Raw genomic sequence first — 67500 nt, 5'->3', positions numbered from 1 at the left:
CTTCGGGATCAGGGACCCAAGGGGGAATCAACACAAAGATAATAGCTTCTGGTCAGCCGGGGAATGGAACCCGGGCCCAAAAAACTGAGGTTCCACTGACTTAGCAATCTTTGTGGCTGATTACTAACTCAATGGAACCTCAGTTTCTTGGGACCGGGTTCGATTCCCTGACCGACCAGAAGCTACATCTTTGAGTTGATTCCCCCTTGGGTCTCTGATCCTAAGGTAGAGAGAATCCAGATATTAGGAGTATAATATATGGCTTATATGAATCTGAAAAATGTCTAAATGTGCAAAATTTATCAATATATATACACACGTATATAATGGATGTGTCTGCATGCAATTTATTCTCGTTACCATTGAACCATTTTTAATTTTCCTCTTAATTAGAACTTGAATCTTATATTTCACCATTTTATCCCTCTTACTTTTAAACAACAAATTATATTTTTACTGCAAAATAACCTTTGATATCGAACATAATTTATTTTCTAGTTAACCTTATTCTAGTATATATAATGACTGTGTCCCTGTAATTCTTACTATAGTAATACAATTACATACTCCTTGTATCCTAAGCAATTAATTTCTGTATATCTGCAGAAAATTTTTCAACTTTAATTTTCGTCTTGACGTATTTCCAGATCGCTTGATAATAGTTAGGTTTTTGTTTTTCAAGATTAATTTAAGATTCTTTGTTACTTGATTCTAATTCCACTTGTTAAATCATAACAATAATGTATCTTTCTTCAATTCAAATACATTGTTCGAGTGCAATTTCTTTTCTAAAATAAATTATTCGTATTAAGTTTCATTTTTGCTCCAATATATTAAATAAAAGACAATAAAATCTAATATTGAAAGTCAAAACAATTACAGTATATACAAGTTTAGGTCAACCTGTAACAACTATATACTATCTATTTAGGTAATCAAATAACTTTGCCTTCTATTTTTTTTTCCTCAGCACCAATCAGGCCAAGAGTAACTGGATAATGATGATCTAGAATCAAGGATACAGGTTTCATTAAGTACAAAACTGGTTTTATAAAACAGAGGGGGCTTTTGAAGTTCACAGTTACTTGATCACTTGAACTGATCATCTCCAAAGGTGGTTATTTATCAAAGCTTCACACTTTTTCGTTGGAACCAGGATGAAAATGTTATACAGTATATTGAATGTCAAACATATTGTCTTTGTTTGTATGTGCAATCTTTATCACAGTATTTCAAGAACATCAGATGACCAGCTTACTTTAAGGACCTCTGAAATTTTGGAATTACAGTAAACCTTCCAAAAATCAACCAGATAGGGAAAATGTTAAAATGACAAATACTTCCTCTTGGATATAAGTGTACCTGTTATATTTTTTTACTGTTACATACGTTTGTTTCATCGTTAGAATTTTAAACTATATCTAATCCTTTATAAACTAACATCATGATGATGTTATCATTAATGGTAACCCTCAATTGATATCCCTAAGTTATGTTCACACAAACATAGTGTGGTAATTCTATGGTTAAATTCTTAAGGGTAGTGATCGGGTACAATTAGTCAGGTGCCATTCATTTCCCACTTAGTTAAATATGGAGTAGCCTATTAGCAGAATATCATAAGCATATTTTTTTGCCATATGTTATCCAAATTCAACAAAAAATCTAATTTTGGTGGGTAAACTGAAGTACTAACTGTTTGTAACTATCTTTGTACTCTTAGAATTTTATCACCAATATTTTCAAAAAACTTAGCAAGCCAAATTTTTGTTAGAAAAATTGTTTTTATGTGAATAGATACTGGAACATTTCACCAGCCATAAAATCTCTTTATATTACTACTAGTATATTCTTTATGAGAATAATTACTGAATGAATAAGAGAATTTAACTAAATATTTGTAATTAATAAATACCTAATAAATGTTACTTAAATAATATATGTTCTTTACCTGACAGGTTTTCTCTGATTAATTTGAATTTAGATTTAAGTATTTGGCTTATATGGCCTAGTGCTGGGACTAGTGACGCAATTTCAAGAAGCACTATTGAATATCTTCAAGACTTAGTAGTCACCTACCACTCCCTCCTTCCTACTAAAAATTACTTTGATAAAGATGTATTCAAAAGTCTCACTTGTATCAACATCTTGGGTGTTTAAATTTATAGTACTGTTTTGTGAATTTATCTCTTAGAAAACATAGTTTAGAATAAAGTGGCTTTATCAAAGAAAAATTCTATTCTTAGGGAGGTGATGTGTGGTCTCCAAAGACTTTCCTGTAAATGGCTAGAACAAGGAATTCAATAAGACATAAATGACCAAAGAAATGTTGTCTCCCTTGCTCTAGGGCTAGGGTTCCAATGTGCAAAGCACAGACTCAGTGTGTATAAGGGAGACCCACGAGTTCAGGCTCTACTGAACTCACCACAGCACATCCAGTGCTGAAATCATCTGGCAACCGATGATACGTTATGACCAAAAACCAATAATAACTTGGAAACAATACTACTTGTACACTAGCTTGCACCAAGCTGCCATCTTCCATACTCTGAATGAGAATCAAATATCACCCTCCCTACAGGAGACTAGGGAGGGTCTTGCAGACAACACTGCAACTCTCAAAAAATAGGTTTTTCCTTTGTCAAAACCAATCTTGGGGGCTAATGTGCTATGTGGTCTCCAAGGACTAATACCACAGCAATAACTGAGTAGACTTGTGTATTATAAAAGACAACCATCTACAACCATGCAAACAACTCAGTCATTCATGTATAAGTGAGAAGAAAAAGTCTGACACCCACCCAACAAGGGAAAAACTCTGAGAAAAAGCTAATACCTGTCAATATACTTATTGTGAGGGAGCCTGTTGGTGTGTGCTCTCTCCTCTAACAATTTCCCCTCTTAGAAAGTGTGAACAAGTCGAGTACCACTCACTCATGATGAATCACTTGGAAATGTTTCAAATAATGTTCTATGAACACCCTACACCCAGACCAACCTGTAAGGCTCTGTCCTGAAATTACATATTAGAATAAAAAGAAAAAAAATGCCAATGAGGAAGCATTTTCACACAGTGGGATTTTAGGGATAGACAGAGGATCGATTTTAGGGATAGACAGAGGATCAGCTTTCATGATACGTCATGAAAATACAGATAGCACCTGTTGAAAGGGATTTGTTGGTATGGGTATTTGAAATAGACTACCTTCTGAGCATGTGGATCTCTATAGATATAATTGTAGGGTAGGCACTGGATTTCAAGACTAATACACAGTGTGCCTGCCTTCTGAAGAGGCTTCTTGTTTTTTGACCTAACATAGGACTGACAGGAATAGTGGTGCAAATCTTCTGATCTCTCTGTAAAGCTGCAAGATATCTGACTCTCTCCTGAGGCTAGTGCTATGAAAATAAGCTTTCTGGAATAACTTGAAGGTAAATGGATGAATTGTCTATTTTTTCCATATTAAGAGACCAGGAAATCTAATGGGGTTAGTGGATATGGTTATTGTAAAGCAAAATACTGAGTATTCTTCTGAAATATGTCAGAGTCTAAATCCACATCAATAGCTCGTTTTAGGGGATTTGATAGTGCATATTCGTAAGACAATATGTTGATGGCTTAAGCTTCAAATCTCAAAGAGGGAGTCATAAGATCCGAGGTCATCTGGCACAGAGACCTATACCTTGGAAGACCACCCCTGCCTTCCACACCAATGGTATTGTCTAGCGGAAGACCTCTTACAGTTCATCAAATATGTCAATTGGTGAGGTGAAAATTCCCTACTGTACATGCGAAAGAGAAAATCCATGCATGAAGGTTCTGGGGCAGAAAAGATAAAGGAGAAAGCAAAGATATTCTAACTCCCTAATCTCGGATGCAGCAATGCAGATCAAAAGGGGTGTAACCTTGGTCTCAACTAGTGGAATATTGGATACCATAGGCTTTTTGGGCCAATGTGGAGCTATAACACAGCTTCCTGTGAGAAGTTCTTAAGGATATTTAGAAGCCTGTGAAATAAAACTCAGAGGAAATAGATAAATCGAGGACAAAGCCTGAGAATCCACATTAAGACCTAAGTATATTGGAAGCTTGGGGTTCCCTTTTATTGGAAACAAGTCTACTTGGAGATCTGGGATAATCTCTAGGATCTCTTGGAAAGAGCTCTGATCGACAGTCCATTCCAAGTCCAGAGATGTCTGTCTGGACAGGGCTTCCATTACTACATTGAGAGAGCCTGAAATATGGAAGGGGAGAGGAGCAAATCCCTCTCCTAAAGGGACTTCATATGGTAAAGAATAACTGTGTGGGAATTTTCAAGCAAAAATTCTCTCTCCAGTGGTGACAAACTGCTTCCTTGTTGGAAATGAAAATCATAGTATGAAAGTTCCTTGTTGGCTATGAAAATCTTAATATAGAATCTCCTTGGATTAGGTCTCTTCAATGTCAGGATGGGACCATTTCCCAAATTCTTAGGTCTCCTCTGAATTACCTCTCCAACCCACCCTGGCTGTGTTTGCATGAAGGATCTATGTATATTGGGGGAAGAACCAATCAGACTAACATGAGTATGATATTTGTAACTGTCCATTTCTTGATCATTCTTTTGCAGCAGTTGGGTAACTGAGCAAAGTTATCTTGAAACCCCGTCTGAGGTGCTCTTCACCACATCCAATTGAGGTCCTTCAATCTGTTATTCAAAACTGGATTGACTGTGAAGCAAACTGAAGAAGGCCTAAGACCATTTCCAGTAACTGTTTGGAGAAGAGATTCTGGAGAAAGAAATTGACCTTGTATAGAATTCTTTGCCGAGATGTTTTTGACAGAATTTCAGTGACTTTTGATAAATTGACCACTAGAACGTCCTTCTTTGAGCTACATAAACTGATATCCTTGATTTGTATACCAGAGGCAAAATTCTTTCATCTCTGCCTCAACTAGCCAATTGTGCAAATAGGTGTTGATCACTAACTTTGCTAGATTTTTATTGCAATATAAAATCTGCAGGGCATTATTTTGAACCTGTATGAACTCCTCACAAGCCAAAGGTACAGTGGAAAGCGGATGTTAGATCTATAATACAGGTTCATGACCCTCATTGTAGTAATCGGTGTACATGCATAATGATCATCTTGAATGCATGGCATCTGATGTTTCGAGGATACCTCTTCCCTCAGGCGATTCAAATTTCATTACAGTACACTAAATATTTTACCCTGAAATTTCAGTAATGCATTTTCCTATGAATACTTTTTCCAAAATTTTGCTTAGAAAGTAGTAGAGTTCTACAGCTTTAGTCTTGTAAAAATGGTGTCAGGTGATTTGGAGATTCACAACCAACCTACACCACACAAGACTCCTCAGTACCCACCAAGAAACAGACTCAAGTTCTTGAAAACTATGGAGACAAACCCTAACCTGAGGACATTTATGGATGAAATCCTTTGCCTCTGCATGACTGATCAGCACTTAGGTTTTCCTTGGTTGATAGTTCTCCCATTTCTCATAAAAAAAATCAAGTATCAGGGATTTGGGACTACTGAGCGGGATAATTTTTCTGCGTTTGTTATTCTTAAGAAAAATTAGATGCAGATTGTAGAGGCTTGGTATGAGCATTTGGCATTGATCCTGTTGCTGGTTGTCTCTGGAACTGTTGCTGACTCCTTGTAATTGAAAGATTTCTTCTTGTTTAGGTAGGGCCAAAATCTTTTAGTCCTTTTCTTTGGAAGTAAAGTTAGGGGGAAAAGTAATTTACAAAGAGGGTCACTTTATAGACTCCTCTATTTCTATCTTCTCCAGATTGTTAAAGCCAATCCATAGCAACTAACCTTGAATTTTGTTTTGATAAAGTTCTGTTAAGCCTTGTGGTTAACCTTACACCGTAACTTTGCCATGCTGAGTTGGCAATCAGAGATCCCTTTGCAAGACCCACTTCCCAAAGTGGCCATGACAGACACCAAATTAAACTTTCTTTGGGAAGGGTGGAGTATCCTTCTAGCAACATGTACACCGCATTCATTCTAATTACATCTTGACCATTTGTCCAAGAAAGGTGTCATCTGGCCTGGCACTGCCTTCTCAACCACTGAAGCATCAAGCAAACTGTGGTCCAGAAGAAAACCACCGGCCTCTGAGACTGCCCTTGCAGGCTTGTACATCATCAGGATACCTACTTAGTGGTAAGCAGAGGCATGAACTAAAAGAAGGATGCTTAATCCATCAACGTGACTGAGGGAATGTAGAAATATACAGCAATTACAAAACTCTGTGGAGCGATGTTTCAGTAATCTTTGAGCTGAATTTATTACCATTTCACAGCAGCAGCCGTAGATAAAAACTTGTAAAGGAGCATTAGAGTATTATTTAATTGGATTAGTTTGACTAGATCACACACATTTATACAGTGACTGTAATCTCATAAAGGATTGCTATAATACAAGAAAAACCTAGAACCATAAAATATTACAATGTTGGATGGCTAGGAGGGGAGCAATAAAGGGAAACTGGTGGGAAATTGATGGCACAAAGCAATGCAGCTCGGGTCAAAGGGATGCTGTAATTATCCTTCAGTGTTGGAAATTTCAGCATATTTAAACTTGAGAGACCAGTGACAGATCTCTTTGGGGACTATTGAAGCATACATAAACACCATGAAATAAGATCAAATGTTATCTATATAATTTGCAAGTCATATTTCATATCTATCAACTTGAAATTCTATACCTACGTTAAATAAATAAAAAATAAAACGGTAAATAATTGTAAATATCTGGAAGTTGTATTTCAAGTTTGTTGAGAAGTGTTTAAAAGGTTTAAAGATTGCTCAGAGACAAGGGATAGTGACAATGCCCTTGAGCCTGATCAGTGCCCAAGCCCCTCTCCACCTAAGCTAGGACCAGGGAGGGCCAAACAATGGCTGCTGATGTCTTGCCAAACTTAAAGGCTCCAAACACACTATCCTTTGCTCACAAGGATGTTGAGGTTACAAACACCATCGAGCTTGTACAGGAATCGAACCCTGGTCTGGCGATCACCAGCCAGGGACATTTCCAGTAGGCCACTGCAACAAGTTTGGACTAGCAACTTAGAAAATAAATTTTTTGATACAATACAAATATGTATATATCATTATTTTAAACATTTTACGGTTTTTAATATCTTTTTAAAGTTACTAATAAACCTATTACATGAATAATCATTTAAACAAAAACATACATTAACTTTTGCTTATATGGTAATTATATTTTTTCCTCAAACAAAATATGTAAAATTCTTAGGTTAAATTCATATCCATAAATGATGCTTAATTTATAAAAAAGCAAAAAACTTCATTCAGTCTATGTGATTATCTTAGGACCTAGTTTGATTGAGCAGAATGAAACCTAACATTGCTTAAAAAGTTGAGCAACTGTCCAAATATTATACAGTACTTTTAATCTTTTAGAATATTTTGAATAAGAATTCCATCAAGTATCAAATTGTATGTCAAATTCAAGATATCTCGATCTCATACAGCCTTCAGATTATACAGAAGTACCTAAAGTTAAGGGTTTAATTCATCCTGGGAGCAATCTCGCAACCAAAAATACTCTTAAAACTATTTTCACCATAAGAAGTAAAGGAAATTCACTCAATGCCTTCACACGTCCCCATATACAAATATACACTAATCTTTAGAGATTTTTAATGGTAATTATTGTACAAATTGAAATGCGTAACTTCAGAAATGAATAAAAAACTAATAATTCATAATGAAAAATAGAAAAGGTTGACAAATTAAGCCCACTTTACCTTTGAGGAGAGTCATGGCTGGCATGAGGGAGACAGGAGAGAAGGATGAGTAGTAGGGCGGTTAATGATTGGAAGGAGAATACCTCTACATGAAAACTTCTGGTATATATAATCATATACTTTACGTTTTCTGGACATTTGGTCGCCCTTTTCTTTTCTTTTCTGTAAAATGGCATGGAAAAAGAGCCATTACATTGTTGTTAAACAGATTCATTGCTCACCATGCCAAAACATTATCTGAATAACTAGTGTGAACACTGCGTGGATGGCATATGGGCATCACGTGAATGCTTTCTGCCATCACACTTGTCTCTCGAAAATATTATTTGCGAAAAATTATCGTACGTTGCAAAATTTTGCTTGTATTCCTATTTGCTCACATCTAAAGTTGCTCATAGCCAGTGGTATCATTCTACTTAGAAAAGCTTTCTAATAAAAATGTTAATGTATGATGGTCTATACAAAAATCAATGTAAGACAGTCTTCAACTAGAAACTTCAACAAAATGCCTAGATTTACTAATCTGATTTTGGCACTAGTTATAACATTTTACTTAAGTAAATTTTATAAGCAAATTTAGTTTGGAAACTTTTGCACTACACTGTGTGAGGTAAACTAGTAATAATAATCCTCTATGGAATGATTCCTTTTCCGCATGAAATAGGACTTTTTCATGCTTAAGACCTTTGGTAGGTTTTTTAACCAATAGAACTAAAAGATAATTTCAACTGAAGATATTCTTCTATGCTGTTCTGCTTAAAAACTGCTGAATAAAATCAATAAATCTATTTAATTGATAACCGCAATAGACGGTGATACCTATGTCATTGTTTACAAAAATAAGTATAACAATCAAAATTTTCAACATTTTTTTACCAGTCGGTGCATAACTCGAATGTAAAATTAAGAATGATGATCTATAACAGCAAATTGAACCCATAACACACAGTACTACATATCAAAATTAAACTAATTCATGTCAACAGTCATACACTGTATTCTCACATTCATAACAACATTGTACTCGACCTAAAGGGCAGCTTTGTTCAGTTCTACTCTACTACAAAATTCCCACCTACTACAAAATTCATACATATAAGCAGCAATAACCTTTTGATGGATAGGCACATATTTTACTATGTACTATATAAATGGAAACACTGACCAAGGACCAAAATAAGGAAAAGTCTAATAGTTAAATGCTATTAATTCAGAAGCTCCAACTTCACAAAATAAATTTTCACTCTTGATACCGTTAAGAGTACACCTTGAACCAACTGCCATGTACCAAGAAAAAACTGGGGGAAAATGAGCTGTTCCCAGAGACCATGAGATGCAATCCTTTTTCTACCCATTAGCTATTCAAGTGATGGGTTTGACAACAAACTAGTTAAGGAAGAGTATGACCTATGGCCTAGTTCCCATAGTTTTAACTTTCAGTTGAGCTAGTCTTATCCAAGTTCATCTTTTCCTCTCATACGAAGACAATCAAGGATCGCATCGATATGCTTTTATCTTTTCCTACCTACTGTATTTGACAACTTTGTCTATCTACCATGGCACTTTCCCAATTTTGGAAGAAAAAAAAAGGTGATTTTTCTTCTCATCATTCCTCCCTGCCTGACAAAAGATTCTACAGTTTGCTTGGTAATGCTAGGGAGCTAAAGCCCACCCTCCCTTATTTCTCCAAAGGTAGTAATAGGGAGTATCGGAACTGCATCACAATTGCTCGCCATTCGTTCCAATTTTTAGCAAGCTCTTTTGCCTCTCACATCTATCCTACTCTCATCTAGGACTTTCTTCACTCCATCCATCCACCCACCCAAACCTTGGGATTCCTCTCATAATTCTCCCATCAACTCTTGCATTCATCACTTTCTTCAGCAGATGGCTATTTTCAAACCTCTCTACATGGCCAAGCCACCTCAACACATTCACATTCACTCTAGCGACAAATTCATTTCCAACATCCATTCTTACCCTCACTACTTCAATCCTAACAGTATCCAATAAAGATACACCAGCCACACCCATCAAACACTTCATCTCAAACGCATACAATTTCTGTCTTTCATTCACTTTCCTTCCCCAGAACTCAGATCCATACATCAAAGTTGGTACAATCACTTTCCAATACAGAACTTACTCTTCTCTAACTCTCTATTCTTCACCAATTCCTTCACTGTCCCAAAGCCTTTACAGCCTTCATTCACTCTTCCGACGTACATTTGCCACAACAGAACCCAAGTATTTAAATTGATCTACTCCCTCAAGTAACTCTCCCTTCAACATGACATTCAATCTAGCACCACCCTGCACGTGCGGGTAGTAGGTTAGCCGGGGTGCCAGCCACCCAATAAGATACTACGTGTTTTAGTGGGTCCTTTAACTGGCCAAACAGTACTACATTGGATCACTCTCCCTGGTTAAGGTTCATTTTTCCTTTGCCTACACGGAATAATCTGGCCTATCCTTTCCACAATCTCCTCTGTCCTCATACACCTGACAGCACTGAGCTTACTAAAAATTCTTCGCTTAATGCGTTAAATACTGCACTGAAATTGTCCTGTGGCTGCTTTCCCTTGGGAAGGGTGGATGAGAGACTAGTTATTGTAAGGAGCTCTTCCACCCATGAGCTCTCGCCCATAGGAGCCCGGGCCCGGGTCAAAGTCGTCTCTTGTAGAAGGTACGTCGCTTGCTATGTCCTTGCAGGAATTGGGGCGGATCGTTGAGGCTTCTCTTGTGGAGGACTTGATGCCTTACCGAGGTCTTAGGAACTGTTTTAGAGTCTTTTGACTCCTTCGAATAGAAAATACTCTTCCAGGAGCGAAGGTCTGGGTGTTCCTACCTTTGTACCTCTCTGATGGTCCAGCACTTTGCTGCAGTAGAGGGGCTAGAGTGTCCCAATGATGGGCTGCGCAATGGCGGTGGGGTAGTTTATCCACCCTGGCAGGCTCAACCATACCGCTAAGGCCAGTTCTGAGAGACCAGACCAAGACTGGACCCCTATAGGCCTTCTCATTTATTTTAAGATTTTTAGATAGGCAAAGGCTAGCAGAAGGAAAACTCTAAAATCAAACCAAACAAGACCCCAACGGCGGAGCTTCCCAGCGCCGGCGGAAGAGGGAAATGCCTGTCGGGCAGGCAACAAGGCGGGCCTTGACATAACAAGAACCCGGCAGCCCGATGCAACCAACATCGGAGAAGCCGCCTGTCTCATATGTCTTGAGCCGCGGTGAAAACGATGTGGGCCAAGTGTGTGTGCGTGGCCGTTGCAAAGTCACGACCACCCAAAACAATATACCCAGCTACTGGCATTCTGTCGTTTCCTCCACCCTTCTTCATCTCTTTCTCACCATCATCATCATCATCACCACCAGCAAGTCCTGAGGCGACAGCACCGTGGGTGAAGGGGGCAGGCCTGGATAGCTGGAAGCCCAAGACTGCACTCAGGCAGCGAGTCTAAGATTCAGTCGCTCTCTGGTGACGGTGCCGTGACACCAGAGTTCGGCAGCTGGACCCGTGACTGGGCTGGCCTATTGAGGACACCGCAGCCCACCCCACATGGGGAGGCCCCTAGAAAAGGTGGGGTAAACATCGGACATGGCAAACCGGTCTGGTCAGCTCACCGCGGCTGGCAGACATCCCACTAATGCGGTCGAAACAACAAGAAAAAAATATTAACCTTAGGTGCGTGGAACATCCGCACCCTCCAAGACGTGACGAACACCAACCGCCCGGAACGACGTACAGCCCTCGTCTGCAAGGAGCTAGCCCGCTTCAATGTTGATGTGGCGGCTCTTAGCGAGACCAGACTACCCAAAGAGGGCAACATCAGGGAAGCTGGAACAGGCTACACCATCTTCTGGAAAGGCAAGGCCCTAGAGGAGCCTCGCATCCACGGTGTCGGCTTCGCCATCCGTTCCCAGCTAGTGCAGCAGCACAACCTCGCTCCCAAGGCCATCAGTGAGCGCCTGATGACTGTCCGCATCCCCATCACGCGGGACAGACATCTCACCCTGATCTCTGTCTACGCCCCGACTATGACCTCAACCGATGATAACAAAGCTGCCTTCTACACCCAGCTCAACCGCACCATCCTGGCAGTGCCTGTCAATGACAAGCTCGTTGTGCTTGGCGACTTTAATGCCCGAGTAGGCAAAGACCATCGCCTGTGGGAGGGAATCATCGGCCGCCATGGCATTGGAAATTGCAACGCCAATGACCAACTCCTACTGGGTCTGTGTGCAGAACACCAACTTGTGGTAACCAACACCATCTTCCAGTTACCAAAGCGACAAAAGACCACATGGAGACACCCACGGTCTAAACACTGGCACACCCTGGACTACGTCCTGACCAGAGCCAGAGACCGAGGAGACGTCCGCATCACCCGATCCATGCCCGGAGCGGACGACTGCTGGACGGACCACAGACTCCTCATCTCCCGACTCTCCGTGACGACCCTACGACCACCCAGAAGGGCACCTGACAGCGTACCACACCAACGCTTTGATTGTAGTAAGCTCCGCAACCCACAGGTGGCACAGAACTACAAAGAGGCCTGCGAACAATACCTCGCAGACCCTGTGGGTCAGGCCACTGTTGAGCACCACTGGACCACCCTCAGAAACGCCATGGCCCGTGCCGCGGAGGAAACACTAGGCTACACCACCAAGAAACGGCAGGATTGGTTTGATGAGAATGATGCTACCATCTCTCTTCTCATTGAAACCAAACGACAAGCACGCCTGACTTTGGAAAACCAATCAACAGCAGCTAACAAATGTGCTCACAAGGTGGCTGAAGCTGGTTGCCAAAGAGGTATCCGTGAAGCCCAGAACACCTGGTGGCAAAGAAAAGCTGCAGAAATACAGAGTTTCGCTGACCAACGTGACCTGCGCAGCTTCTATGCAGCAACAAAGGAAATATTCGGTCCCACACGGTCATCAGTGGGCAGCCTGAAGGACGCGGATGGGGCCACGACCATCACCGACAGCGAGGGCATCCTGGCCAGGTGGAGGTCTCACTTTGAGAACCTCCTCAATGACCAAGCAGACACCCCAGACGATCTCCTGCGAATGACCCCGCAGCATCCCGTCCGTCACTGGATGGCACTACCACCCTCCATCCATGACTTCAACAAGGCCCTGCAGCGCATGAAGCCCGGCAAAGCCCCAGGGCCAGACAACATCCCGTTGGAGCTCCTCACTCACGGTGGCCCCGGCTTGAGGAACCGTTTGATGCTCCTTATACTGAAAATATGGGAGACCAAGACCCCCCCCGTGACTTCCGCGATGCAAACATCATTACCATCTTCAAGAAGGGAGACAGGGAGAACTGTAACAACTACCGTGGAATATCACTACTAAGCATCGCGAGTAAGATTTTCGCTCGGATTCTCCTTGACCGCCTCCTTATTCTCGCAGAAGACGTCCTGCCAGAGTCCCAGTGCGGCTTTCGACCTTCCCGTGGGACCATTGACATGATCTTCTGTGCGCGACAACTACAAGAGAAGTGCCTCGAACAACAACAGCCCATAATGTTCATCTTCTGGGATTTGAAAAAGGCCTTCGACAAAGTACCTCGACCTGCCATGTGGGCTGTCCTCAAAAGATATGGCTGCCCACCCGATTTTGTCAAGCTGGTGCGTGCCTTCCATGACGGAATGGTTGGGAGAGTCTGCCACCAGAACTCTCTTTCAGACCCATTCCCCATCAACGGCGGCCTGAAGCAAGGCTGTGTTCTGGCCCCGACGTGTTTCTCGCTATACACCGCAGCAATGCTCAACGAGACTCCCCTAGAGACACCCTCAGTCGACCTACGTTTCCGCATGGATGGAGGCGCTTTCAACCTCGCTAGACTCCGCGCCAGAACCAAGACCACCTTGTGTGCAGTGCGAGAACTGCAGTATGCTGACGACAATGCCACCCCAGGTCAGACAGCAGAGGACCTGCAGTCGTTAGCTGATGCATACAACTCTGCCTACGAACAGACAAAACCAAGACCCTCGTCCAACATCCACCAGGACTGATGCTCCCCAACTTCAATACCACAGTGAATGACCAACCGTTAGAACAGGTGGACCAGTTCTCCTACCTAGGGAGCATCCTAACATCAGCTCCCACAAGCAAAAAGGACGTGGAGAACAGGATCAGGGCAGCCCACTCCGCCTTTGGCCGACTCAACTGCCGCGTATTTAACAACCACGCACTGACAATGACCACCAAAATAATGGTGTTCAGGGCAGTAGTCCTCTCCACGCTCCTGTATGCATGTGAAACATGGACGCTATATAGAAACGATCTTAAAAACCTAGAACGCTTCCAACAAATGAAACTGAGGCAATCTTGAAAATCCCCTGGGAGAGCCACACAACCAACATTGAAGTCTTAGAACGTGCCTCGCTGACCAGCGTGGAGGCCACCATCATCCACCACCGCCTTCGCTGGATAGGACACGTGCATAGGATGGATCCATCTAGGCTCCCAAAGAAAATATTCTACGGAGAACTGACCCAGGGCACCAGACCACAAGGAGCCCCGAAAATGCGCTATAAAGCTCAACTAAAGCGCACCCTGGCTCTAACTGACATCGATCCTTCCTCATGGGAAGAAACAGCCAGGGACAGGAAAACCTGGAGGAGTACAGTACACCATGGCACCGTGGACTTCGAGGAGAGGAGGAGACAAAATGAGGAAGCTAGGAGGAGAAGAAGGAGAGAGCGATTAGAACAGCCCCGCCCACCACCTACCCTCCCTTGTGAACACTGTCCGCGACTCTTCCACCACAGACTAGAACGTAACAGCCACATCAGACATAAGCACCCACCCCACAGATAGGAGGCTGATGGCTAACGACAGAACCCAATACTCGGACACGAGTGGGCGCCGACGACGACCTCTCTTAATGAGGGAACTACATCCAAGTGAGATGGCTCGGACACTGGGCATTGTTCCAAGGGAACTACCTCGATGTGGGAGAGACGGAACAATTCTGTAAGAGATCTCTCTAAGTGACTAAGAACCTTGGCTTAGGCGACAATGTACTGTAGTGTGTCCCCCGAGGAGGCATCAAATGGATTATCATCATCTGTTTGGTCGTCAATACTGGCGTCAACTGTTCCTCTGATAAAATCCTGTTGGCATCCAGCACCCGTTTCAGTTCCTCCTTGCTTCCTCGAGTGGAGATATGGTCATCCTCAAGGAAGAGGGTCTATGATGGGTTGGCACTGCTGAAGTTCATCTGGGGTCCGGCAGAGGGGAAACTGTAGTCGGGGGAGCTGACCTCTCCAGAGGAATCCTTGGTGAGCTGGTAATCTACAGCCCCAGAGGAATAACCCCCATAATGGCCTGTGGCACTTTCATAACCAGTGCATCAAACCAGGACGGTTTGAACTCAGTACTGGCCGAAAGATCCCTCGGAAGGCTAGGTGCTGGAGGTCTAGGTTTGGGAGCCTGAAAAGGAGGATTAGGATCCTTACCTGGCCGAGTTAACAAGGGAACTGTTTCAAGCTCAGGCTTGGATGAGCGAGGCCTAGAAGTGGAAGGTTGCTGGACCTCTAAAGATTCCTTCTTGGAAGGGAACCAGACAGGATGTCCGCCATGCTGAATATCCTCAGGAGGCAGTTTGTTCCCAGCTGACCTAGACCTGGGGGGGATTGGTCTACCTGGGGAAGGAAGACAGGATTATGCCTGTGCACAAGAGGCTCCTCTTGGCGGAGCAGAGATCGCTGACATACGAAAGGGGAACTCTCAAGGGGAGGACGATGGGAGTTTTCTCTAAAGCGATCATGTGTTGGTCTGGTGTCCTACGCTGGCAAATGGCGATCACAAGCTGATCTGTGAGGGATAGGATTGTTACAATCTTGCCTAGGCGAGTGGTGATCTAGTCATGATGATTGGCGCTTGCGGGCTGGAAGTTGACTATGCGACGAGGATGATTTAGGTGATCAGTGAGGAGCTGGCAAACACCGACGTACTGGTGAACGGCGAGGCGAGCGCCAAGGGCTGGAAACGGCCCGAGGGTGAACAACTGTGAACTAGTTAACGACGAGCAGCTGGCGAGAGACGAGCAACTGGCGAACAGCGAGTTAAAGTCCACATAAGCAGGCGAGTGGCAAGAACGCACAGGTTGATGGCGAGACTGTTGATGATGATCTCGCGATGGTGAGGGATGAGGCGTGTAGTGATAGACACATGACAAGTGACGCTCTCTAGAAGAAGGACAATCTCGGTGTGATGAGCAGCAGACGAATGATGAGACTTTGAAGGCGAACGTCTAGCGGGCGAGAGAGATCATTGGTCTCATAAGGAACTGGAGAAGTCTCTTGACACGAGGAGGAGAACGTCTAGAACGTTGAGGACTACGGTCTCTGGGAGCTCGTCGGCGAAGTTCCTCTGCAGAGGAAACCTGCTCATCAGGGAGACCTGTGGAGGAGAGGCATGATTTCGTCTTGAAGTTCTCTGGAACGGGGTCTCTGGGGGGGACATCACTCTAGGAAGAGATGCCCACATGCAGGAGAAACCTGCCTCAGACTTTGCTCCATCCCTAACAGAAGAGTTGGCTAAGCATGGGGGGAAACGCAGTCTTCGGCAACAGCAGCAGATGAAGGCGAGGGACAGGATCCTTCGGCGGTCAAAGACGACGACACTGGGATACTGCTGTACCACACTCAAAGACAAGGACTCCACTAGTGTACGCATCCTCTCGGCACCTAATTGAAGGAGGTGCAGCAACACCACCTTCGGCGGGGATATTAAGGGGAGGGGCAAAATTTCTTCTCTAATGCAATCAACCATGTCCCTCAAACTCCAAGGTTGACCTGGTGCTAGCCGGTCTGCGCTTTTACTCTCGTTCCCCGGGGCTGACTGATCAAGCAGGAGCTTCGGGAAGAGATTCTGGGTCAAAGAAAATGTCCTAGGTTTTTTCAATTTTGAGCAAGACCCTGAAGGCAAGGTCTCTCTTTTGAACTATTACTTTCACTGGCACCCAAATCTCTCCCACTGGGAGGCAGACCTCTTCCGGCAATCAAGGCAGACGTTGTCCTGATCACAAAGACGCCCTCGGCAGGACGGACACAACATAAGCGGGTCCATATCAATGACAGAACATGAAAGTCCTGCAAGACCAACCCTCGGGTACTCGACATGTGAGGACGGTAGAGGAAAAAGCATAAACACGCTGAAAATAAAAAGTTTAAAAGCCACTAAGTAAGTAATGGCAACGTCAGTTCTCCACTGAGCCAAAGCATAAGTGGTTACTCAGACCAAGTGCAAGCATGGGGTAGCCCTCGCTAAAAGTCTTGTGGCTCCTATTTCAAAGTAATATCCCCTATAAATTGCGTTGGTTTGTACGAGTGATGGAACAACTGCATTCTAAGAAATGAAACTTATTTCAATGGACTCCATGATGCTAATATGACTACCATTACATAAAAATTGGCAAGGTAGGACATATGTACCTTCAACACCACTGCAATCTGAATTTGGATGCAACTGCTTGACTGGTAACACATCTTTACAGCGAAAAGGATATATCAGTCCAGGAATTGTTTTCCCCACTAGTTTCTCGGTATATGGCAGGTAGTATAACGGTCCCAGTTATTAATATAGGAGGAGCATTTCTTTACTTTCTAGTTTTAGTCTGGTTGTGCAGTTGGCACTCTTGAATTAATAGCCATTCATTATTCAAAAGTCAAGATTCATGGCTATAACATTGATTTTGGGCTTATGTTTCAAGTTAAGGTTACATTAACCAGAAATACTTGAGGAACTTTAAAGAATAATTCTGCATAAAGTTGTTCTTTGAATTATGGTATTTGTTTCAATGTTAAAACATACTTTTCAAATATTAATTAGAAAAACAACTTGTAAGAACAGTTAAGCAAAACACTACCTTCTATGGGCATCATGTCTTAGAAGGAAACCAATGACGACGTTTAAACCTTACTTCATTATTTTTATACAAGCATTTAAAGAAAATATTGTAAGCTTTCAATGTACATGTAATAATTATAATGCATATGTAAGGCAAAGATATTTATAGCATTTACATCATAACTGCGTACCCTTTTTTCATGTAAATATTTACTTTTCGATCAGATTTGGCCGAAATAAACTTGTCAGCAAAACCAAATGTTTCTGTACCCTGACCAGAAATAGTTTGAACCATCAGCTAGCAAAAATTTCCTTCACACGAGTCAAAGAAAGTCTTACAAACTAATACTTTAATAAGTACCTACGACCTTTTCAATTGGTTAGTGTTTTTGTCAAGAAAAAGAACTAGAAAAATTTCTAATTGTGCTGAAAATAATTTCTACAAATTTTACAAATTTCTCCACAAAAATCTTAAGACGACAAATGAAGAGCAAGGGCTTCCACATTGTTGCCTTACCTACATTACTTTGGATATGTTTTGTATTACGTTAGTTAATTCTATCTACAATTTCTACTGTTAGAATATATTTTCTAATGGGGAAAAAATACGTAGTTGCCTACCTTGATTAAGAGCATTACCCTGAACTTCCAAGTATGTCAAGGTTAGATCATGTAAAACTACAAGCTTTTGATTAATTTTAGAAGAGTACTTGATCCTCTACTGTTAATTCCTCCAACAATGTTACTTAACAATAAAGTATGATTTTCTCTGCAGTGCTTCACTAGCTCTTGACTTTTTAAAATGGCCATGCCTCTGTTAATGACAGTACTGTGTGTGAATTAGTCCTTCCTACAATATAAAGTACACATCTCAAGTAATGCATAATTATGTACAAATAAAACAAAAGAGAAAAATGTAACATTTATTTGAAAAAAGTTGAAACAGGAAAAATATAAAATATTTTCAAAGGAATAAAAGCCTATAACTGAATTTTACACAAATCTTCATGATTTCATTAACCACTGTACGCTACCTTGATAAAGCATGCATTTTCTATTACCAGATAGAATACATTGTATTTTGGCAACTTACAAGGCTAATTCCTTAGAAATTAAAGTTGAACGATTGTTCATGTTGCTAGTAGATTTCCCGTACTTCAATGGTGCCTAGAAACAGGCAACATCCCATTCCAATTTCCAGAAGATTCCCAACTGGACATCAATCATGGCTATCAATGCAGTTAGTTAATTAAGTTCTATATGTTGATTAGATTTTTAGCCTTCAATTCTATTCTCCAGACTCGGTGGACGTTCAATCGTTAGTCACCAAATTTGTCCATTATTTTAATAATCTGGAAAATAAAACATTCCAAAATACATGGTTGAACATAATCTTATCTAAATATCAATGACCACATGAAGCTACTCCTTCCTTAAACTGTTATTTTTTTCTCCATTTCCATTGTAAATTACCATTTCAGCTGTAACTGCAAAATGAGACAGATACTCCAAACATACGAAATGCTAAGTTTCCTTATGGCAAGAAAGCCTGGACATTGGCTTATAGCCTCTATGTTTATCTATAACAAAAGAAATAAAATGATTGAAATCTTGAAAACGAACTAAAGCGAAAACCATCGGAACAAAGACTACTTATGACCCAGAAATAGAAAGAAACGAAGTTTCATGCAGAAAGCATTGAACAAAATCTAACGAAAAATAGGAAAACATTACATATGGAGACTAAATGTTCCAAAGATGTGGATTTTTATTAGTTAGTGCTGAATGTATATTCTTTAAAGCTGTGATCATGCTTTTGGCAAGTGCAAAACGATTTTAGTCGCTTCTTTATTCAATTTCATTTATGGGATAAGTTTACCGTCACTAATTTGGCACCTTTAATCTGAAATTGAGTGTGGGAACCAATTGAAATTAGTTAATGAAATTTTTTACATCTGACATCGTTGAGACTTGGAAGATCCTTTACTTAGCGGAGCTTCATGCAAACATTTGTTGTATTAACATGGACCTTTCTCGTGCTACCACAGGCTGAAGATTCTACTCTAGCCAATAGTTTAAATTTTCTTTTCAAGATCAATTTTCAAAAACATTGAAAAAATACCAGTAGGTGTGACTGCATCACTGCTAAAGCATATCAGCTATAATTTTTGTACTCAAAATACTTGCAACTTAGTTTTAAAACCAATTCAATTTCTAGTTTTAAAAGCATTTTCTTATTCTATGCTTCAAGATTTTATAACCAGTAATGCCTTCTCAACAATTTTCCTGGATTAGTTAAAAAATTATCAACTGCAATAATCGATGTTACGAAACGAAACTTCTAACCCTCCGAAATAATTTGAATTATATTTCCTCATTGACTTATGTCAACTTTTTTTCCAATTTGCCTATCTTTCCCTTTTTGCTTTAATGAATAGCATTTGTAGTTTAGTTTAAATTGTTTCATAGTTTCTTATAACTTTGAGGTTTAATACTGGAACCAATCTAAAGGCAAACCTGTAAAATTTCTTACGTTTGTGAGTTGCATAGTTGTCATTTAACTTACTGCCAAATGATGTGCTAGCATCACTCATTACTGTCAATGTGCCAGTTACTTAAATAACATGTTGATAAGTAACACGTTCCAACCGAGAATAAAAAAAAAATTATGCTATAAATTACTGAATGAATAAAGTTTTTCCCCTAAATGCTACTGGCTAATGTCTGAAATTTTCCTATCGTCTGTTTACAAATCAATAACGTAGATTAGCAATGGTAATAGCCTTTAATTGAATCTATACCCTCTTAGCAGATCACAAAATGATTATAATGTACAGTATGGAATTTTAAATTAGCAAAGGAAAACCATTATATTGCATAGGCATTAGTTTGCTTATAAAAATGTTAAGACCATTTTGATATATATATATCAGAATGAAATAACATGTTATGAACCCCTCGCTATAGCAATATTAGGATATCCTGTGATTTAGTCCAGAATGCTCATCTGATAAATTAGTTCAACTCCATGTACTGGAGATAGCTTCATTCTTTTTTTGCAAGAGTACTGTACAGTTTAAGATTTATTAAGTTTTATTTAGTCCGCCTTTTACATTTGTAATTTACACTTGTGGTTATTACATACTTAATACTGTATCTTTTTTCCCTAGTATGCACAAACACTTACCACTATAGCCACATTACAACCAAGTTTGGTTGGAGTCCAATAGTTAAAAGCCTCTTCAGTCCAGCCTACTAGGTAGTCAATATGATATTTGTGACTACCCTTGCATTTAAAAATACTTAAGGACAAAATTTATTCTTATATTTACAAATGTAACTGAAGTGACATTTACTCTAGAGGAATTAACCAAAATTCACTTTCATACTTGCCTGATGTTCATATTACTTGTCTCCAGAAGCTTGGAATGCCAGTTTTAACCTTTTACTGTAAGATCTTGTCCGTTTCCTTACTTTCAAGGGAAATACATTAATGTCTCTATCTAAGCAAGGAGACTTACAGCATCTAAAAAAAATAAATTACATTCGGAGCACGTATCCCTCTATCTTTATAATTCACTCTACTCTTGATGCCACTAATATAAATAAGAAACCAAGTATATCTTATTTCTATGAATCTCCCTTGGTGTTTATATTGCAGACTCACACTCCAGAAGTGGAGGGTAACCAGTAAAGAACAGAGATAAAAGAATTTACTTCCTAGAAATAAATTTTATATCCTAGACTAACATTTAGTCTAGGCTTTTGGGTATTCTCGACTCCAGATAAACATTTCTAAGAACTAGTTTATCACCTAATTACTCATATTACACTTAACAGTGGAACTACACATATTCCATAAACAACTAAATAAACTTGAAAGGTTACTTATCATTCTACCAAACTAACCAATTAAGTTCATCATGCTATCAAACCTTGAAGACCTCAAGCCTAACAATCATGAAATTAACCAAGGATTCTTAAAGTAATGTTTAGCAAATACAAATTTTGTACACCATTGAAGTGTCGCTAAAACAGAGTCCAAATAGGTTTTAGCAAAATTGTTAGATGTAGCTGTACATCAAAGATCATGAACACTAGTTTTCAAATATTTCCTCATTCATTAGATTTGGATTAAATTCATTTAGAGGTTTGTGATTAAATGGCATTTCTGAAATGACATTGCATTCTTCGAGACATATGTTGTAATTCTACTACCACAAAATAAATTAGGCACATTAATTTTAATGTGCAGAATAGTCCTAATATTATTTGGCAGCTCTTACCAAAGAAAACTATATCTTTAATAAACAACCAGCATTTGTAAAGGAAATTTCTTTTTGACTATATTACCAATATTACCTTAAAAAATATGGCTTGTAGTTCACCGATTAGTGTTCTAATGTCAAAGAAATATATTTAACTTGCAGATTGTTTTTTTTATTAAAGGTTCAAACCACGAATTCCTTAAATACTGAAGTCTAAATACCAAAAAAGAAAGAATGACCTTTGCTTTTCTTTTTTCAGTCATTCTTTTGACATTATGCAATGAAGTTGGGCCGGGGGCAAAATTTAGACTAGCAGTTTTTTGCCTCAGAATGGCCAAACTAAGATATGAAATTTTTGTTTATTGCATTATGTCGGGGAATAATTCAACTTCTCATCGATGTGCAGTATGCAGAACATCTCTGCAGTGAAACTTGAAAATGAGAAAAAACTAAAGTTTCTTGACATCAAGAAAGAAATTATAATCAATATGAGGACTTTATGCAAATGGAAATTGTGTAGTTATCACCTTTTACAAAAAATAAATGCAAGAGCTCTTTCTGATACCACCAGATGCCATAAGAAAAGTTTATTGTGACAGCTCCCGACACTTGCAGACAAGGCGAATGCTAGACAGGTAATGAGCGTTTTCTTGGCCAGTTCTACACGTGATGTTACTACGTTTTCCGTACACATTGAGCCATTGCAAGGTTAAAGGTTGGAACAGCATCATCATCATCATTCCCTCTATATCAAACGAACAGCATTTTCCAGATTTCTCTTAAGCTCAGCCTAACTTTTCTTTTTATGCTTTAAGCTTTAATTTGATCAGCAACCGAGAAAACTTCCTAATGCAGAAGTGTGGCCTATGCACTTTTTCCCAAAAGTAAAATCAGACTGCAGAGCGATATGACAGGTATAACATTGCTTTACTTGAGGCTTTACTAATTTGGAAGGAAAGTAAATGGGAAATTTCTTAATTCTGAAGGGGTAAACTTTGATACTCCAAGCTTTCAGAGACGGAAGCAACATGAACGTCAGGAGGTTCATAATAATAATTCTGTATGAAATTAATTAATCATTAGACAATGGCCCCTCAAGGGTTTTTTAGTTTTACTATTTGTTACAATGAAGGTACAGGTGTTTTTTTGCTTTGGTCAATACATGGTTGTTTGTCATTAGATAAATCTAGTCTATAGCCCTCCCAACCAAATGGCTTACCATGACAATTAGCAAACCCCTTTTATTACAGTTCTTGGTGCACATTAGATACAAAATAAACCGTATTGTATTTCACATACCTAAGAAATGCTAGTCTTGATTTAAGGCATCAAAAGAGCGGATGAAAAACCATTCTTAAATTGAACCTGGAGTATCTGGTTCATGTCCTTTTTCCTGTCCTACTCATATACAGTACTCTACATATTAAGAATACACTGGAATGGCAAGAAAATTTGGAAATTAGACACACCAAATTATTTTTATTACTGGTACTGTATCTCATTATAATGGATATTTAGTTGCAAGCTTTGTATTGAAATAATATGCAATTATCAAAATTTCTATACTAAAATTTACAGTACTCTGCACTGTATAGTGTTTCCCAATGGTCATGGAACTTTGCTTCAGTGCATTATACAGAAGAAGCAACACAAGAACAAGTAGAAGACTCAAATTGAGGAAAAAGGGCAAATAGACCTCTCATAATGGTGTTTGTAGTTAAGGCAAGGAGCTACAAAATTGCCAGGGAGAAGATTTCAGAAGTAACATTTGGCTGTATTTTTTTTTTGGTTTTGTCACACATGTAGGCTCATGGTTATAACTTACCTCTACTATTGTCAAGTGTTAGGCTCTAATTTTGTTTACTTTTTCTAATAACCAATTCTTTGAATTCTTGCAGTTTAAAAACATTACGTAGGCTTCCATTGCCCTTTTAAGTTTGGCTATCCAAATGCTGCAGTAGTTTTCCTTTTAAACCCTGGTGCTAACCATGGCAATATCTATCCGACTGCAATGGACCGGAACTAAGACTTTTGAACCTTTCAGTTCGACAGTGTGTGTAGAAAAATTGAAAGCAATATATAGAGGTCGCTGAAAAAGTGTACAGTTACATTTTGGTTGATCTGGGAGATCATCCAGAAACTTGTCTAGCCTATGCTTAAACATGTTTACATTATGATTCATGATACTGTAATTAAGATACACTGAAGTAGAGACTTTTACAGAAAAAAAAGGCTATAGGACAATACGCATGCAATCTTAGCCCTGTTCAGATACAGAGTAGATCGAGGTAGAAAGCTTCTGACAAGTTCTATGATTGTGGTGGTGAAATAGAACAATAAATGCTTCAAGTTTTCGTAGGTGTATTGGGAAATGCGGAACAAATCTAGATTTTTGTCAATGGCATTCATCTCTACCATGAACATTCACAGCCTTCAGTCCCTGAAAATGGAGTCTCGTGCAAATTGCCCACCCTTTAAGGCTTTGGCTTCAATTTTTAGATTTTGGACCTAAACAGCCATTCAATGACAACCAGCTAATGATAAAATACGTATTACTACTTCAAGCTGATATATTTGATCAGGTAGCTAAATGTAGACTACAAAGAAAGAAAGAAAGAAAGAACGAACGAAAGAAAGAAAGAACGAAAGAAGAAGAGAGAGACTCACATAATACAATCAAGTTTCATGTTTTGTTTAGTCACTAGCCTATATTGCCATCATCGATTACAGATTTTTCATATATCCTGCTAATTATCAATATTGGGTTTGATATAAATATATACTGAATAGATAAAAGTTCAATTTTTACTAATTTCTAAATTCTTTAATAAGGAATCAAGTCTTTGAAACCTCCTCCAATAATACATACCTCAAAAAGCTTTCAAAGATGTCAGCAGTCTAGCCAGGGGTTGTGTCCTTGAAGATTCTTCCAGATAGCTGCTGTGATGCCCTCATCCATGTTAATACGTGTAGGTTAGGTACCTTGTATGATGATGCACAAATCACTTTTGTTCATAAACATATGTGGACTGGAGACCACCAAGGAGCTTCTCTTTATAATTCTAAAGTCCATTAAGAGTAAAGGTATTTACAATGATATACTGTCAAACATCTACATACTGAAGAAATACATTAGTAACAATCAATAGTTGTCATGAAATAATGTACAGACCACTAAACCAATACTCATAATACCAGCAGAATTGACGACCTAACTAAGATCCTAAATTATGACAGTGGACTACAGCAAAGCATTCATTTAGTAAAACCTCTTTCTTCAGCAGACCCCCAAATATAATTACTATTAAATTTCTTTGAGAGCAATTAATTTTCCCGCACAGTCTCTACATGTCCTTTCTAATAACTATTTCGCAAGTATTCAGTATCAGAATTTTCAATTTAGCAAGTTCATTAAGTTTTAAGGATACAACATATGACAACTGGGTTAAGGATTGACTGTCCAATGCTGGAAAAATTCATTAAAAAACCTAAAACCAATAGAAAAACATCCATAATGCCACTAGTTATTAACCATTACATATTTGATTACTGACTAACAAATGAAACCTCAATTGTAAGTGAAATAAACCATGAATGCAAAGGAATTAACCTTCGCAATAATTAAATTACCAACTGTGTAAAACTAAATTGAATGTATCCATTTATAAAAAGTTTCCCCCACCCCCTTTATACTTGTGTCCATATCTCAAACGGAAAAATGTTAGGGCAAGACTTAAAACTTTACATATATACATATTGACTACTAGAGACCAACTCCTAATGTCTATATAAAATCACCCACAATTGTTAAGCTATGCAAACATCATCCACTGGACATAAATTCAGATCTCCTGAAACAAATTATAAAAAGAATTTCTCTCCTGAAACAAATTATAAAAGGAATTTCTTTCACACAATCCTATTAATCCTACAAGCCTCATTACTGTGATGCAAAAAAAAAAAATCACAACCCCACAAGAGTTATCGTGGTAAGGATGCCAAAAATTTACACTGCACATGCAGTTGTATATATGCAGAATTCTACGTTGTTAAGTGTTATATGCTCGTCCACTCAAAATGCAAGTACTCCATTGATAAATTTTCCCTCATTATAAGGTAGGGTGTTGTCGTCCTTACAAATGATATGCTTTTAGACAGCGAGATTGGTCATAGCTTGGTGAATTGATCTTGGATTACTGCTCCAAATTTAAATTAAAATGCACTGCTCATAGCCACAACTTTCTCCACAAAACACATTAGCCGTGTAAGGCAGATTAAGGATTGTTGAAAATCTTTTAGGGTAAGGAAGAAGGATGTGTTCTAACAATGCCACTTCTTAACTGTGTTCCTCAACTACAAGAGGTAGATTAGATTGGTTTTATGTAAAGCCATAATTGTGAGGCTGCTTTTGTAAGTAGATTCTTGTATTACAGTAACTTAGTGGTCCCAATATTAGGAAATTGAGCCTTCTGGACTGAATATCCCTTGCTGGGAGTTCAAAATCTATCTTGCTACAACTGGCACTGACAAGCACTTTCAGATCACCCATCTCTTGATCATTCAAGCTTTGGCCTCCATGGGAGACAACAGTTCTATATTAACAAAGGCAAAATCTTTTATTTCACACTTTTAAAGCTCTGGCACAAGGATTGTAGTTTGAGAAATAACAATTAGGATTTGAAAATTCTTGATGCTTTTCAGGGGTGCGTTTGTTCTAGTGAAATGAGAAATAATTGCCTGGAGTTATTTTTCTCCCTACAACCTATTTAATGTTGAATGACTTTTTTAGCAATGTACAGGGACGAATAAATTGCTTTGTTCGATCTTAATTTACTCTACTCTACTTTATCATAAAAAATGGACCTCTATTTTCTGCTGCTTGATTCAGACAAATTGTTTTAAACCCTAATTATCACCAATTTTGGCTAAACTAATTTGATTCTATCTTGGGACAAAAATGTTACAATTGTAAACCTTTAAAAACTTGTCACTTCTGCAAATTATTTGGTGTATTGTGTCAAAGCAATTAGAAAAATAAAACTATCTATAAAAAGGCCATTACCATATAAAGGTGCCTTGTTATAATGCCGGCCATATATTCATGCTGATGGATTTCACTTCATAATCAGTTGGAGTGGTTTAGTTAATTATGTATACTTCATTATATGCTAGCAGCAATTTCTTCAACCATTTGTCAACATTTTTGACTGGTTTGTAATTATAACAGCATCTACAAGACATCATTGCAAGCTTCAAACTTCTAGCCAAAGAAGTCCAATTTGACATCTCTCCCCTTCATCTTGAATGGCCTTTCTAACCATACAGTTCTCCTGATTCCCTTAAATATCTATGCAACCCATCCGAATCCCTGTGGAAGCTGAAAAAGCTAGACCCCTCCACTTCATTCCCTCAGGTTTCCCAAGACAATAGGTTTCTACTGGAATTCAATTCTGCTAATATAAATACTATTTCTATACCTAAAATCAAGGCACAAGATATATCAAACTGCTGAAACCCAAGTAAATACTTTTAGGTACAATAGACCAAGCTTCAAGTGGAACATAACGTTTGCAAGGCTGTTTAATTTCTTATGTTAGCTACTGAAGCCCTTTACCTACAACTCTACATCTGTCTTCATTCTATAGAAATTAAAGAGTTTTTGGCACACCCATAGTTCTTCTAAACATACGGCTGCTCTTGGTCTTATATCCAAATACCTAAAAAAGGATCTTGTCATTAAATCAGGTTCTCCTAATCCTATAAATTTGTATGCATATTTAGTATGAGTTTTGACAGAATGCCAACAATAAATTTTTTCTGTATTCCTTCAAATGAAAAGTAGTTTCATTTGACAGGACTTTTACTGTCCTTTCATAAATATCTTCTTTGAATGTACCTGTTGATTTGTGATCACCTTTGAAAAAAATTGCAACTACTGTACTGTAAACATACCCAATGAGAAATTTGGAAAAATTGACAAAGTACATAAAGACACCTGGGAGAAACAATTACGTTCATAGTTCATAAATGGCAAGCGGGAAAAATAACACTGAAACAGCACCAATGGTTATTCATGTAAACCTTGTCTCTACCTAACAAGACTGGACAGTGAAATACATAGTTTACCCATCCCATATATCAATCAAGATAGAATTTCCTTAATGTCCTTGTAATTACAGCTATTAATACTATTCAGTAAAATCAAAAGATTTCTGGATATGATAGTCCTACGAAATAAAACTGCACTAAAACAATATAAATGTACATGAAATCATTCTCTAGCACAATGACGATCTTGAAGATCCAGTATGTTACTTGGTGACCTGAAAATGTGAAATCTTATGGGCAAAAATTTTGTTGACGGAGCCCGTGCTTCCCAATAAATATTCATGTAAGCGATGGCAATGCAAATATATGAATAAACACAAGTACAAGACTAAATTATACACAAAACACACTAGCAAAATGACAAAAATATTACTGTGTACTCATATTCCATACACTGACAATTACTGGGGATAGGTTGCTAACAAAAACAATATTAGGTGTTCAAGCTTACATATCAAGTGTGTTTTATGTATAAAAAAAAATCCCAATGTGTTTATATAATATACTGCACGTTTATGGAGGTCTGGTAACTATACCAAGTGAATTGTGTCAAATGTATATATACTTCATAACTATTGCCAGTATTTATGAACTGAAAATGACTGTATGTAACGAACAAAAAGCTTGAGCCAAATGAGATGGATTACCTGGGAAAAAGTTTTTATGAGATTCCCTGACAGGAAGAAGCGCTCTGAGATGATGAGTTGGTGCTTGGCCAAGGTGACAGGTAGACCATTCGCACTTTTGCCAACTTTTCTTTCTCCCTCTTTTTCTTTCTCTTGCTTGCCAGTATCTTGACCTATCAATTACTGTACTTCCCTTCTGACCCTTTTCTTTCTTGAATCAACCCTCTCCCCGGACAATTATCTCTTCTTCAAAAGTTTTCATCCTTCGATAATGCTTCGTCAACTTCCCCGATAAGCTTCGTAAATACGTAATAGCGGATCTTCAGAAGCTTGAACTGAATTTTCTAGACTAGCTTGAAACGCTCGGTTTCTTAAAGTGATGATTTATTCCAGCCAATCAATCTTCGCCATAATGAGCTTCTTATCTAAGATTTCCTTATCTTCCAATATATCCTCTCTTCAAGCCTTGGGATGACAAAGAAAAATTGTGTTAAGACCGGTTTTATTTTACAGATAACCACAAACTCCTTTGTACAATATATCAGAAGTAGATATAATTAAATCTTTCAATGAGACAAATAATAAGCCTCAAATCATCTCACACTCATACTTCTACACTACCTTTCACTCTCCCATGCATTGACCTTTTTTGTTGTGGCAAAATCTAATTTTAACAAAATACAATACACAAAACAATGAAATACCAGGACACATTTAAACAATGAGCAATGTTTAACGTGAATAACCTATCTACAACTCAAGCTAAAATAGTTTTCCAGTATGTAACATCCTCCTACGTCGATGACAAAAATTAGAAAAAGAAAGATAACAGTTGAAAAACTTGCATAATCCTCTCATTATATTTGGTTGTGATAAAGAAAATAAAAAAGTTATCAAATTACAAAACAAAACTTTTACAAGAGGTACTATTTTGATTCATTTAACCTCATTCTGGAAGCTATTAATCAACATACAATGATTATTGCTCTATATACATGATATACTTGAGGAAAGTTTTACACACACTGTACTCATTTAGAAAACAATTTCCTGTTATAAGTTTTCCTTACAAGCAGTTACGTAATCACAAAATTTGGGAGTGTATTTAACACAAAACTAATGACTATAATGAACTGTACTTTCCAAACAATGCCTTATACCTAATAGCTCCATTAAACAGAAAACATATTGCCGTAATGGTAAGCAGGCCATTCTAATGATGTAAGTTGTTAAAATAATTGAACAAGAACAAAACACACAATCTTTGCAAATTACCTTAGAGGCTCATTAGTGTAAAAGGTAACGTAACAGGTACTCTGCTTGCATCTGTCAGCAAGTATTTGATATTTGGACTTATTATATTTTACCAATACACAGAACAAACGAATGGCTACCGTGTCTACGTCACTATGTTTTCTATCAGAACTGAGCATTAATGACACCAACACCTCAATACCGGCTGTAGCGACCTGAAAAAGGATAAAAGATATACAGTCAACATGAAAGCAAATCTGGACGGAAGATATTAGCAAATAACAAATACAAGAATGGAAAAGATTTTTCATCACGTAAAATAATGTACTGTAGTTACGGTAGTGGAACACTGCATACCCTTTATCACCTACGACAAACTGCTCTTAGGCCACTTGTTTCACAATCTGATGTACATCATCAAATTGTATAAATTCGTAAGTGGTATATGAACTTCAACTAAAAGTAATCTAACACCCAAGACAAGCTGCTGTTGGGTCACGTGTTTTATAATCTGATGTACATCAACAAATGGTATGAATTTATGATTTGTATAGAAACTGGAACAAAAATATTTCAACCCCTAACCAAGTATTTATAAAAAAAAAAAGAACACTTCCAATGATATTCCTAAGGCTTAAAAAGTTTTTTTTGCTGTAGCCAGTAGGAATAAACCAAAAGTTTTATCCTAGCTATCTACTGTGTATATTTACATACTATACCTTGTGTGTGTATCTATATTAAGTAGTAATCTATAAAGTTGTAAGATATTTGCCGTATTTCTTGATCTTCTTGAAAACATACTTATCAGTGTTTATAGTTTTCATCTTGTATGGGGAGGAGGAAAAAGCAAACACGTTTATGTAAAAAAAAAAAAAAAACCCTACAGTTGAAATTAGCCCTTCCTGTGGTCAGTAAATCCCTCAGATACCTCCAAAATGAAGAGCCCTCTCACCTGGCCAGGCATTCATCCATGAAGATCAGTCCTAGTGGCGGTTACCATACTTCGTGTCATCTGGATTGAGTACAAGAAGTGGATAGTGAGCACTATTGCAAACTGGTGGGTTTATATTGCAAAAATGAATTGGGTAAAAAAATGGAGAAAGAAAAAATGTTATTTGTTGTTAACTCAAACCCATCAGTTTACATCAGCCCAAGTTGCTGTCTACACAAGATGATCTGGTAATGAAGACATACTAAACTACAGCACCAAGATGAGCAATCTCCAGAGTATAAGGAGTGACAAGACCATAATTTGCTAGGATTTATCAAGGAAGAAATTATTACAACTTAATGATTTAGATGGATGTCTTAAATATCCCTAAGATTAGAAAAGGAAACCAATGTCTGATGATTAAGCTCCACTAGAGATGAACTGAGAATTTCAAGGTGCAATGGAATTCCTGGTGTGATCTGTCCTCGTGTTACAAATCTTCTCCCACAATAAAATAAAATGCTAAGTTATATACTCTTCACAAGGCAGCCAGGGATTATAATAACTGCAATACTGAACCAAAAACCATAACAGTTAAACCAAAAAAACAACCCGATAGGTAACTTTGTATACTTAAAACTTATTATTAGGAAGTTTTAAAAATAAAAAATATGAATTTCATAGGCCTCAGAAGGATTTACTTAGATTGAAAATTTTTAAATTCATGAATAAGCTTAAAAGATCCTGAAAAAATTTCTTTTAAAATTGGCATTAACTTCTGGTGTTGAGTGTGATTATTCACATAAAATAAGTATTATCAATGCTCAACAACATTCTTTACAGACACACATTGGGTTACGTGGGTATGTGTGAATATTCTGCGACAAGAACATGCGTGCGACACATTCCAAGACATGATACTAGTACCTATAATAATTTTTTACCATCCAATGACGAGTTAGATGTTAATTGCACCATAATGTGACAATACTGTCCACCTCGGCTTCTAATTTTTTGCTAACCAAAAGTAGACCATGCTTGGTGGGTTATGCTCACAATACAGGCATATTTTTTTTTTATTACGATGATCCTATAAATCTTCTGTCAACCTGAGGCATTTAAAAGCAAGGTTTTCAAAATACTATAAATAAACAGCGTTATAGGTCATTCACCAGGGTAAATTTACCCATCTAAAACTAGCATTATTTGAACCGTGAAACAAGCAGAGGGGATCATCCAACTGTAAGGTTTCAAATACCCGAGGCTAAATAACCTTATTATTTGATAAATGGTACTCTCCTGGATTACCACAATTCATATGTAAAGCAGACATGTTATGATTCTACGGGGTTGTGAAAAGTCACAAGCCATAATCAAGACATTAATCCTGGTCCTCATTGTTTTCAAGTTTCAGGAAATTTCTTTTATCGAACAATAAAAAAAAGTGTTGCATTTTTAGTTCGCCATGGAAAATCTGATACTTTTGATCGATAGAAAACGGATTGATATAAATAGAAGACTTAAGGTGTGCTCCATGGGAGACGCTTTGTATTTCTCCATGTCAACATTGCTTTTGAGGAGACGTGACACCTGTTGTGATATTTAATATTTCATTTTACTATGCTACAATTTTTTGGATGATCGAATATCATTGGAAGCTATGCTTCCTGGTTATCTTTTACATTCGAAAGTGCGTTCTGAAATTTTGCTGGAATCAGGAACTTTCGATAGAAGACGGCTCGATATAAATAGAAAACTCAAGCTGTGCTCCATGGGAGACTGGCTTCGTCTTTCACCATGTCAACATTGCTTTTGTGGAGACATGAGACACCTGGTGTGATACTGCATTTCATATTTCATTTCACAATGCTACAATTTTTGGAAGATAAGGAATTCTTGGATGATGGAATAACATCAGAAGCTGTGTTTCCTGATAATCATCTTTTACACTAAAGTGCATTCTGAAATTTTAATGCCTGACCTTCGGCAGTTGCCTATCCTGCCTTCATCTGAATCTCAAGATCAGACTTATAATATTCAATATATACTGCACAGTTATAGTTATATTTGCTAGCTATTATTTTCTTTAGATGTTTTGCTATTTTATATGCCAAATTAACTGACATTCAACTTTAAGTCAGTTTAACAAAATAGCCAGCAGACATGTCGAGAGTTTTACGCATCTGAGTTTAATGACAAATATTCAGGATGCACAAATTGAAAAGTTTAATGATCAAGAAATCCCATTTAGTGAATCTAGGCCAAATTCTTGAGCTTAATGCTAAATATTCAATGAGGAAAGAGGTATCAAATTTGTGTCAGTTCAAAAATTTGGTTTAAAAGGAAGCGCTCCCTCAGGATGCGTTGGATAAAATTGATAAATAATCAGTGGGTTTAGGTACATCAGCTATAGAAGATGAAAGGACTAGGTTAAAACATATGAAATAAAAATTAAGTCTCAGCAGCAATAAGGATAGGGAAGCTGAGATACAACTTTACGAGACTGATGTTCTGAGTTTGAACTTTAAAAAAGTAAACATGTTAACACTAAAAGATCCAGATAAATCTGGGTCAGATTTTTTAAACAAACCTCCTTTCAATGCAAAAGAACTTAAATGAACCTTTTCTTAGTTTTGAGAAAAGCTAAACAATTCAAGTGGCCAACAGAAAATTGGGCATATATGTTGTGTGTGGCAGGACACAAGTTACATGTTCCATTCCAAAGGATAGAGCTGATTATAAATTCTTGAAAAATGTTATTTTGCAGGCCTATGAACTAACTCCCAAGCTTATAGATTGAAACTTGGGAGTGGGACAAAGCAAGATAAGCAGGCATATGTAGAATTCATTAGGGAACCATCAGAGTAAGGTTTAATAATTGGAGTAAGGCACCAAGGATGAATTCAAGGATTAAGGGAAATTATTTTAATTGAGCAGTTTAAAGTGATGATGAGAATATGGTTAATTTAAATGAGAAGGTTATCTATACTTCGTGATACAGCCATAAACACGAGCTGATTGAAAAGTGCCTCACAAGGAGTTGAGGTCATAAGTTTAATAGGTCAAGAGACTATAGGGGCACTAATAGGCATATTAATGCAAATAGTGTAGATCAAAGGTCTTAGTTCTGGCTCTTCATGCAAAGTCTCAAAGCAGCAGTTTGAATACCAAGTCAACTAGCAGCAGTTCTGTGATGTGTAATTATTAAAAGAAACCAGGTCACACAGGGTCTTGAATGTTTCAAGTTAAAGAAGAAAGCAGCTAAGACTGTGGCTACTACTCTTTCAAAGTCTCACAATAGTGTGCTACCAGCAGAGGTTAACACTGGAGATTACCTAGTTTTTGACAAGAAGCCTGTTAATTCCAGTTTGTTCCAGACCTGTTAATAAGTATTTTCCCGCCATATACTGCTTAGGGTTTCATCAATTTTAGGTTGGCTTTACCCGCCATCTGTAAATGCATGATGCTGGTTGTGCTCAGTCTCCTGTTTTGAGGAAAGCCGTTCCTGAGACTGGGTATTCATTTATTGGTGTATGCTCCCATTCGTAGTGTTGGTGGTGGCCATTTCAGCGCTCCCTAATATTATATGGATATCAGGGTCTGTTGTTGTTGGTGTGGTTTCAGAGTTGTCTATATTTGACACGCAATTTTGGCATGGTAATGACTCAGTAGATGAGAAAATTGATGTCCGACCAAAGATGATTAAAGAGCCAAAACTTGATCAGCAGTTAGTTCTCAGTTCTGATTTGTCTACTCTGCTTTCTTAGTGCTGAGACCCATGAGAAGACTCAAGAGTCCTATCTACAAATGATATGGATGTGTTGGTTTGTGATGTCTCCACTGTTGCTTGATCTTAGAAGTTGCCTTGTGAACACAGTTTGTGGTGCTGTATCCATTAATGATTGATCTACCGATTTATCTTGTGAAGATACAGTACACTGGTTCCAGTTAAGTTTCTGCTGTCTACAGTTCTATCATCCTGTCTCAGAAAGACATTGTTTCCTGATGTCATGTCTCCCACCTGATCTATTTACTTGTCTTGTGAAGACCTCTCAGTTTGTCATGAGTCGGTTATTGAGAGCTCTAATGACTGTCTTTAGAAGAAATCTGTTTGTTTTAATGGATCTTCTGCTGATGACATGTCTGAGACTTTTTGTTCAAGCTTAAAATCAATTTTTCTGATTCCAAAATTTGTTTCAAAATGCTATCTCTGAAAATCTTCTTGTTGAAGCTCTTAGTCTTGAATAACCTATGACTGATCATAGTGGAGGGAATAAAACCGATTAATGCTATCAAACATTTTTATTGGTATGCTGTCCTGTGCGTCAGTCAAGCTATCGAGACGTCCAATCAGACCTACCCGAAAGCCCCTCTGAGGTCCATCTTTGCACTCGATGAATTATTTAGTCAAGTCCTTATTGCTGGTGTTAGGCCCTGGCCGAAAAGAGGCATAAGATAAAAATTACTTGTGACTCTTGATGCCTATTGAGAAGAAACTTTTTAAGTTTTCTTTACAATGATTTTCATTGAATTTTTTTTTCTTAGTTTGTCAACCGATATGAAATTTGCACTCCAAAATTGTATTTTATAATGAAATCGTTATATTTATAATTATGTATAAGACCATTTTGCGTGCTTATTCTTCATATTACATGGCTTTAGTGACGACAATTTGCGACACCTGATGTGATACTGCGCTTTATACTTCATTTAAGACACTACAATTTTTGGATGATAAAAAATTCTTGGAAGATTGAATATCATCAGAATCTGTTTCAAGAATATCTTTTACATTCATACATGTTCTGAAATGTTTTTGTTAGACCTTCAGTAGTCACCGATCCAGCTTTCACCCGAATCTCAAACTCATACACACTTTACAAGGGCCTGTATTAAAATATGATCTCTGTAAATTACTATTAATTAATAGGTGAACTGAGAATTTTGTCAATCTTGTAAAACGTAAATATTTTCATTTAATTTCTAATATATTTATTTATATTTTTACTGGCTGGTAAAATGTACAAATCCAAGATAAATGGGAAAATAATGGACAGAAAATTCTCTCAACAGAATAAGCGCCTACACCTAAAGACATGGACTTAAAAGATGAACAGTGGCAAGTGTTATTTACAGATGATAACTACACCGCTTATTGTCAAGAGGGAAAAATTGAGGGAAATCCAGGTTAATGAAACATTATAGTACCAGCTGATATGGGATAAGAAGGTAACCACATGATAAATGATGAAATCGGGAGGGGGTATAAAATCATAAAATATAGAACCAAAAAGGTCAAGAAAATGTCTTCCGGCCAAATATAAAAGGAGTGAGGTAACCATCAGGATGTGGTACTGACCCTATGGCTGCATGACTGCTTAAATGAAAAGGCTCTTCTTTTTAATGTCTGAGGTTTCGTTTGGCTGAGGAGAAACCGCGTGTACACTTATGTTGTCAGTTCTATCATATATACTTTTAATGACCACAATCCAACCGTAGTTCCTATCTACTCAGATGTGGAAAAATCAGCCCCTATTTACCCTCGCTAAAAACGTATCCCATGATAAGAACATGAGGTACATTTGATTGGAATCCCTCCCCACACCACAAACAAGGTACTTAAATCCTAAGCAAACATTACGGATGAGGTAAGGATAATTTCCAAATAATGCAATATCTTTTAAAGTGGGGAAAAAAAAAAAAAAATAAATAAATTTCACTCATACAAAACTTCATTAAATCACAGCAAATCGAGCATTTCAACTTTGAAGACGTCCTTCAAATATGCTAGCAAACTTTTGAATTGGTAATTATAAAATACTAAATGCAACGGCAGATACCGACAATGTATACATTGGATTTCAAGTTTACAGAGACCCTCCAGTAGCTTCCAATAATCCAATAAACTTAATTACTTGATTCTATCGCCTAGCAACTTAAAATACTTCCGATCTTTACTAATATGTCTACAGGTGATTGAGTAGCTGGTTCCTAATACCATGTAGGAGGGCAAATAAAGCCAATTGTTGAAAGCTACTTTTTTAATAAATTTTACTTACTGCAAAGATACTCTTTGCTGACAAATAATCTTAATTTTTGTGAAAATAACGACTCCAATTCATAGCCAATACAAGTGAACGAGTCAAATATGCTTAGAATATTACTGTGAATATAATTTCACTTAAACAAGCATTAGAACATGTATGGTTTGGCATATAGGCTATATAGGTAAATGTGATGTGTAAGTTTATGCTATTAGATTTGAAATCATAAAATAAATTGCAATAAAATGTACTAAGTGGAAGGAAAGAGGATACCTTCACAAAACTAGAAGCAGGAAGATTGGAATTTTCAATCTTATTGCCTACCTATGGCTGGTCTGATACCAAACTGCAGATGTCTCTCACATGAAAGTTTTATGCCATGTATGAGAATCGCAATTGGAAAATGCTAAAATAAAACAAGATAAAAAATATCTGAATAATGTCAGGAAACGGTACTAATAAGACATTTCTCTATATCTTGACCCGTTTAAGCTTTGTGTAGTTAATGAAAAACCAAATTCATTTTGAAGTGATATAACCAAATCGATATAACTAATACTATTCCAACAGAAACATTTAGTTACTGGTAACAGAACACATCTATGAGTGGTTTACCATTCAGTAAACTTTGTGTACTTTAGCAACATTAAAATAATGATTCCTGTAAAGCCAGATCAAGACTATAGTCCATTTCTTTCAGCAAGGCATATTTGCACCGACTCGCAGCGGTGCCCTTTTAGCTCGGAAATGTTTCGTGATCGCTGATTGGTTGGAATTATCTCGTCCAACCAATCAGCGATCAGGAAACTTTTCCGAGCTAAAAGGGCACCGCTGCGAGTCGGTGCAAATATGCATCGCTAAAAGAAATGGACTATAGTGAATAAGCTTCCAAAGGTTTGGGACCTCACTAGCATCTTAACATTTAACATAAAAAACCTATACTAAATAATTCCCCAAAAAGCCATTCACTGAAAATAAGTTTAACAAAGAAAAAATGCCTTTATTTTCAAATAAAATGTTTCAATGACATTTTGCCCTGCCAATGGAAATTCATTTTTTATGTAAACACCAAACATCAATAAACTGCCTTCATACCCACAACCTTCAATGCTACTTCTAACATGTATCAAAGCAGCACACACACACAAAACACAGACTAGTAGTTGGCTCAGTGGGGGAAAAGAAGTACTAGCAAAGAGAACTTGGGTAACTCCTCAAATATTTCCATTTAAACATCTTTCAACATCTTTACAGCTCACTTGGCTTCAAATAAATATATGGTACTTACGTGGAGAATAGGAGCGAGATCTCGATCTGTAAGAATTTCTTCCCGAACGGCCTCTACTACGATAAGGTGATGGGGATCGTCGACGACTGCCACCGCCTCCTCCACCGCCGCCACCGCTTCCATAACCACCACCGTAACGACCTCCTCCTCCTCCTCCACCACCACCACTGCCACCACCAGTTCTTCTTCCTCCTCCTCCTCCTCCTCCACCACCTCCTCCATATCCACTGGATCTACTGGAAAATTAAATGTTCATATAAGGTAAAAAAATAAATGAAGAAAAGAACTTAAGCCTAAGAAAAACAATAAATTAAAAGAAATTAAGAATATTTGGCATAAATAAAAATTTTCAGTTTACCTGCCTTTAAAAAATTATGAATAAAAATTTATCAAGTAGGTAAACAAGGAAATTTTAGTTTTAGTAGACTATGAAAACATACTAATAAAAAATTAGAACAAAGTGCTAGTCCCTAAATATATTTTAACATGCTCACTTTGTAGGTCTTCCCATGTAGATACCAGGCGTTGGTGTGTGAGCCCGTTCTGTGATTGAATAGTCCACCCTAATTCTGCGGCCATCTATCTCCATTCCTGTACATTGTTCTTTAGCTTCTGTCGCATCTTCCATATGCTCAAAATATATAAAGGCAAAACCACGTGACCGTCCAGTCTGAAATAAAATATAAGTAAAATACAAAGGTTTTAAAAAAAAATTCACAATCTTTCCATATTTAACACGGAAAAAATTCATTTGTTGAATTCCCAAACGTTTATTTGACAATATGCTGTTGAACTATTGATACTATTTTACATATAAAAATTTAGGTCCACATTACTGTAGCAACTGTACTGGAAGCAAAACTGGGTAAAATTTTTAACTGTGCAACTTGATATAACCAGTCAGATAAGGTCATGTAAAGTGTTCCAAGGAAGAAAAAAAAAAAAAACATGAAAAAAAGCATATATATATACTGTATATATATATATATATATATATATATATATATATATATATATATATATATATCCGAATTTGTTATTTGTTCCCATACTTACAAACCTTCCCCTATCTATATTATGACTCACTCTTAGGAGAGTGGTTAAGTCCAACTACTGGTTTAGTCATTGACCTGCGTTTTCTAGTACAGGATTAGACTAATCAAGGGATACCTTTCACCTCGCATATAATAGAAGTGAGTATAATAGCAACCTCACCAACTGTAGTTGTGAGAGATATCATCAAAGTTTCGGTAAGAAGGTACTACTAGTTAAAATAGGAGCCCTCATCCCAGTCTTACCCCGGGTAGCCAATGCCTTCAACATTCTGCTACTTATCCAACATGGAGCCCAAAGTATTATTGAACCACTTATTGTGTCATCACCACAGGAGTGATAGAGAAAATGTATCTGGTCTTCCGTGGATCACGTCTTGTAGGTAGGGCGAGGTGAAGATTAGACACGTATCCACCGTACCAAGGCACGGTTCGTCACAAGGGAGCTGCTTGAAAGCGTTATGGACCAGGGTGAGGTGAAGATCAGACACCTTTCCATCCCACCAATGGCATGGTTTGTGTCACAAAGGAGTTGCTTGAAAACGTTATGGACGGATTCTGTGACTGGTGTAGGACCTGTGTCCCCGTCACGGACGAGATCCTTACAACCTCCTTTGACTTTCCTAGGGTTAGCGAGGCGTGCTGAACCTAAGAAGCGAGGTATGGCCTTAACATAATCAATGGCATAAAAAAGAAAAACAATGACTAATATCTGACCCAGTGTGTTATACCCTTGGGGCTAAATAATCACCCTCCTTGAGGTATGACCTGTGACACAGCCTTGATTACAAAGCGGCAGGTTCCCAGTTGGAGGGCTTGAACCTGAGGTTGAAGCTGCCCGGAAAAAAATAGGATGTTACTTGGTTTCTTGCCGTGAGTGAGACTTTGAGGGAGACAGAAAGGGTACATCTCTCTTTTAGTCGAGTGTCACACTGGGAAAGACCAGCCTTCGGGATCAGGGGAAGATCTGCAGTTTAGAGCCACCCATCCCGTAGAAGGCTGCATTACCACACTACAGGTAATCGGTTCAACTCTATGCAGAGCAACAATTGGAGATGCTCGATGGTCGAGCAATGGTCTTCCGTTGCCTATGCCTAAGAGCATGATTCCCTTCATTGGCAAGTTTTGAGTGCAAGACAAGAATAGCACTTGAAAAAGACTTCATTCAACTAATTACGGAGTATCTAGTCGCAAAGGAAGACTAATGGGTTCTCCAAATTCATAGATGTGCCACTGTATGTGACCTGTCTTTTCGGCAACACGACAAGGCTAGACTGAAGCTCTAGTCGAGTCCCTTAATGAGACAAGTCCGACTAGAAGTGTACATGTAAGTGGGGAGAAGCCGTCTATTCCTTTCTCAAAGAAAATTGCTCACAAAAGGGAACCGAACAGGAGACAGCAGTCCTTCTGCAAAAAGATCACAGCTTGTCATTGATATTCATTCCGATTCCCAAAGGAAGACCTCCAAAACAGAGGCTGTAGGAGGCATACTCCTGCAGGAGTCTATAAAATCCAAGCCCGTGGACAGGATATCCTGAAGAGGAAACCACGTAGGACCAGGAAGTGTTCTATTGTGAATGGGAAACCGACGAATCACTGTCGTTCTCCTCAGCACTTTCCCCAAGAAAGAAGGTGCCTACTAGGGGATTAGGAGACGGTATCACTTGTGCTCTGATCATGGTCCAAAGAACATATGGTTCAGTATATGGTCTTCCCCAGCTTTTCTTTGATGTCTCTATAGGAAGAGTCAAATCAATAAAAACGAGGAGGACCAAGAGAAGGATGATCTCTAGTGCCGAAGGACCTGGGACCCGGATAGTTCCTCAGTGGTCGCACTTAACGGGAATTAATGTGGTCTTGACGGACCTGCGGAAGTTTCTACAGGGTAATGACACAGTCCACGGATATCCGTATAGGCTATGACCTTCGTGTCATTCCCTCGATTACTCGAATTATAGATCAAGGTAAACAGAAGATGACTCTCAGGAGTTCGCGACTTTAAAATCAGTCAGTAGGCCGAGGTCATCCAAACGAGGGCTGATCCTATATAGGAGGCTACAGTAACTGGTTGATCGCAAAACCTTCCCACACATGACAAAGTTTGAAGGTAAAGCTTGTCTCACGAAAAGAGACAAAGTAGACTTTGAACCGACGAAGTATGGCTATATTTCGTCATCCCCCCCCCATCTTCCTATGAGATCGGATGTTCCAATCATGAAGATGACAATAGAGACTGCTTACCATTTCCTAGAGGAAGATACAAGATAGTATTCTTAGCTCAGCCTGGACTCCCTTTCCTTGGCAAAAAAAAAAAAAAAAGACATGAGCCAATTATTTTGAGCTCATGAGAGGGGTTCTCTTATGAGAAAGGAATATATTTATTCCCAACCACTCGGGCCGGCCTAAGGAGGAGCTCCAGTTATGGGAGAAAGTCATCGTCCAACTTTATGAACAACCCAAAGTTTCATGAGGTATAGATAATGGATGTTTCCTCAGAACAATAGCAGATGGAGGTTGAATTTCAATACTCTGTTATTCGTGTCAGTCACCCGTCTAGGGCTGACCCGAACCATAGCAAGTAAATTGCCGTGGCTATCGATTAGACAGCACTGAATTTCTTTACCTAAGAGGAAGAGAATGGCGGTAACCTAGAGATTGTCTCTCGCTAGACGGGGGGGAGGGGGGGGGAGAAATAGATTCAAAGAATCTGCCTCCCTTATCACATCAGAGATCCGATTTGCTTCAGGAGACTGTCTAACTGGCATAGTTCCTATTCAAGCAATGCCGCTTGTGAGTAGCCCCATAATAAACAGGAAAACACGGGTGAAGGTAGCAACCAAAGCAGCAACCTGGTTTGAGGCATTTGTTAGCAAGCCTTCCTGTAGTATGAACGAAGTGTATGAGAAAAGCATGTACGTTCATGGGAGATGAATTCCTGTGTGTGCCGATTCAATACATAAATAAACCTGGCCACTTTGAAGCGGATCCTACTGATTCCGCCAACGGCAAGAAAACTTTAGGAACCCAAGATGCCCTGTATGTGACACAAAAACAAGAATCCAAAGATCAAGGGGCAATGAGCCTTGAACTAACGTATTATCCCCATCGCAGAAGGGTGTATTCTCGAGTTCCCATAGGGGAAAATACCGTACTTCCATCAAATCTGCAGGGTCTGACACAGTAGAGTAAGCTTAAGAGTGAGGAGAGACGATCTATGCTATCTAGGAAAGTGCTCTCTTGAGCAGTTCCCTATCATGAAGTGGCTGTCGAACTAGAGGCCTAGAAGGGAGAAGGCTTATGGTGGACACTATTCTCTGACTAGTGAAAATGGGCAGCAAGTGAAAATGACGAGCTACCGTCGTGTAAGACAACGAATGACTAGTTGTTAAACAAAAAAACTGCAAATGGGGATCGTCCAGCCATTGAAAAACGGTGATTGGTAGCTGACAAATCTGAGATCTGGAAAATCCAAGATGCACGAGCGTGAGCATGTAGTTCATGATTGTGTCGTACGCAATCGTAAGCGTCGAGAGCTTGTGCGTGACTAGATCGTGATCATAAGCATTAGAATGAATGATCAAGAGCATCTAGTTCATGAGCCAATCTTGTGATTGTGAGCTTATACCACTTGACATGAGCTATTAGTTCTTGATCGAGAGCAACTAGCCTGGGATATGGACTGAAAGTATGTAGCTCGCGATCATGAGACTGGCTCGTGCCCGTGAGTTACACTCACGATCGGGAGCAGAGTGACCGCAATCACAGTCACAAGCGTCTAGCTCGTGACTGCGAGCATGTAACTCAGATCACGAGCTTCTGACGCATTCACGAATATCTAGATCATGTTCAAGGCCACAAGACGCTCGTGATCACAATCACTAGAGTCCAGGTAGTGATCACGAGTGTTTAGCTGTTGATTGCGACCACGCCACCGGGGTCACGAGCGTCGTCCTTGCTTGTGAGCGTGAACGCGATCGAGAGCATCTCGCCCGCGATCACGTGAACATTATCAAGGGTTGGAGAGACTGGCATCACAATCACAGTTACAAGAGTCTCGCTCGCGACCGTGTAATTCATGCTCGTGAGCACGAGTGCAATTGCTTGAATGGTCAAGGGTTGTAGAGATTAGCGTCACAATCATGGTCACGAGCGTCTCGCCCGCGATCGTGTGTAAATCACGCTCGTGAGCGAGATCTTGAGTGTCTTGCTCGTGATCACTTGAACGTTCTCAAGAGATGTAGAGACTAGCGTCATAATCATGGTTACGAGTCTCGCCCGTGACAGTGCAACTCACAATCATAAGTGCAAGCATCTTGTTTGTGATTGCAACCGTCCTCAAAAATTGAGAAGGGGAGACTAATGTCACAATTGTTGTCACGAGCGAGACCCGAGTGTAACTCACGATCACGAGTGTTTAGCTCATGATCGCCTGCGTCCTTGAGGGCTGAGGAAAGACCAGTGTCGTAATAGTGGTCGCGAGCGTCTCACTCGCGATCGTGGGTGCTAACGTGAGAGACCACAATCGTCGTTAGCTCGTGACAGTGAGTGTATAACTCACGATCTTGAGCGTGTGCGCAAACGTGCATAAAGGTTGTGTAAAGACTCTCCCTCAGAAAGGGAATATCTTCCACCTGGAGGCGAACCTCCTAGCAGCAGTCTGTTGTCCGAGTTTTATCTCGAATGAAGGCTAACAAAGTGTTGCTAGAGAAAAAGCAGAGGCTTGATTCTCAGCTGTCCCCAAAGGGATTTCCCTAATGGGAATCCTGCCGAAGTACTGTAATCCCCCAGAAGAGGAAATGGAGAGGGACTTCGTCTTCAAGAACAACAACTTTGAGATCGCGATAATCTACGATCCTGTGATTGTAGCGCACACCGTGGCGATCACTGATCGTCACAAGACACCCTAATGCGTGTCTTAACATCCGACCGTTGCGAACAACAATCTAACCGACCAAAAAGACAAGGTGACGAGTCTTGCCCTTGTAATCATTGAACAGAATAAATTCTGAACTCATCATTGGATTGTCGCGAACACTATCCTGACTGACAAGAAGACACGATGATGAGTCTCGCCCCTGCGATGATTAAACAGATCGAAAGTCCGCCGACCTGGCGATTGACGAGAAATCCGTGGGTTGACGATCTTCCTCGATCTCGCAATCCTCAACCGACAGAGCTGCATACGTGAGCTGAAACATTGCCTGTAGGGTGAGAGAAAAAATTGCAGAATGTTGGAAGACGAGATCGGCAGAAGGCAAGAATACTCGTCATCACCAGAAGACAAAGGAAGGGCGAACGGAAAGTAGCCTAGTCGACTTCGCAACCCGATGCCACGAAGCGGCAAGGAATAATTGGAGAATTAAAAATTTCTCCCCTCCGAGGGTCAAGAAAAAAAACCCTTCTAGGAATCGTCAGGGCTGAGGAATCCTTCAGGTAACTCACAAAACAAACGCTGACATCTGAACCCGCCACAGTAGTCTGGAATGGAGTGTCGCGTAAAAACACAAGTAATATCCGTAAAGAAAAGGAGCGTAAAGGAATAGTGGTAAATGGCTAAGCCTTAAAGGGAAGAGGAGACATCCGCTCTTTACCAGCTAAAAGTAAAGAGTGACGTGATTCATTGAACCGTGAGTTAATATAGGTGGCTGGGTAGCCCCCACCCACTATTGGTGGTTAGGTAGGGTTGCTACCCCGCAACTCCACCGATATAGAGTAAATAGCAGAAGGTTTGTTAGTATGGGAACAAAAAGTTTACACTAAAAAAGATAACCATTATTTTGCAAAACTGATAAGGCAATTCTTAGATTAAAGTACATTACCAAATAGTATATTATACTCACTTTAGCATCAAGAACAACTTGTACTTTGGCTAATGGTCCATATTTCCCAAACAGATGATGAAGCTGTAATGAAAAATACCACAATGTTTAACGAGTCATTGTCGTTATAACTAATAAGTGAAGCAAGAGTTGGGCCAAGCTAACGATACAGAAGCCTCTTGCTAGAGGTGCCATACTTTAGTTAAAAAGAATGCATAAATCACTTGCATAATTAGTCCCAATTTGTGAAATAGAATCTTCAATATCACATATCTTAAAAATTACTTTAACACAGCAGAAGCAAATTATTGTTACCTGTCTCTCACTAGTGTAGATGCTTAATCCAAACACACCAAGACAATTGCTGGGACTGGGATCTTCTCTGCTTCCATGATGACGGCGGCGAGTGGACATCGGGGATCTAGTGCGAGATCTATAATTTTTAAAAATACATAATTACACCAGCCAATAAAATGTCTTGAAAGGAACTTGACTGGATATGGATACTCTTATCGAGATGATACCAAACGTTTTGATATTCATCCGAGGAAAGGTGAAAATTTTAAATCCCCTTACATCCCTCCCATAAACCCAGCTGTAATTTGAATAATTTACGCAAGTTTACATGATTGGCTTACTATAATACTGTATATCAGCCATTATTTCCTTGTGAAGACATGTTATTTTTGTTTAATAACAAATGATTGGTGCTCAATAATAAGAAACATAAAAACAATATACTGTACGTCTTGAAATAGAAATCTTCCTTCACCTGTTGCCGCGACGGCTTCTGGAGTAAGATGGTGATCGAGAATAGCGTCGCCTTGATGATGTAGAATATTTGTCATCTCTGTAACGGTCTTCACGATACCTTGGAGAGGTTGACCTTCGTGAAGAGTACTTGTAGCTGTCGCGGCGGTCCGATGAACGCGACCTGAAAACACCACATTTATAAAACTCTTACTATAATATTGACAAATGTGCTTTAGATAACTTATATTACTATGGTTGGAATAGTTTTGACGGTATAACCTTTAACCTGGATGTCAACATTTCACCATTTCTGACTTCTGGCCTAACCAGCCATGTGTGGTTTTGCTGACTTGTCATACAAGGACCATTAAGCACTCTAATAAGCTTGTTGGCTTTGATGTTCAGGCCAACTGACTAGGATAAATTCTTTTGCATGAACTATTTAATCATGGAACAATGTTTTAATAGTGATTCTACATGTGCATGTTTACAAAATTCTATATGAAAACCTAAAATTCCTTTTAAAGACAGTCAAAAATTACAACACACACACACAGACACAAAGGCTGCAGTGGGCTGGACATGTAGTCAGAATGGAGGAGAGCAGGATTGCCAAGGGACTGATGCTTGGTAGACCAGAAGGAAGACGACCCGTAGGGAGACCACGTATGAAATGGTTAACCCGAGACCTGGCGCACCTGCCTGCTGACATATCACACTAGATAGAGAAGAGTGGAGGAGTCTTGTAGAGGCGGCTAAGGACCACATGGGCCTGGAGTCAGTAGTGAGTATGTATATGTATTTCTTGAGTGAATATTTAGAAGTTAAAAAATACAAACATTTATAATTTACATTGCCTAATATAGGCGGAATTCTCCAACCATAGGGATGCTCTGAATTTAAAGACAGCAAATAAGGAAATTCAAGTGAGGTTGTGTTACACATACATATATATACTGTATATATTTAAATTACGTAGCTATGTATCACTACTGTACGACATACCTTGACCTTGAAAATGAAGGATCCCGGTCCCTAGATCTGTCTCGGGAGGGAGACACCCCATTGAGGCTTCGCCGAGGGGACTGACTCATCTTAACCTGCAATGGAAAAATAAATAGATTAGCAAAAGACCCGCAATAATAAGCAGTGGCTGACTATGGATAAACAATTTTCATGAATTAATTATAGAAATGTCGACGTGAACACTAAAAATAACCGTGCCCTGACCCTCTGGTAGAGTAATGAGATTCGTGGCCTTCTAGTGGAGTATGAGATTACATGACAGTATATGGAAATATAAACTAGCAACCCAGAGTAGTTTGGTTACATGGACATATGTACCAACATCTGAAAGTGGAAACATATGTGGGGTCATAAAAAAAAGGGGGGGAGGTACTTGCTAGAGTGGCATTGCTGCTAACGGGTGCCTGATGAAAAGAATTTTATCCATAACAAATATTAAAGCTTAATATTTTGCTCATTTTTAAAATCAGACAGATGCAAGACTAATCTGCTATGATAGAGGTTGAGTCTTCTGTTCAGTAACTTATTACCTAAAATGCCATACTTGATCTGAAAGGTCAACCAGTTAGTAATACTGTATTAATGTAAATGGCAATGGAAGAGGGGGGGAGGTGGGTGGCACAGGTCACACGAGGCATTTTGGGGAATAGTATACTGAACAAAAAGACTAATCAACAACTATCATAGCAGATTAGTCTTGCACCTATATTCCAATTTCAAAAATAAGAAAAATATTAGGCTTTATATTTTTTTTAAGATAACCAGTGGGGAAGCATAGGGGAATGTGTATAAATATCAAACAAGTATAGAAATAACTATAATTAATGCCCAGTTTCATGCAGGTGTGATAGTGAAGTAAACAAAGGAAACCTACATTCTAGTTTAAATATGTACAAGTACCTTATAATCAAATACTCACTTTAACTTTATACTAGTCAAGATGTAGCGCCATATAAACAAATTAATTTAATCACTCACATGATGATTGCCAAATTTAATGGTAAATACTTGAACAGGGGTAAAACTCATAATATATAGGAATTTAGAATATAAGAATTCTTCTTAAACCTTCAACACCAACTTTAAAACAACATTTTACAATACAGTACTATCCATAACCAAGCTTCTCAACATAACCCTCAACCACATTGTAAAAATATGGATCAATATCCTGTACAGTAAAACCTTCAACTTAATAGCCCCATGGTCAGTAACTCACTCATTTTATACGCTACAGACACTGCCAAAACTCTATTCCAAGAAAGATTCATACAGAAAATAAGTACCTGCACATCTCATAAACTCCAAAACTCCTTTATTTGACTTTAATCAAATTTTGTGTAAGCTCCTGTCACTAATCTCCATAATGATTATGGTTGGCTCAAACAGGTATCTTTGTAATCATGGCTGACAGTTATAGTGTGGCTTGGCTTGCCAGATAATCTAACTGTATCCCCTCCAAACCTCCACCAACATTTCATCATTATACTGTAAGCAAAGGGCAACAACTGTTGTTATAACATTACAAGTACTACCACAAAATTGTTATTAAATAGCCTTAATCAAATCAAGAAATTGCCTCTATTTAAATGTAAAACCAATATAAAAAGCATACATAAAACAGCATCTTAATTGATATGCAGTACTGACTAGGCCTTTTGATACAGACAGTACCAAGACATGTTGAGCTTTATCATTTATTTATGTATTCAAGATATGTAGATTTATGTATTGTTGTAAAACTGTCCATACCTAGATTTCTTAGATCACATATCAATCTTTACATATACTATAAATAAAGCTCTCAGATCGCAGACCTCCGCTAAAGCAGCTAAGCTCAACCTTCACTAGATCACATTTGTTTGTTTGTGAAGACTACTATCAGCTAAAGATCCTAATGTGGTGATTAATAAACCTTACGATGGCTTTATACCTAACATTTCTATCAAATAATCCAAGTCTTAATTGTCTAGTTATAAGTAAAAATTTCTAAATTGGTTTAATCTTGCCATGGTGAAGCATCTCTTAAAATAATCCAAGATCTGGATACTGATCCAAACCACTGAGAAAATCTAATCACTTCTCAGTTACCACATTTCTGATACCATTTTTGGATCAATAGTGAAGGTCTAACGACTTCTAAGGTAGCCGATTTCTGACTTTTTCCGAAATTTTCATCAAAATTCATCTAACATTTTGAGTTAGTCTGATGACAAACAAACATGAAAGAAGTGAAAACTTACTTCCTTGGCATAGATAATAAGAAAAGTAACTAGGACATATCTTTCTGGAATATGTATTTAACACTATCCCAAAATATTCGTTTATATTAATTTTATTTTTTATGGGTAATAATCGCATCACCTAAAACATAGATTATACAAATTTCATCAAGGTTCATTGCTCATGGGAACACTATTTTTTTTTTTTTTTTTTTTTTTATGATTCAAGTACTATATCTTTATATGGTCTTACATTCATAATGGGTAGTTCAACCTAAAACAAAAAAAATGATCCTCCACATCCAACCATGCATGGAATTATCTACAAATTGAAAACCCACAAGCCAGCTTGATCTGTTCGTGTGAACCCAGGGTCTATGACCCACACGTGTTCGTCTGTCATTGTTAGCGTCAACGTTCAGGACATTGCTCTGATTATTCAGTTTTTAACTTTCCTTGATCCAGTGTTAATTTGTTTATTCCTCTAAAAATGCTAGCGGTCAAAGTTTACCAGCTTCCCTCTTCAATAAAACAGGTTTTTATGATTAATTCTTAGTTTAATTTGGTCATATTTTATTTTTAGAAATAGTTTATTCTAAACTCAGGACACTATTTTTGCAATCATCGAAACTATTTTTGCAATCATCGAAGTCCTGATTTTGAATAATGTATAATGGATTAGAAATTCTGAGGAAAAACACTATATATTTAATGAATATAACTTGCAAAAAATTAATTTAACTGAAATTATCCATCTATATTTTTGGTAAATTCAAGCACATCATAAAAATATGAGCTTTTGGTTTCCTGACAGTCTCAACAATTTATATGGTAGTGCAAATTGCCAATAATTATATACAATTACCCCTATCATATCACCAAAACATTAACCCCCTTTCAACTGGCGAATTACACGACTTTTCTGAATGAAACACAGCTGTTCAGAACAGACCACAGATGTTAAGCCTGAAACAGATGTTTCTAGGAGCCACGAATGTGACGTCAACAATGAAACGTGGTCAAATGGGATTTCCATGCTATTGGAGAACAGACCACAGCTGTTTAGAATGAACTAGATGTTTAGAGGGGCCACGTGTGACATCTACAACAAAATGTCGTCAAATAGGATTTTAAATCATATAAAATATATACAAAGCAACTTAAAAAATATCCTACTAGACCACATGACAGACAAAAAGTCCTGATAATTATCTTCTAACAATTAGAACATATGTTAGTAGAAAGTTGATGCCAGTAGAATAACTATGAATCAAGTGAGAGATTATGGAAAAGATAGCATCATGAATGCATATAAAGAAAGACAAAAACACATCTCACAATGGCAAAAAGAAGGCAGGAAGACACAGGCAAAAATAATATGGGAATACGACAGCACAAAGAAGGGAAAACAAGGCAAAAAGACAAAGATGTGGGTAAAAAAAAGACGGGAAAAATTATCATTACCAGTGAAGCTACAACTCTAGTTGGAAAAGCAAGATGCTATAAGACCAAGGGCTCCAACAGGAAAAAATAGCCCAGTGAGGAAAAGAAATAAGGAAATTAACTGATAAGTAATGAAAAAATAAAATATTTAAAAATCATTAAAAACTTTAAAACAGATATTTGATGTATAAACTATAATAGGACTTATGTAACACCGTTCACATAAAAACATTTGCTGAGAGTTTGAACTTTTGAAGTTATTATTATTACTTGCTAAACTGCAACCCTAGTTGGAAAAGCAGGATGCTATAAGCCCAGGGGCTCCAACGGGGAGAACAACACAGTGAGGAAGGAAACAAGAAAAAAAATATTCTAAGAACAGTAACAACATTAAAATAAATATCTCCAATATAAACTATAAAAACGTTTAACAATTCAAGAGGAAGAGAAATGATAGAATAGTGTGCCTGAGTGTACCCTCAAGCAAGAGAACTCTAACCCAAGATAGTGGAGACCATGGCACTACCTAAGACTAGAGCACAATGGTTTGATTTTGGAGTGTCCTTCTCCTAGAAGAGCTGCTGACCATAGCTAAAGAGTAGCTTCTACCCTTATCAAGAGTAAAGTAGCCACTGAACAATTACAGTGCAGTACTTAACCTCTTGAGAAGAGAAAAATTGTTTGGTAATGTCAGTGTTGTCAGGTGTATGAGGATAGAAGAGAATAGGCCAGACTATTCGGTGTATGTGTAGGCAAAACGAAAAGGAACCGTAACCAGAGAGAAGGATCCAATGTAGTACAGTCTGGCCAGTCAAAGGACCCAATTACTCTCTAGTGGTAGTATCTCAATGCGTGGCTGGTGCCCTGGCCAACCTACTACCTACTGATTCAAGTACTCTATTAGGAAGATCATGCCACAACTGGTCATAGCTAAAATAAAACTTCTAGAGTACTGTGTAGTATTGAGCCTCATGATGGAGAAGGCCTGGCTGTTAGAATTAACTGCCTGCCTAGTATCACGAACAGAATGGAACTGTCCGGAAGATCTGAAAGTAAAGGATGATCAGAATTATAAAAAACCGTATGCAACATGCATAATGAACTAATTGAACACCGGTGCCAAAGATTAATATCTAGATCAGGAATAAGAAATTTAATAGACAAAGTTCCTGTCCAACAAATTAAGACGAGAATCAGCAGCTGAAGACCAGACAGGAGAACAATACCCGAAACAAGGTAAAATGAAAGAATTAAAACACTTCAGAATAAATTGATCACCAAAAATCTTGAAAGACTATCTCAACAATGCAAATTTCTGTGCAATGAAGATGACACAGACCTAATGTCTTTCTCAAAATTAAATGCTGTCGAGAATCACACCTAAAATTTAAGTCATACAAAGTTAAAGAAACATTATCACTGCCGAGATCCAGATGTTGAGGAGCCATGGTCCTCAACCTACTTACAATCAGGAGATGGAATCGATGCAAAGAGAATGACTATCTGCATATGCAACAAGCTTGTTTTCTAGACCAAACCACGTCATGTGTATACAGTATGAAGAGTAAAGGGCCAAGAATACTACCATAAGGAACATCAGATATCACATTCCTATACTCCCCATGGAGCCCATCATCAACTACTCTTTACAATCTATTACTTAACAATTCAATGTAGAGGCTAAGAAACGACCCACCTACTCCCGACTGAGAGTTTGAAAACTAGGACATCATGATTAACACGGTCAATCGCAGTACTAAAATCAAGGCCAATCATATGAGCTTCCTGACCACAATCAAGGGATTTCTGTACAGCATTGGAGATTGTAAGAAGGGCATCACATGCTCCAAGACGTTCAAAAACTTTATATAATATGGGAGTTGTGGAAATACAATGATAATCAGTTGGACTTGAGTTATCACAAACACATTTACATAGTGGAGTAACATCACCAATTCACCAACAAGTGCTGAAAGCGCCTCTTCTAGCTAACTTGCACAAAATAACATATCTTTGGAGCTAAGAAATCTGCAGTCCTCAGAGATATATATATATATATATATATATATAAATAAAAATAAAGACAAAGGAAAAATACCATTGGGGCTACACGCCCATAAGCATCAAGGTCCATCAACAGAGCTTTAATTTCATGAGATCGAAAAGCTAAACTTGTTAGTTTAGCCTCATGAAAACAGGAACGAAGAAGTTAGAGTTTCTCATTACTCTGCTTGCTGTCAAACACATCTGCCAAAAAGGGTTGCTTTTTCCTTTAGACAGTGAGTGACAGAGCCACCTGGTTTAAGTAAAGGAGGAACTGTTACATCTACACCAAAGGGTGCATATTTAAGGGTAGTCCACCACTGATGCTCCTGGGCGGCATCAGAAAGGGTTTCTTTTATGGTTAAATTGTATTCTTTTCAGTTGAAACAAACTCTGAGCAAAACGGGAAGACGTGGGTATAAGACAGGAAGACATGGGTAGAGAGAAGACTGAAAGACATGGGTATAAGACAGGAAGACATGGGTAGAGAGAAGACTGAAAGACATGGGTATAAGACAGGAAGACATGGGTAGAGAGAAGACTGAAAGACATGGGTATAAGACAGGAAGACATGGGTAGAGAGAAGACTGAAAGACATGGGTATAAGACAGGAAGACATGGGTAGAGAGAAGACTGAAAGACATGGGTATAAGACAGGAAGACATGGGTAGAGAGAAGACTGAAAGACATGGGTATAAGACAGGAAGACATGGGTAGAGAGAAGACTGAAAGACATGGGTATAAGACAGGAAGACATGGGTCGAAGGACGGGACGCTGTAGGTATAAAGACGTAAGATGTGGGTTAGAAAGAAGACTTGAACATGCGGGTAGAAAGAAGACATGAATATGCGGGTCCTGTATAAGACGGAAAGATGCAAGTAAAAATATGGGAAGAGGTCGGTAGAAAGATGACAGTAGGAAGACGGGAAGAAAGTGAAAGTCATACGTCAGTAAAATGGCTACTGTACAGTACAGAAAGGATGTCGGTGTCTTGTTACCTGTACAGTATGCTTTTCAATTAATTCAGAACAAAAATTCAAATTTTATAAACATATGATTCAGGTTATCTACTGATGCCCGAATCATGCTAGTCATTTCTTTCTTGAGATTTAGTTGAGGTTAATGCCAGTTTTTAGGCCCTGAACAGAAAACATCAGTGGAGAACCCTTCAGTTATGCTAATTTGCTCAAGTGAGTGGAAGTTCTTTCTCTTCAAGTAAGTACCACCTTGAAGTTGGATATTACACACTCCTCACTTGAAGAGTCCAATTTCTCATCATTCGTAGTATATTGCCACAAAATTCCATTTTACTGTGGTACCACCAATCTAAACCCAAGGTTTGGGGATAGTCAAGCCAAGAAAATACCCTCACCATGTCGCTACTTCACAGATGCGTCGAGGCGCAAAATTTTTATGTCATCTGACATGAAACGTGTGTGAACATCACAAATTAAAGAATACATAAAGTGAGTGAGGCACTGAATTATAGCATAGACATTGATATCATCTCCTTGTTGCTTTTCAATTAATTGCCTTTGAAATATAAAAAAATTCCTGGATACTGTTTCCAATACAGAAAACACTTTATGCATTGAAGGCATTTTTTGGGGGAATGGCTTTGAAGATGTGAGTGAGTGCTAAGCTATCATTGTGTTGTGTCTATGTCAACAAAGTTATCACTAGAGTCAACTAGTAGCCTGTCACCAGTACGGAAAAGTTTAAAAAACCGCTGCAGGTTATCTCTCTCTCTACCCGTGCAACTTAATAGCTCATCGAAATAACCCATTCTTTCACACATCCCATATGTATAACAACGCCGATCAAATGCAATCTTAACATTAAAATGGCAACATTGTAAAAGATGTATGTCAAATTTCTTTGTTGTTTTCAAAGTTTATTCTCCTTCAATATGGTAAAATATTTACGGATATACCCTAACGGGGTGTATACGTACCTGCAATGTCCTTTAACTAAATCAGAGCCCTGGCACCTTCCTTGTTTAGAAATCCAAGGCAAATGTGTAGACTACTTGGGTTATAACCCAACCTTGAATACCCCTTACCCTAATTTTAAAATTGTCAGACTATACTGTAAATCCTAATTACCATACCAACTACCCTTCAACACTGAAAGCCACTTGGCATATTTTACATCCCATGTTTTCTACTGTTACTGGTATTGAGACGAACTTTTATTTTGTTACAGTTTAGTACAATATTTATTACGACATTGCAAGACAATCAAACAAATACAGTATTTTCAGACCTATTTTGAACTGCATATTCTATATTAAAAGTACTGCTAACAAACTTATTTTTTCTTAAAAACTCCCTCTTGCTCTAACCTATCAACATTCAACTATGCTTCAGTACAAAGTACATTAAATTCCCAACAGGAATCAAAGTAATAACTTACGACCCATATCGACTAACAGGAACACGTGTAGAATACTACCTAACCTAACCTACAAGCCTTAATTTAGACTTCAGCGACAACGAATATTAAGGTAATCCTGAGTAACTTTATCATTATTACAATGGGGTTAAGATATAAATTTATTTTAGAGTGCTGCCCATAGCTTTTTGGTGTAGGAGAGAGACTTACGAAGGGGGTCCAAGGGCTAGCCCTCGACTAAGTGTTGTGACCTGGAAACTACTAGGTTATGTTAGGTAGGTTTGTGGTGTTTGTATGATAGCGACAGTGTTGGGGGGGGGGGGGGTCGCAGGGGCGTTAGCCACCCCTTAGGCATTAGGAAGGTAAGGACATAGCTTGCAGGTCAAGTTAGGGGGGAAGTTTGGGTTAGGTGTTGTCCACTTTTCTCGCACGTTTCCGACAATCATGCGCAGAGTGATTCTAGTATGTTGATTGTTGGGACAAGAATTTTGGGATGTGTGTAGGATGGCGGCCACCTGTATGTATAATAGCGGCCGCCTTATTTTCAACTTTATCGGAAAATTTTATAGAATATTAACTGTTCAGAATGTTATAAATACCCAGGGCAAGTACTTACTATACCGATATACAAAGATTTTGAAAACCATCTAATTTGACGTGAAATTTATAAGTTGAATGAGCTCTGTACCTTGCCACGCAGTTTCTCGCTTCCACAGTTCCTAGAATTCCCTATAGATGACGTTCTGATCGAATCAACAGCGCCATAGCAGCTGAATACTGAATTAGTAATCGGCCGCGGCAATTTGAAACGACCCAATGGTACCCCACTTGACCTGGGGATAACTTGGATTAACTTTTTCACCCAATCAAAACTCATTTTTTCCAAAAATTCAAATACAGAAACAGGAGCACCCATCGAGGGTCGGAAATGCTCATTCTTTAACCACGCGGCGCGATGGCAACTAATCAGTGTAGATACGTGTGAATCTTTTTTCAATTCAGTCAATCCTAGTATGATTAGGATTATGAATTTTACAAGAAGTGCTGAGTTTACAAAATATTTATATAAAATGGGACTTTTAGGTGATTTTCAGGCATTTGTGCAAAATGTCGTATCGGTGATATACACTATAAGTATGATGGAAAATCGGTGAATAGTGGAAAAGCTAAGTTTTTTTGGCGTTCATATAGTTATTGCCGAAAGAAGATCGCCCCTAACCACGGTAGGTTTTTTTTCACGATCAAAGCTACTGTACGAAGATGTATTTGTTATATTAGCCAGTTTTATTTACGGTTTTTCTCATAACCAGATCCTCCCTTTGTACAAAAAGTTTGCCTCTCACACACTAGTTGATTGGTACAACTTCTGTCGCGACGTGTTTATTCGCTCAATACCCACAATTCTGATTCTGAAAGTCCTGGTCCGTCCCAACACCCGTCCCCTCCACAACGTAGTGTAACAAACCATCCACAAAAAAAGGTGCCCCATCACCCTACATCTCCCAAAGTGGCCCCCCCAAAAGAAGTAGTAGTTGTCTCTTGGCAGAAAGGCAATACCAGTTGAAGACTCGGACTTCAGTGACTCCGAATAAGTAGGGGGCCGTTGTAGAGGTTACGAATAAACCCGCAAGCTGAACCGGAAATAATGTAAGTACAGCCCTCTCCGTTTCTGGTTTGTGTGATCGCGGCCACATGTATGCATGATGTCGGCCGATTAAGAATATGCTTGTGTGTATGAGTGATAGCGGCCACATGTATGTATGACTTCCGATTAAGAATAGGCAAGTATAAGGGGGGTCGCAAGGGGGGCGTAGCCTTCCCGTTTAGGTTTAAGATTAATTATACAGCTATGTACGGGGGGTCGCAGAGGGCGTTAGCCTCCACGTTAAGGATAGGCACGTCTTGTAGGTAAGGTTAGGTGGGCCCATTCAAGTTAGGCAGTGTTCTATTCTAGAGTTTTGGCAGAACATCCTTTTGTAGAACAACGCCCACGTCTTTCGAACGGTTAGAAAACGGGAAGAAATTCCCGTTTGCTATGCCCGTGGGAGGACCTGGCCGCTGATCTACAAAGGCTCCATTATTTATAAATTTAGTCAATTCACTCTAACAGTTAAACTTCCCGTGAAATATTCGACGGGTGATGATTTTCACTATTTTCTGGCGATCGTGACCCTGTCCTAGTATGTAGTTTGGTGGGACAAGCATTTACAAAACTAGTGAATTTAATATTTCACTCTGTGATCATTCCCTTTATACACACACATATATATAAAATACATATATAAAACGAGCCGATTTCGGACATTTTTTTTTACTAATTTTCTGGTGGTACCAGGCCTGTCCCAACAAACTACAAAGGCTCCATTCTTTTGACATACACCCTTACTAACTCAGCCATTTTGAACTACTTTTAAACCTATTCCAGGGATTTGCAGCATTCCAACTTGATGAGAGTACGGAATACAAACGGCAGTGAGTTAGTAAGGTAGGAGAGCAGTCTAGTATCATTATTGCTAGCAATGCTACAATCCTAGTTGGAAAAGCGGGATGCTATAAGCCTAAGGGCTCAACAAGGAAAATTATGCCAGTGAGGAAAGGAAATAAGGACATTTTAGAGGAAAGGAAATGAGGACATTTCAGAGGAAAGGAAATGAGGACATTTTAGAGGAGTGCAGTTTAGTATTATTGCTAGCAATGCTACAATCCTAGTTGGAAAAGCAGCATGCTATAAGCCTAAGGGCTCAACAAGGAAAATTATGCTAGTGAGGAAAGGAAATAAGGACATTTTAAAGGAAAGGAAATAAGGGCATTTTAAAGGAAAGGAAATGAGGACATTTCAGAGGAAAGGAAATGAGGACATTTCAGAGGAAAGGAAATGAGGACATTTCAGAGGAAAGGAAATGAGGACATTTCAGAGGAAAGGAAATGAGGACATTTCAGAGGAAAGGAAATGAGGACATTTCAGAGGAAAGGAAATAAGGACATTTCAGAGGAAAGGAAATAAGGACATTTCAGAGGAAAGGAAATAAGGACATTTCAGAGGAGTGCAGTCTAGTATTATTGTTGCTAGCAATGCTACAATCCTAGTTGGAAAAGCAGGATGCTATAAGCCTAAGGGCTCAACAAGGAAAAATATGCCAGTGAGGAAAGGAAATAAGGACATTTTAGAGGAAAGGAAATAAGGACATTTTAGAGGAAAGGAAATAAGGACATTTTAGAGGAAAGGAAATAAGGACATTTTAAAGAAAAAAAAGGGCATATCAGGAAAGGAAATAAGGACATTTTAGAGGAAAGGAAATAAGGGGACATTTTAGAGGAAAGGAAATAAGGGGACATTTTAGAGGAAAGGAAATAAGGGGACATTTTAGAGGAAAGGAAATAAGGAAACAAATAATCTATGAGTTTGAGTTAAGCAATGAGAAACTAAAATAAAATAACTTCGAAAGCGTAACAATAGCTACCTTTAACTATTAAGAAAAACAATAACAATCGTAGAGGTTGCTTGAATCAAAATAAAAGGGGTCTCGGAAAATAAAGCGGCCCACAGCCAAGTCATCCCAAACCAACCCTTCCTTCGCGTTAATAAGGGTTTCAGTTTAAACAATCTTCAACCTTGGCTTCGTCTCTCTCTCCGCCCCAGCAGGACTTGGCATCGGGTATGGGTACGACAGAGTATGGTTACGTAAGCAAAATAGCATAAGCGAAAGGGGGAGGGAGGCTTTAAGTCCCTAATAGTGAACGTTCGAAAGATGATTATGATCTGCGTATGAAATTTCAGCGGACAATTACAACAGTTGACTCAGATTTCTAAGGAGAGGTTACCAAGTTGTGGAATGATCTTCCTAATCGGGTGGTTGAATCAGTAGAACTTCAAAAGTTCAAAGTTGGAGCAAATGCTTTTTTGTTGACCAGGCGGACATGAGTCTTTTTATAGTTTATTTATGACATATGTTTTTGATGCTGTTAATAGTTTATATATGACATGTCTGTTTTGACGTTGTTACTGTTTTTAGAATGATTTATTGTTAATTTGTTCTCTTCATTTATTTATTTCCTTATTTCCTTTCCTCACTGGGCTATTATTCCCTGTTGGAGCCCCTGGGCTTATAGCATCTTGCTTTTCCAACTAGGGTTGTAGCTTGGATAGTAATAATAATAATAATAATAATAAACGTAAACAACATCCGCCCCGAACCGCTTTGGGGGTAATACCTCGTGTGGCGATGGTACGCATCTCGGCGGGGGCAGCCAAGCTATAAATTCAACAAACTTTAAGCCGTAAATAAAACAATATCAAGACTTACCTCCTTCAATTAATGGGCAGGCAGCAATGTACGCTCCCTTAGCTTGACGGGGAGACGAATATCAACGTATTATGAGCACTAAGATTTGCAATATACGTGCGTTCAGGATAAGTGTCTAGCAGAATTTGTTTACGGACTGACTGACTGGGTAATGGTGGGGCCGGCCCAGGTAGGAGGACAGTGCGCGTGCGCTAGACCAGGGTTGCCAGGTTTTCTAAATGTGAAAAGGCCAACATCTAATCAACAGAAGCTTTAAAAGGCCAACCCGTGAATAGAAAAAGGCTAAATATATAGTATTTAAGGCCCGCCTTTTTTCATATTACTAAAGGCCAACCTGTTTTAAAAAAAGGCCAATTTTGAGGGGTTTTTTTGGCCTGAAAAAAGGCCAAACTGGCAACGCTGCGCTAGACTCCTTTCTGTTCTGTTTGGTCTATTCTAGAAGGCGGGAAATAGGGAAATAATACAATGTTTATTGTATTTAGACAAATCAGGACAGAACATAGGCTGATGGGATCAAAATTTTCTCTCTCGAATTTAAAGAACTACCACAGTTCAGTTGTTTGGCTGAAATTCAATTATTCTTCGGTGATGGTGGGAACACTGGGGATTGGGACAAAGATGACGCAAAGAATAGGGTTTTGTTTTTCAAACATAAACAGTTATGAACCATCCATTGCTTAATATCAGAAATATGTTTTTATATTTTTATTTGCTTTTAAGAATATCCATGCATGTATCGTGATAGTTATACAATCAATGGAAAATAAAAATAGATTGTAATCAAATGAGCCCCTCCCCAAGGTCAGCAGTTTAGGGAGCATTTTCCCGCTAAAACTCGCGAGGAAAATAACGCCTGCACAACATCGTACTATAATATATAATTTTTTCCTGTTAATATAATGTTAACAGTGGTTATTAATAAGTCTAAGCTTTCATCATCTTTCTGTCTGTTATACGATGCTGAGCCCACAAAAAATTTCTTTAATCATATACTGTATGTTGCCACTTAAGGAATCTTTGAAGATTTTGCAAGTTGCTATGTTGATATTAGACCTTCAAGATGGCGCTCTTTAACTACGCTCTCTCTCTCTCTCTCTCTCTCTCTCTCTCTCTCTCTCTCTCTCTCTCTCTCTCTCTCTCTCTCATGAATACTTATGTCTATTCACATCATCACGTTTCTATTCAGAATGACAATTACAAATCAAATGTAGACCTATTTACGGTATTTTTTTAAACATTATGCTACATTTAACATAATTATAATGTAAATCATACTTGAACGTGGTCCAGAGTATGTAACTGGTTCCCTGAGAGTAAAGCAAATATTTGCAACATCACTACGTAATTATTTGTATTAGTCGCATGAACATAAACATATCATGCTGGATGGTTGTGGGGTCGTGAAACGAAATGACAAGTTTACAAGCTAACTTATTAACGTCAGATAAGAGAGAGAGAGAGAGAGAGAGAGAGAGAGAGAGAGAGAGAGAGAGAGAGAGAGAGAGAGAGAGAGAGAGTCATATCCACGAGGTATATTATACAAGCCAAGGTCTATAGAATAAACCTTGATGCAAGCCCTGACTTCTACAAAGGAACTGAGAGTCACTATATACTCTTAACCGGGCTGCGATTTCTCTGAAAACGAAGCAAGAATTCATGTACCTTCCTTTTGATCAGGTATTAATTATCAGTCATATCTTAAACATGGATGACCGTCACTGAATATATTGCCTGTGGGTTTAATCATTATTATTATTATTATTATTATTATTATTATTATTATTATTATTATTATTATTACTTACTAAGCTACAATCCTAGTTGGAAAAGCAGGGGCTCCAAACACGGAAAATAACCCAGTGAGGAAAGCAAGCAAGGAAAAATTAAATATATTACTGTGTTTAATTTGCATTAAGGAACATCCACTAAAATATCTTTAGTTTTGAACTGGAATCATGAAATAAGCTAAATTACTTAAAATACATGTCTATACAAGCATAAATGATTAATTGATTATACTGAGTAATCAATAAAAATATATATTAGTAACTGAAAAGAATCAAATGTGTTTAAAGGACATAATTCTAACAGCATAAAATACTCAAAGGATTAATTTTTTTTTTTTTTTTTACCATTCGTTAGATATATCAGTAGACATTTAATCCTGAAAATTTTTACCCCACAAGATAAGAAGACAGACATGTCAAGAACTGATAAAAAATTTGCTGATCTTAAAATCTAATAAGATATAAACAAAATCTTTTTAACTCTAGACCGATACGATTTGTTTTCAGTGTATGAATTAAAATCGAATTACAAAAAATAAAAATAAAAAATAAACATTTTGAGATCAAACCTATTTTAATTGTAAAATTATTGTGCTTGTAAACAGAAATGAAACCGTCAATATAAAAAAAAAGAATAGTTAATGCAATGAACCTGTATCAAGGCTGGAGAAATGAAACGTGTTATTTTGTAAAATAAAACAAATAAAAGCTTTACAAAATGTGACTGTGATGCGCAGCATAATAAAAGTGCATCTTTCTTGATAACACCAGGATTATTATTATTATTATTATTATTATTATTATTATTATTATTGTTGACATCATCATTATTATCATTACTATCATCATTATCGTTGTTGTTTTAATTATTTCTTGACTGTAACCTGTCTCTAAATGTCCAAATAAATAATGTAACAAAAACTGCTGGTTATCATCTAAGAAATATTGCGTTTATAAAAAAGTACCTGGACGAAAATTCTGTAAAGAAACTTGTGATAAACTGTGTTATTACCAGGATTGACTACTGCAACTCTATCTACTACAATTTACCAAAAGTGCAACTTAAGAAATTACAAAACATAATAAACAGAGGAGCAAGACTGATAAAAGGTGTCCCACCTAGAGAAAGGATCACCCCTATACTAATCGATTTACACTGGCTGCCAATTAAAACGAGAATTGAATTTAAGATATGTACAATAACCCACCAAGATATCAGAACCGGGGGTCCAAAATACTTAAGAGAATTGCTACATATTGCGCAGCCAACAAATCGTGTCGACACGAGAATCGTTACAGATGGCTTCAAACTGTTGGAACCTAGATATATGTCTACTTTAGGCTCCAGAGCCTTTAAATATGTGGCCTGAGACTATATAATAAGCTCCCACGAAACATTCGAATGATTGAAGACATTAAGGCTTTCGAGAGGAAACTGAAGACTTTCTTATTGCATGAGTATTTTGACAGTGACGATTTAACAGTAAATGAACAATATATGATATGAAATGTTAAATACTCTGAACGAACAAGGTAAAACGACAGTGGAGGTCCTGTAGAGAGTGGGGTTTCCCTGCTGTATGGGACCGGAAAAGCAGCCATCAAAGTAAGTAAAGTAAGCTACAACTCTAATAAGAAAAGTGAAATGCTATAAGCCCAAGGGCTCCAACAGGAAAATCAGTACAGTACAAAAAGGAAATAAAGAAGGAACTAATAAACTATGATGAGACATAAGAATAAAATATATCAAAATCAGTATAAAAAAAAAATTATTCGATAAGTCATATGTGAAGTGGTTCTGTCCTAGATGTGACAATGAAGCACATATGAAAGCAAAAGAATATGACAAAAATGTAGATGATGGTGAGTAAAATAAGGCATGCCACTAAGCAACGAGGTTGAGTTGTAATAATAATAATAATAATAATAATAATAATAATAATAATAATAATAATAATAATAATAATAAACCCTGAAGATATCCCTTAGACCAACAGAGGGGTACCCCAGGGGAGTGTACTTGGCCCAATCTTATTCTGCATCTATACTATTGGTCTATCGAAAATGCTACAAAGGCATGGCGTGAAGTTTAAACTATTTGCAGATGACACACAATTTCACTTCTCCATAAATGATATACATGACACTACTGAAACTCTAAACCGAATCCTTGATAGTGTTAGAGAATGGATGACATTTAAACAACTAAAATTAAATGAGAACAAAACTGAATTCATGGTGGTGGGCAAGAGAAATGAACATAAATAATGATTTGGTGCCGATATCAAGTAAAGTTCGTGTATTTCTTGACTGTAACCTGTCTCTAAATGCCCAAATAAATAATGTAATAAAAACTGCTGGTTATCATCTAAGAAATATTGCGTTTATAAAAAAGTACCTGGACAAAAATTCTGTAAAGAAACTTGTGATAAACTGTGTTATTACCAGGATTGACTACTGCAACTCTATCTACTACAATTTACCAAAAGAGCAACTTGAGAAATTACAAAACATAATAAACAGAGGAGCAAGACTGATAAAAGGTGTCCCACTTAGAGAAAGGATCACCCCTATACTAATCGATTTACACTGGCTGCCGATTAAAACGAAAATTGAAATTAAAATATGTACAATAACCCACCAAGTTATCAGAACCGGGGGTCCAAAATACTTAAGAGAATTGCTACATTGCGCAGCCAACAAATCGTGTCGACACGAGAATAGTTACAGATGGCTTTAAACTGTTGGAACCTAGATATATGTCTACTTTAGGCTCCAGAGCCTTTAACTATGCGGCCCCGGGACTGTATAATTAGCTCCCACGAACCATTCGAATGATTGAAGACATTAAGGCTTTCGAGAGAAAACTGAAGACTTTCCTTATTTCATGCGTCTCTTGGCAGTGACGATTTAACAGTAAATGAACAATATATGATATGAAATGTTGAATACTCTGAACGAACAAGGTAAAACGACAGTGGAGGTCCTGTAGAGAGTGGGGTTTCCCTGCTGTATGGGACCGGAAAAGCAGCCATCAAAGTAAGTAAAGTAAGCTACAACTCTAATTAAAAAAGTAAAATGCTATAAGCCCAAGGGCTCCAACAGGAAAATCAGTACAGTACAAAAAGGAAATAGAGAAGTAACGAATAAACTATAATGAGACATAACAAGTAAAATATAAAATATATCAAAATCAGTATAAAAAAAAAGCTTATTCGATAAGTCATATGTGAAGTGGTTCTGTCCTAGATGTGACAATGAAGCACTTTTGAAAGCAAAAGAATATGATAAAAATGTAGATGATGGTGAGTAAAATAAGGCATGTCACTAAGCAACGTGGTTGAGCAATAATAATAATAATAATAATAATAATAATAATAATAATAAACTCTGAAGATATTCCTTAGACCAACAGAGGGGTACCCCAGGGGAGTGTACTTGGCCCAATCTTATTCTGCATCTATACTATTGGTCTATCGAAAATGCTACAAAGGCATGGCGTGAAGTTTAAACTATTTGCAGATGACACAAAATTTTACTCCTCCATAAATGATATACATGACACTACTGAAACTCTAAACCGAATCCTTGATAGTGTTAGAGAATGGGTGACATTTAAACAACTAAAATTAAATGAGAACAAAACTGAATTCATGGTGGTGGGCAAGAGAAATGAACATAAATAATGACTCTGTGCCGATATTTAGTAAAGTTCGAGATCTAGATGTAATTCTTGACTGTAACCTGTCTCTAAATGCCCAAAAAAATAATGTAATAAAAACTGCTTGTTATCATCTAAGAAATATTGCGTTTATAAAAAAAGTACCTGGACGAAAATTCTGTAAAGAAACTTGTGATAAACTGTTATTGCCAGGATTGACTACTGCAACTCTATCTACTACAATTTACCAAAAGTGCAACTTAAGAAATTACAAAACATAATAAACAGAGGAGCAAGACTCATAAAAGGTGTCCCACCTAGAGAAAGGATCACCCCTATACTAATCGATTTACACTGGCTGCCGATTAAAGCGAGAATTGAATTTAAAATATGTACAATAACCCACCAAGTTATCAGAACCGGGCGTCCAAAATACTTAAGAGAATTGCTACATATTGCGCAGCCAACAAATCGTGTCGACACGAGAATAGTTACAGATGGCTTTAAACTGTTGGAACCTAGATGTATGTGTACTTTAGGCTCCAGAGCCTTTAACTATGCGGCCCCGAGACTATATAATAAGCTCCCACGAAACATTCGAATGATTGAAGACATTAAGGCTTTTAAGAGGAAACTGAAGACTTTCCTTATTTCATGAGTCTTTTGACAGTAAATGAGCAATACGCGATATGAAACATTAATTACTCTGAACAAACAAGGTAAAACGACAGTGGAGGTCCTGTGGAGAGTGGGGTTCCCCTGCTGTATGGGACCGGAAAAACAGCCATCAAAGTTAGTAACATCACCACCCGTTAAGCGTGGCTGTATTAAACCACTTACAGGACGAGCCGGCAGGAGATTCAGCTAACTTCCCCGGAGTCGTTGACCTTCAAATTTGATGAATCTACATAAACAAAATAGATGAATCACTAGAAGTTGATTCTAGAGTTAACTGCTTCGTGGAAAATATTGAACTGCTGGTGTACGGGGCCCGTCAGAAATAACGGGGATGTAATCAGATTGCACACATACAGTATATATTCAACCCTTTCTTAACTACCACGCTCTAGTTAGGGCAATTTGAGGGGATTGTTGTTTTCAGAGTGGTTGCCGTTCAGCGTGACAGGAAAGAATGTATATATATATATATATATATATATATATATATATATATATATATATATATATATATATATATATATATATATATATATATATATATATATATATATGAGAGAGAGAGAGAGAGAGAGAGAGAGAGAGAGAGAGAGAGAGAGAGAGAGAGAGAGACTTGGTATGTAATTGTGCTGAAGGCGTCTCAATCTAAAATAGAGAAAGTAACTTTATTATTATTATCATCATTATTATTATTATTATTATTATTATTATTATTATTATTAGTAGTAGTAGTAGTAGTAGTAGTAGTAGTAGTAGTGGTGGTGGTGGTGGTGGTGGTGGTAGTAGTAGTAGTAGTAGTAGTAGTAGTAGTAGTAGTAGTATTTGCATGAAATTTTCAGGGTTTTTTCATCATGTGATGGACTACAATGCTGTGCAAATTTTTATGAAAAGCAAAGCTCGTTAACATGCTTAAATAAGATTATTATTATTATTTTTATCATTAATAATAATAAAAATAATAATAATAATAATAATAATAATAATAATAATAATAATAATAATAATAATAATAATAATAATAATAATAGGCAAAGAGTTAAGGAAAGCAATCTACTGGTGATTAAGTCTTGGTAAGCTATAATTAAAATGGTTGAGTAGGAAAGTCTAGTTGTCAATGCCCTTAACGATATTGCAATTGCTGATACAAGGTCTGCGTCTAAAAGCAATGCTTGAAGGTAGACTCGGGCACACTACTCCATCTTGTTTTTTTTCCTCTTGTTTTGTTTGTTTTTATCCTCTTGATATTTTCAAGTTTTTATAGTTTGATAATGAAAGATTTATTTTAATGTTACTATTGTTCTTAAAATTTTCTCCTAGTTTTCCTTATTTCATTTCCTCACTGGGCTATTTTCCAGGTTGGAGCCTTTGTGCTTAAAGCATCCTGCTTATCCAACTAGGGTTATAGCTTAAATAATAATAATAATCATAATAATAATAATAATAATAATAATAATAATAATAATAATAATAATATAATGGAATCAGTCGAAATATACCAGCAGCCATCGTCTAGAATGCCATGGTACAATTATTATTATTACTAGCTAAGCTACAACCCTAACTAGAAAAGCAGGATGCTATAAACCCAAGGGCTCCAATAGGGAAAGATAGCCTAGTGAAGAAAGAAAATAATGAAATAAACAAATAACAAGAGCAGTAATGAACAACTCAAATAACATATCTTAAGAATAATAACATAAATATATATCTTCTATAAACTATAAAATGAGACGTGTGTCAGATTTCAACATAAAAACGTTAGCAACAGAAATGGGGAAACTGAAAAAAAAAATGATATCCAATATTTATAATGAGGAGAACGATGTGGTTAAATTTAAACGTCATTTGAAAGAAATTCTTATACAAACTTACATGAATACCATTTACAAATAAGCGTGAATGAAAATGATAGAGAGAGAGAGAGAGAGAGAGAGAGAGAGAGAGAGAGAGAGAGAGAGAGAGAGAGAGAGAGAGAGAGAGAGAGCGAGTGTGTGTGTTAAAGAAACAAATGAAGCTCTAAGCTCCTAACTTCGTAGTAAACTGTAACGAATAACATGACAAGAAAAGTAAAGTTAAAACGGTTGATTATCATAAAAGAGCTTTAGGACATAACATAAAAAATAACAAAATA

General features: G+C 38.0%; 1 protein-coding gene across 11 annotated transcripts; it reads right to left on the bottom strand.

Moving 5' to 3' along the window:
• Positions 1 to 18587: 18587 nt before the first annotated feature.
• Positions 18588 to 59410, bottom strand: LOC137621463 (transformer-2 protein homolog alpha-like). 11 transcript variants are annotated; one of them, XR_011040241.1, is made up of 12 exons: positions 59244 to 59409; positions 46816 to 46910; positions 45830 to 45991; positions 45373 to 45490; positions 45079 to 45141; positions 38681 to 38856; positions 38187 to 38422; positions 30876 to 30935; positions 28691 to 29134; positions 24805 to 28258; positions 23235 to 23369; positions 18590 to 19019 (listed from the first exon to the last, which is right to left on the bottom strand). XR_011040241.1 is itself a non-coding variant. In XM_068351789.1 (9 exons), the coding sequence occupies exons 2-8, from the start codon at positions 46902 to 46904 to the stop codon at positions 30907 to 30909; spliced, it is 873 nt and encodes a 290-aa protein (XP_068207890.1). In that variant the 5' UTR covers positions 46905 to 46910; positions 59244 to 59409; the 3' UTR covers positions 29155 to 30138; positions 30876 to 30906. The 11 variants fall into 11 exon arrangements, 5 of the variants coding, with proteins under 5 accessions (XP_068207890.1, XP_068207893.1, XP_068207894.1 ...); XR_011040242.1 differs by having other exon boundaries at positions 18608 to 19019; positions 24805 to 24997; XR_011040244.1 differs by having other exon boundaries at positions 18609 to 19019; positions 24805 to 24917.
• Between the last annotated feature and the right edge of the window lie 8090 nt (positions 59411 to 67500).

Source organism: Palaemon carinicauda, chromosome 28 (assembly GCF_036898095.1).
Source record: "Palaemon carinicauda isolate YSFRI2023 chromosome 28, ASM3689809v2, whole genome shotgun sequence".
NCBI classification, from domain to species: domain Eukaryota; kingdom Metazoa; phylum Arthropoda; class Malacostraca; order Decapoda; family Palaemonidae; genus Palaemon; species Palaemon carinicauda.
Note: the sequence above shows the minus strand (reverse complement) of the source record. Positions and strands in the feature narration are given on the sequence as shown.

What these genes read in the sequence shown, in the direction of transcription:
- LOC137621463 (XM_068351788.1), bottom strand. Translation starts at nt 46,904, where the DNA reads ATGAGTCAGTCCCCTCGGCGAAGCCTCAATGGGGTGTCTCCCTCCCGA. An exon ending in TCTACACTAGTGAGAGACAG is followed by an intron (nt 45,142 to 45,372) that starts GTAACAATAATT and finishes TTTTCATTACAG; the next exon opens with CTTCATCATCTGTTTGGGAA. An exon ending in ATCTCGCTCCTATTCTCCAC is followed by an intron (nt 35,289 to 38,186) that starts GTAAGTACCATA and finishes CTTTTCGGCCAG; the next exon opens with GGCCTAACACCAGCAATAAG.